The 72,089-nt window shown below is 35.9% G+C and overlaps 1 long non-coding RNA gene across 1 annotated transcript; it reads left to right on the top strand.

Annotated features, from left to right (window-relative positions):
* The first annotated feature begins 39,670 nt into the window (after positions 1-39,670).
* LOC116440168 lies at positions 39,671-48,937 on the top strand. Its single transcript, XR_004238444.1, has 3 exons — positions 39,671-40,066; positions 43,073-43,231; positions 46,691-48,937. It is a non-coding gene; the product is annotated as an uncharacterized LOC116440168 (long non-coding RNA).
* The last annotated feature ends 23,152 nt before the right edge of the window (positions 48,938-72,089 follow it).

The raw sequence follows: 72,089 nt of genomic DNA, 5'->3' as shown, positions 1-72,089 counted from the left end.
GCAATGATTTTTAATTATCCCTCTGTCATGAATTTATAATTTCTCAAGAAGAAACTGTTCAGTGCAAAAATTCTATGTGAGGATTCTTCTCATGTAATTTTAGGTATTGGACTTTCTTTTGCTGCCCCACAAAATGCAATAGACAGATCAAAGCATGCCCAGAAACTGAATCTTTCAACATATCTGTCTTGAAAAACAGTTTTAAAAAGGGAAAAAGATAACCCTCTCAAGGCATCCCTCTTTATGCCTACAGACTCTAGACATATGGCAGTGAGCCTTGTGAAGAGATTTTTTTTTACAATCTGTTCCACAGCGTGTTCACATGCTCAGTAAGGAAGTTTTTCCTCATATCCAGGTGGAGCTTCCTATGCATCTGTTTCTGCCCATTTCTTCTTGTCCTATTGCCTGGCATCACTGAGCAGAGCCTGGCTCTTAGCTCTTGACACCCTCACTTCAGATACTTATATAATTGATCAGGTCCTCTCTCAGTTGTCTCTTGGTGAGACTGAAGAGGCCCAGCCCTCCAAGCCTTTCCTCATGACAGAGATGCTCCTGTCCCTCAATCATCTTTTTTGCCCTCCACTGGACCTGCTCCAGGAGCTCCATTTCTCTCTTGTCCCAGAGAGTCCAGAACTGGACACAGCACTCCAGATATGGCCTCACCAGGGCTGAGCAGAGGGGCAGGATCACCTCCCTGCTGCAATGCTCTTCCTAAAACACCCCAGGACATCATCAGCTCACTTGGCCACAAGGACACACTGCTGGCTCATGGACACCTTGTTGTCCACCAGGACCCCCAGGTCCTTCTCCACAGATTTCCAGCAGATCAACCCCCACCCTGTACTGGTGCAGAGGGGTGTTCCTCCCCAGGTGCAGGAACCTGCATTTGCCTTTGCTGAATTTCAGGCAGTTTTTCTCTGTGTATCTCTCCAGCCTGTCGAGCTCCTCCTGAAGGGCTGCACAGCACTCTGGGGTATTGGCCACTCCTCACAGCTTTGTGTCATCACTGAACTTGCTGAGGAGGCATCTGCCCTCTCATCCAAGTCACTGATGAATAAATTAAACAACACTGGGCCCAATATTGAAAGTTGGAGGATACTGCTAGTGAGAGTCATCGAACTAGACTCTGTGCCAGTGGTTACCATTCAGCTAATCATACTCAAGTAGCTGCTAGAGGGTGAGATAAATATATTTCCATTTATTCAATGTCTAGCTTACATGCAGAAATTTAAAATATATGTAGTTTTATCTTTGAGACTGCCTTCTACTTTCAGATGATGCAAGATGGGCAATAGGAAAATTCAGCTGGCTACAGATAAAGCACAGCACTGTCCTGGATAGAATGGGCTCAGCCTCACTGTCCTTGTGCAAACTCATTTTGTCATTTATGATGTCTTTTTGTACTCCACTTCATGTTCCATTACCCCTCCAAAGGGGCCAGGTTTTGGTCCATGCCCTGTGTCAGAGTTTCCATTCCTGCAAAGGTGCTTCACTACAGCATTTCACAGAATTTTAGAGGTCTGTATGAGGGCAAGTGGACAGATACATCTACATCCATCCCTAAAAGCCAAGGGAATTCCAATGTGTAAAGAAGAGACTAACCAGATTAATATAAAAGAGGGAAGAAGTGGAATGTTTTCTCACTTGTCTATACAATTGAATAGAATAATTTTTAATCTATTCTGAAGACTATCAGTATTTATTAATGAGATTGTAAACCTACACTGAAACGGAACCTGTTCATGAGATTTCAGTAATGTAAACTCCATATAATCTCTAAATATATTTTAATGATTCAGCAGCATTCCTTGCTGGAAAAGTGATGCTCAGTCTTATGCTCTAAAATGACTGCTACTAAAAATGAAAGCATATGACTTCCTTTTTTGATTTTAAGTCAGGATAAGAATAAATTTTATTCCAGACACTTCTAATTTTCAGTGGTTTCCATCTTACTATTTAATTGAAAGAGTTAAATCTTGACTGCCTGCATAAACCTCATAGATCTTAACACATCTTCCTGGGAAAATACATTAAGACCACTTTTACATGAAGTGACTACTATGAATACAGAAACTTTTGTATCTCTATAGTTTGTTTGGCTACATTTACACAGTCCTATAGACAGTGATAATTGATTGCTACTCTCTTTTGAATATTCCTGAACACTTTAAATGCAAAAAAACCCCTAACCTGAAAAGCAGTTTATTTTCCAATATAATTGCATGTCAACATTATGCATGTAAATGCCACTTAATGTAATGTAATCGCTTCTCAGGGATTTTTTTATTTAATAATAAATTAATTATTTTTTGAATTTGTCATGGCCATTCAAGTCAAAAGGCTTTCTGACTGCTATAAAAGGCATATTAAATAATGAGACTTGATAAATGACAAATTTTGTCATTATCCAACAAAGGACTGAACATACATTGAAGTTAAGTGAAGCACACATATTTTGTAAGATAATTTAGATCTCCTTCTATTAGAGGAAACTTGAGCCATAATGGTGATTTTTGGAAAAATTGTGAGCAATTCCAAGACACCTTAAGAGTCTAAACCTTAGAAGAATATAAATGACCTAAAATGAAGTAAACTGCTCAGCTACATATTTCAGTTAAAAAAAAAAAAAAAGTTTAGGCACACATATTACGAAGTAGACTCAAAAATAAGGCTTTTTTGAATTACTATTACTGTGAACCAATCAGAGGAAGAAGAGTACATTCTATTAAAAAAAACTCAAGTAGAAATGCATTAAAGCAGTCCTGAGAAAATTGAAGACTGAGGAAGAAAACCCCTTAGACCTCCCAGCAAAGAAGATAGAACACATATGAGTCAGCGTCAAAATAAGTAGGAAGAATGAAAATTTAACATCAAAGGAAAACAGCAGCTTTGTTGGTGGTCTAGTTTGTATTAGTAATAATTCCTGGTAGAACTGGTTGTTTGTATTTTGGTTGTTTGAATTTTTGTAGTGAGTCATTCCTATTTTGATTACATTCTTAAAATATTAATTAGTCTAACAAGAAATTCTAATAATTGGATTCGCATCTATGGAAAGTATATTACTCAAAATGTACCCAACAGGAGTCCTTCTCTAGAAGGGAAAACAAATTTTTAGTTTTAGCTCAAACCATGCCTGGCCATTTCCAAGTTATGATTATATTCATGGTGAAAATCATGCAGTACTTTAATGTATCATATTGCCAGAAACAAGATGATAGGACAAAAAAATAAAGTGCCAAACGTAAGATATGATGCCAACAAATTGCACATTATGATATTGCAAGACTAGTTACAGCTTTGCTCTTTTTTCTGCTTCTTTAACAGTCCTTAGCCATAATTGCATCATTCAAATCTACCCCTAATACACAAACATATTTGAAATATCCCACTTTAGTTTTAGTCGACTCTCAGATATATATGTAATCCTAGGATAAATATTTTTCCAGTGCTAAAACAACATTGTAATGTGTTTTTAGTATCCAAGGGGCAGATTGAAAATTATTTATTTGCTTAAACTCCATCACTTTTAATTTTAATCACATGCAGGCAATGGTCATGCTACTCTTATCAATCTGTGTTCTCAAGCTACTGCTTTTTTTCTGAAAATTTGGCATACATATTGTTCTACCATATTTTGGCATATATTTCAATATCCCTTTGATTTTTTTGTCAATGTTGCATAAGGATATCATTCTATTAAAATATATACCATGCAAAAACTCAAAGAAAACAAACAATAGCCATAAAACTGCTAAATCAGCAGTGGTGAAGTGCTAGGCAGGAGGTCATTAGTCTTCTTCAGAGCAGGAAATATTTCAGGGCTTCACAAGACAGTAAAGTAACTTCCTGGACCAATCACATCCCAATTCTTTTCAAAACAGTGAAAAATGTCTTTACATAGGCACGTACACATATAATACTCAATAGAAATTTAATAGCAACAGTAATTTAATATGACATTTATTTACACAACCCCAAATTTTGTCTTATAGATCAGGAATTTAACAATAAGTTTTCATTTGTGGTGATGCACATCAGCTAGGTGGAGCCTTAAAATATTCAAAACATGTATTGTCTTTCTCCAAAGACTGCATTACTTAAAGGAAAACATTGATTTTTGCCAAGAGATATACAGAAAGACAATCAATCAATGACAGCTTTGCAAGAAAGCTACTAGTATAACTACCCTTGGTTCTCACTTTGTATTCCTTGAGGTCATGCATCTGTTTTATATTTTTGGTTCTTTGATGATTGAGGGACAGCCACAATTAGAATCAGTCTTAGTCAATTTTATTTTTTTCTGCATAAATGAACCAAAGGAAAGAAAAGATTATGAATAAGTAAAGAAAAATGTCATTTTAAAGGAAATCTTTCTATGGACTGGACAACTTTCAGTTTGTTGCCTTTTAATGTGTTTTTTCTTTTATTTCTTGTTGTGGTTTAGGAATGGTACTCCCCAGTTTAGTGTTCCCACTGAAACTCTAAACTATGTGTCGCTTGCTCTCCCCCTTTCCTTCCCTTCCCCTTCCCTTCCTGAATGCTCCCTCCATCCTGGGACCAGTGCCACCCCACTGCTCTCTCCAGCTTAGGACCAGCATTAGCCAACCACCACTTCCACCACTCTTACTCAGCTGGAAAGAATCCTTTCTCCCTGGAAGAGAGAGAGTCCCTTCCCCCATCTCCAGCAATGATATGAGGTGGTATAGAATAACCTCTGTGTCCTACCCATACCCTGTCCCAGCTACTGCAAATATTAGCCCTGTCCTGGCTGGAAGCAGGAAATACCTTTATGCACATTTTTATTTCAGGCTATGCTACCTGATATACTTAATTGCATCTTTTAAAAACCTGAAATATTTATGTTGATTGCCTGAAGTAAATGATATCTCTACTCTTCATGGCTTCCTTTTAAGGTGAAGTTATGGAGATTTTAACATCATTAAGCCACAAAAATAATGTATCATTGAAGTAAGAAACAACTATTAAAGTTTTGACTTTTTATTCGAGGACAACAATTAGTTCAACAAAATACAGCATTTTACAATGCAAATATTTGGGTTTAGAAACTGAGAACCTGCAGAGACTAACCATGTTATCCATCTGTAAAACATTTTGTCATTCAAAAGAGGAAAGGTTTTCTCAAAGGGAAAACACAAAGCCAAATTATAAACAAGACCAAAAAAACCTCTCTCCTGGATTTTAAGTTAGCTACAAAACTTCAGCACTTTTTTAAAAAGGCAGACTCTTGCTTCAAGAGAAGACATACATCTTCAAGTGAAAAATAAAACAAATTCCAGTCATGGGACTTTGTCTGACATTATTCAATTTCCAAATTATAGATTGCTTGTGGTTAAAAAAATGCAGCCTCCAGTCACTGAAACAGAGAAAACTGCATATTTCCCAGAGAATAAATGAATGAAAATAAGTAAATAATAACTAATAACCATATATGTTACACCTGTTATTAGCAATTACAGACAGATTGTCTATCAGTATGCACATGCTGAAACACATGATCTGAAAATTTCTGCAGAATGTCATGAACTTCAAATGTATATGATCACTCAATGACAATACTGAAGACAGAAATTTATCCTCTAGTCCTTGATATTTCCCCCTAAAATAGGTTGGTTTTGGGTTTTTTTTCCTGTGAAAAATAGGTACAATTTCAAAAGTAAATGATCCTGGAAAATAAATAAATTTTAGAAAAAAATTATGAAAAAAAAGTGATTGTTTAATTTTTCTCAGAAGCCATTATTGAAAGGGAATATATCTGTTCAAGTATCTCTCACCTAAATGACATGAACCAAATGTTGTGAAAATACAGAGTGCTCTCTACTGCTAAAAGCACAAACCTATATACATATTCCCTCCGGGAAAAATAAGTAACACAGATGACAAGTAATGCTTTAATTATAAATTTATTGGACATAAGGTTCCACTGAAATATTCCAAGTATGTCAGGCAAGAAAGGAGATGTCTTTGTTTTGTTATGCTGTATCTGCTACTTTCTGTATTTCATCTAATTCATACAAAATGAATATAAAATATTAAGCTGCTACAGAAGACCTAAATAGCAAAGGAGGTTCTCACCATGGTTAAATAGTCCCTGTAGTAAAATTTAATTTAGAAAAGGCATTATTCAACTTCCAATAACAATATTCTATAAATCAGGTTTTTTGAAATTATCAATTACAGATAAAGATACTATTCTCATATTCATAGAAGAATAAGAGTAGCTATCCAAATAGTTATGTGGAACAAATTACCCTTTAAAAATCCTTACTCTTGTTTAACATGCATTAGGTTGCTATTCTTCACATTTTTGGTGGTTGAAGGCTGGAGGTAATGCTTTTCAGCACAGTACATCCTATGATTGATCTGATTACACAATTTTTCAAAGTCTGCAGTACAGGTATTTCATATATCCCATTTAATTTCAGAAAATATATAACAGTTATGCAGAGGACATGTAGATGTTTTCACTACCTTTTAAAATAAATATCCTGTTTCTTCACAAATTAATAACTGCAAATATAGAAGAGCATACTTAAATAATACTTCTGGGACATTTTGCCCTATCCACAAAACCAAAACAGATGTATAATTAGAAAGGAGTTACTACAATTGTATCAGTAATTTGATAAATTTATGGGCAGGTATCTTATTTTCTTGTCAGTTAAGGTTTATACTTAGCAGTCAGCGTATTTTTCAGAATTTGGTCCAGCATGGTTTAGTTTTAAATACCTCAAGAACTTGGTCTTCCAATCGTTCCCTCAAGAAATTATTCTATAATCTTGTCTAGAGATAGGTTATGCTTATCACTACCAAGTGACAGTGCTTGCAGGTATAACATGATACTCTTATTTAAGACCTGAAACAATCTCCACAGAAAGATAATTGAAGTGGAAAAAATGCTCTTAAATTTAATCTTCTATGGTCAGGCAAATAATGGAACTGAGAGTGGAAACTCAAGACATTTATTATGGCTGCCTTGCAGCTTAACACCAACAATAATGTAGTCATGCTTATTCACTCCAGTTTAGATTTTCAATTCAATTTGCATCCAGCAAACCTGAGCTAAAGAACAAATTAGTTATATCAATTTACTTTACATGTGCCTTATTTACCTTACCTTTATATCTAACTTATTTATAGACTACATGGCATTTTATATACCATACCCTATTTATGAAGGACTTCCTTCATATTCATGAAAAGATTTGGAAATTAGAGGCTATCTATATTCCACAAATTACATGGCAGATAAAGAATAGCCTAGACAGCAGTTTGTTTTCCTTTCCAGTAGAGGATATGGGAAAGAAGCCTGTTTGGCTGCATGCACACATAAGATTATTCGTACGTCTTAGCCAGGTGAGATCCCTGGGAAATAAATAATAGGCATCTAAAAGGCCAGGAGTGAAGGACAATGTATTTTTTATATCTTCATTTACATGTATTGTTAATGAATGCTGTATCAGAACAAATATCTTTAGAAGATATTTATGAAAATTTTGCACTGGTTTCTGACTCTTCACAAAATAGAGTAATTAGGAGTGACAGATGTCTCTCAGTTATGTTGTTAGCTTTTTCTGATGTTCTTTAAAGTAAACCTCCAGATCATTTAATCTTCAGCCTGTGGTCTTTCGAAAATAAAAAACTGGCAGCTGTTTGACACCTGAGAGATCTCCATCTACCTAAGAGATGCCATGTCCTCCTTTATGACTTAGCATAGTAGCATAAAAAAATGTTGTATTTACTGATGAGACATTTCCAAAGCCATAGGAACATTTCTCCATTTCAGTGATGGTGACACTTAACTACTGAGGGATGGCTGTCCTGCAGGAGGGAGTGAGGAGCAGAGGGTGGTTATGTGGCCAGCAAGGCCATGTCCTCCTTTAAGCAGGGCTCTGCCCTGTAGCGTTCAGCAAGGGAGCAGGGCTGGGATGGGGATGAGGACTAGGCTTGGGACAGAGCCCTGTAACTACATAGCAAAATCATGGTAATGGGATGGTGGAGATTGATCTGGCTCCAGGGTCAGAACATCTTCAGAGACTGACACATAGGGCTGAAGGAAACTTGGAACAGTCATTCCTGATGACAAAGCTGTAGCAGTTGGGGTGTTTTATCACTGATGACTGATTTCTGTCTAACCTGCCCTCCAGGAGAAAATACACCTTTTCAGGCAATCCATTTTACACAGAAAAGAGACTATTACCTTCCAGTTTGAAGCAGTTGAAGCTTGTTAGAAGATGGGCATCCCTTCAAACTATATAAGCCCATGTATTTTGCTATTTTGTTTTATGGCATATTTAATGACATTCTGTTATCTTCTTTTGACTTATTTCTGTTTATGTTACAGAACACAAGACTCCACCAGAACCCATTCAGGGCTGAGCAAGGTGAAAGAATGACTTGATAAATCTTGTAAGCCTGACTTTCATTTATACGCATGAATATAGTGGTTATATATATTTTTTTTTTTTTGGGGGGGTAGAGATTTTCTTCAGCATTTCTAGATATGTATTCATCTTGACATCCAGCATGCAATTGATTGCTAAATTGCTTTGTATCTGCTCAATACCCTGTCTTACACATTAAAAATGAAGATACATAATCAAATAGAGTTCTGATTGATTTGATCAAATACCTTCCCACCTCCATAGAAAGTTGCGACCATATAATAATAGAATAAAACCAAAACAATAGAAATAGATCTCAGATGTAAAAAAGTAAGATTGTACAAGAAGAAAACATTTTTAAATGTTCTATAAGTAAAATAGCAGTAGTGATGCTATGTTTCTTCAGTCATATGTCCAAGAAGGACAGAATTGCTTTTAGGGATGGGAATTTTTCTGCAACATTTTACAATGTTCATTATATACCATATAATTATCTATATGTGTTTCAATTAGAGTTCATATGTGACTACTCTATATTATCATCTAATCAGAAGTATATTTCTGCTTCCATATATTACAAGTATATTAATCTCATGATTTCAGAAATGAAATCCGCTGACCTTGCCTTTTAAATTATCTCTTAACTAGTGTACATGTGGTACTATGAGATAGCATTGTGTGCATGTGTTCTTATGGTCCAAGAAGGCTTCTCAAATTATTTTTCTTTTTGTGGATTTGATGATTTTTGATTCCTTTCTTTATTGGCATAAAGCTTAAAATTGGAATTAAAACTAAATTCATTTCCTATTTTAAATTTCCAGATTGATTACATACAGAATATTTACCTTTATTTACAGATGATGAACTTCCAGAACATTGCATAGAAACAGTTGGCCAACATCTATGTGTGGTTAGGCAGAGGATGGAAATTGTCACTTCTGGCTAAATGAGAAGGCATTTTTCCACTGCAGATGTGCACTTACATAAAGGGCATAGTGCCCTGCTGACAGCCGGGAAGGAACAGCTTCCAAAAAGACAACAGAGCTCAAATAACTGAAGTGCTGCCATTGATGGATACAGGTGGCAGAAAACCTGGGAGGTGGGGGTTATTTCTTACACAGGAAAGTTATCTGAATGCATGGATCGCTGTCCTAGTAAATGTTGTGAGTTGATCCAAGGCTTGGATCAACTCACAATTTGTCCTCAAACTAGAGGACATATTCGTGTCAGTGATATGTTGACAAGTCCCTCCAAAAAGAGGAGGAATTTGTTTTTCAACTACAAGTTTCATTATTACCACATCACCATTTTGACACTTACTGAGTGGGTAAAATGGTTGTGTGCAAGAAATGTGGCAAATATCTGGGTTGTGCAGAAACTCAGTGAGATGACTAAAAAATATTTCTGCTGGTTAGCAGTAGTCACTATCAGCATCAGCTACAGCCATGTCAACTACAGGAAGGTTGAAGAATTTAAGATCATGAGAGAAATGAGGTGGGCAAATACAATTACAATCAGTTTCAGAAGAGCTGACGGTTTTCTGGTTGAAATCCCATGGGAGGCTTCCTGCAGGGTGAAAGGACACAGGAAACATGCCTGATCTTCCTGGACACCCTCATTAGAGCACAGAAAGGGACCATTCTGGTATGCAAAAGTTGAGCAGGAATAGCAGAAGGTAGGCTGTACAGGGAACTTCTGACTTGGTTGAGATGTAAAAACGAAATTCATAGAAGATGAAATCTGAGATGTGCCATGTAAGAGGAACACATAAACTTTACCCAGGTGTGAAGAGGAGAAGTTAGATTTGGTATGGAGTGCGAGAGACTGCAAGAAGGACACCTGTAAAGACATTGGCAGCAAAAGAAAACTAAAGAAATTAGGCCAAAGCTCAGAAGGATGGAGAATGCAGTGATAAAAGATACAGAAAATTAATTTTTCATAAAACCAGAGAAAAATCCAGGGAAGTCCTAGCCTAGAAGTTTCTATGGAAATCTTGTGATATATGTCTTGACTGGACAAGGCCTTGAGTACCCTTTTCTAACACTGAATTTAACAATGTGTTAAACAAAGCTTGCTAGATGACCTGCAGCAGTTCCTTCCAGTCTATATTTCCATTCTACTTTTATTTCTTAAATTATGTTCTTTTGGTTTTTTTTCCAGTAAGGGACAGAGACTTTTTGTTAAGTAAACAAAGTTTCCAGGGATGCAGAATCTGACCTCTCATGGAGTGATGACTTTCTTGATGACTTTCCCAAACTTTTCTTTGTTTTAATCAGTGCTTTTCCATACCTGTTTATTTTCTTTTTTAATTTCTAGCTGTAACATTTAAGTAACTGCAAGATATCTTTTCTTTTAACATTCCAAAAAGAAATTGGTTTCTTATTGCACAGCCTAAAGGAATTGAATGAAAAGGTTGCTACAGTCTAATAAATATTTATTTTCAGAGAAAAATTAGCACTTTGTTGCCTCACAATTATATAACAGGTTTTATCCTTGTCCTTTCTCAGCTAGATCTTTACTGACATTAATGGCAGGTTCTCAACATAGCAAGGTCAGATAGTTTTAAATAAAGAGTGGAGGTGAAGGCAGCAGTATTCCCTAAGCTACTAGAATAGTCTTTCTTCTGTGCATGGTATTTTGAAAGCAAAAGCAATTTATAAATTAATGCCAGGGTTACTGAACCATTCAGTGGTCTCTAAGAGCCCCCATGAATTCCAATTACCTCCCTTTCACAAACTTATCCCATAGTATGGGGTCAGTACAGTGAAGTTCACTGCAATCAAGGTGGGACAAGGTTTACGTTTGTTTGTCTTCATCATTCATAGATTTTTTAGATTAATTTGACTGTAATCTGTTTGTGGCAAGGGAGTGCTGTTACAATTCTTGAAATATGTGCCAACACAGGCTGAGACAGATACATCTCAATGAAAGGAAGCAGGACCCTTACTTATACACCAAAGCCTACTAAGGGCAATGGATTTAGATATGTTTTATTTGATAATAACTTTAGGTTTTACCTTGTAGATAATTAGACACTTTACTATAAATGACCCCAACCTCCTGTCAGCAACATAACCTCAGTTGTTGGGAGAATACATTCTGTCCTTTTTTACTATATTCTTTGCATTTCTATTGTAAGATCTCATAAGATGGGGAAAAATAATATTGAAAAATGACCAAAGCAACCAAACAAAAAGCCCCACCCATACTTTGTGGATGATTTCTGCTAAGGAGTCCTGTTTGATATAATTTCTCAGTGTAGATCCTCATATGAAACGCTATATCTAGATGCATGACTTAAGGGAAAGGTACTTTGAATTAATTTATTTTGACTCTTTGATTTGAGTCGAATTCTGAGATGAAGTTTTTGAGACATGAATTAGACCCTCTCTGGAAAAGCATAGGACTTTCAAAGTCCTATCTAAAGAAGGAAGATATGTTTCACCTGAAGACCAGAACATTTCCTGGCTTCTATCAGTATGTATGTCAAATGTATGAGAAGCTTGCTGTTCCACAAGAGGGAAGAATATCTTTTGCCCTGAGCTCTCCATATCTTTTGTTCATTTTTTTTTCATATACTAATAAGCATAATGAGAAGAGCAAGTAATTAAATTTAATATTAACTTATTGAGCACTTCAAAATAAAACAGTGCTGTGCTGACGAGAACAATATACCATGCCATCCACAGTGCACAAGTCCCACAATTAAAATGCTAATTAACACTTATATTTATAAAGAACAAGGTTATTTGATTATAATCCCATTTTCCCTGCTCTCTTCAGCATTATGGATTGATAAGTCAGTGAAACAACAAACCAACCCAGCTGCCTGAGGAATGATTGAATTTTGCTTTCTCCACATGGATCTGATATCCATCATGAGGAAGACATTAGCCAATTTAGGCAGAAACAACATAGAAGTTTCTTTCTTCTTTTTTTTTCTTTCTCTTCATCTCTTTAAAGAAACTGCAGTTCAATTTTTTCATCAGAGCCTGTGGAGAGCTTAGCTGGAATCATATCCCTTGTTCAGTTATTGAAATCAAAATCCAGAATACAGTAAATAGAATTCAGAAGGTTCAGTTATCCAACAATTAAATAAAATATTTATGTTTCTTCATCTGTCTAGAGAGTTTAAAAAGAAGAAAAAGAAAAAGTCAAAATGCATATGTGTGTGCATTCCTATAGAAATAGATACATTATCTAATCATATATACACACACTTATGTGTATGGTTGTATAAAGGTGACACTGTAAGTATATTCTAATATTTGTGTCTCAGAGTCTTATAAGATATGGGATTATTTCTAGGTCAATTTATTCCTGCAGTTAAGTAACATATGGGATGGGATTCATCACAGATGTTTCTCATTCTTTTTTCAAAATACAATAAGAGAAAAAAAAATATTATGCTCATGCATATTCATGGTAATCACAGCAGAGTATATATGTCTTTCATATAGAAGCTCATTGATGTTCAGGAGTTTCCAACAATCAGGGACTTGTTCTAATCATTAGAATACAAGGCATGTTTATGTAGAGCAGAAAAGAAGTGTCACAAACAGAAAAGGCATGAGTGGTCCACACAGCCAAGCTTAGTGTTTGGAGTAGCTGTGTTTCTGGACCACTGAACTTGAAAATACTGAAAAGATGGATCTATTTTTTTCTAATCCAAGATGGTTTATGCATCATCAACTCTTTTGTCATTATAGCATTTCGTATTTAAAGCTTAATGTAAAAGGACCCAACACCTGTGTATCTGCACAAGTATTTGATACACATCTATACAAAACCTCTTTATACTGAGCCCCTGAGGAGAAGGAAAGCATGATTTTCTCTACATTATTTTTCATCATAGATCCTTATGACATCTAGTACAGGTTTGTGATCTCTACATGCAATTTATACAGTGACATATTTTGTGCTCTTTTTTTTATGTCCTGCAGATAGTTACCTTGTAAAACACATATTTTCCCTCTTCAGGACAGGACTGTGCCTTCATTTTAAAATGAATGGGAAAATGGAGTCTTTGCTTGAGGCTTAATGTAATGAATACAATTATCATGAAAGAGTCAACACTTACCATGATTATCCTTTTATGTAACTGTTTTACCTAGCTTGGATATGAAGAAATAAGTTCTACATTCATGGAACTTCAGATTAGGATTTCTTTCTTTATTTATTTCCATCAGAGCAGATGATAAATTCCCAATTGAAAAACAGAGCGACGGAAAAAAAAAAATATTTTAGTTGCAATCAAGTGGCTGAATTAATTTCCTTCAGAATACTGCACATGTGTACCAAGTAGGATGAACCTGAAATTGCAGACTGAGCTGGTAGCTATAATTGAAAGGTATATTTTTCTGTCTTTGAAAGGTCATACCTTTCAGGATGTACTCCTGGTGACTGGAGGTGGATAAATATTCTACACATCTTCAGAAAAGGACAAGAAGGTTAGCCTGGGAAAATACAGGCTGGTCATTCTCACTTCAGCACCTGAAAAAATACTCTTGGAGCACATTTCTGAGCACATAAAGGAGAAGGTGACTGGGAAGAGTTAGCATGCATGTACCAAGGCTAAATCACACCTAAATCTCACTGCTTTCCATGATGAAATTACTGGATCTGCACATAAAGAGAGAGACATGGATGTCATTTACCTTGACTTTATCAACACTTGGAAGTCTCTATTTACAAGTGGAGTTCCTCAGAAGTGTATCCTATGACTTCTGTTATCTTCACAACAGATCTGCAAGAGGCATAGAGGGGATGAATTAACTTGTAGTGAGACAGACTGAGGAGTGACTGACTAGGAAGGACCTCTACTAAAAAGGGGCCTTGGGGTGGAGGTGTCAGCAGCATGGCTGGCAGTAAAGAAAGCAGCACCCTGAGTGTTATCAACAGGAACATTCAACCCCCCCTTAACGTTATTGCCCCCTTTTACATATCACAGGTTAGACTGCATCTCAAATGCAGTATCCAGTTCAGAGCCCACCAATGCAAGATGGATGTTGATAAATTTTACTTAGATTAGCTGGAAACCATCAAGCAGCTCCAGCACATATCTCATGAAGAGAGGCTGAGGGAGATGGGCTTGTTCAACCTGGAGAAGAGATGGTTTGGGGACCACCAAACAGCAGCTCCTCATCTGTAAAGTTATAATTAAGATGGATTTGTCTTTGAGATTTATGTTTGAAAGAATGACAGGTAATTCCTGCATTAATATAGAGATTATTTGCTTTGATATAAGGGTGAAAAGCACCACCATAAAGATAATGTAACACTGGAATACCCTAAAAAGTGGTGTGTTGTCCATCCTTTCAATCCAACATCATTCTCCATCACTTCTCCCTGTAATCTTACAATCTTGGAGACTTTCAAGGCCAAGATGAACAAAGCCCTGAGCAATTTGTTCTGCCCCTAGAACCGGTCCCACTTTAGGTGAACTATGGCTACCTAAGCTCCCTTCCAAACTGAATTATCCTATGCTACTACATAAAAGAAGAGAGAAAATACAGTATGTTGTGAGAATTTTTCACAGCACTCGTATTACAATAAATTGCCAAGGAAAAATAGAGCTTTCTATTAAACAATTTATGCTACATATCCATTATGAATAATAATAAATCCAGTATGACTTCCTTTAAAGTATTAATTAATTTGGCCTTTGAGTACTCACTGTGGCTTCATAGTAGTGAATTTGCACTACTGTCAAGACATGTTAACAAAAAATACGATGAGAGAGTGCCTTTACTGCCTTTACAGGTCTTCAGAATTTTTATTTCTTACTGCTCACAAGATATGTAAACCTTCTTAGTTCTGGATTAATAGTCTCCAGCTATGTGAGGTGAATGATGGACAATTCATCATCTTGACACCTGGATGCAAAAAAAAAGGGATTTCTCGGGGCTGTAAAAGATGCAGATGGACAGTAAATGTAACAGCTGGAGAGGTGCTACAAAGTATGCCCATAGATTAAAAAAAACAAATTGCTGCTCCTTACTGGAGAAGCACTCCTTATTTGAGAATCAGAACATAGGATCAGGAGCCTTATTAGTATTCTGGAAGAATCTGCAGGACATGCCTTTACATTACACTCACACAGACTTTTTTTTCCCTACTCTTATAGATGTCCTTTCCCTTATCAATCTTATAGGTTGTGTGAAAAATACTGGGAAGAAAAAAAGCCAACAGGATACTCAGTAGCAATTTTCAGTAGTCTAGGAAAATTGTTTTATAATAGCCAAAGACATCTTGTGCTTTTGGTGAAGGTAAGTGGTAATTTATTAAGAGTTTAGTTTATGGTGTTTTGTCTTATGTACAATATCTATGCAAGAGAGATTTCTTTGAGTGTGATTTGAATCTTATTACCTTAGGTGTGTATTTTTAGTACACACAAACAAGGAAAATCTTTTGACATTCTTCTAACTATAAAATTAACTTCAGCATATTCTTTACTATGAGAGATCTAAATATGCTTATTTTTAGTAGTCTTTAATAGTTATAAATTGATGTACTATGTGCCACTATAGCATTGCTAATATCCTAATGTCTCCTGTGGAGAGAATCCTGTCTTATTTCTGGATTTATTTGGTTTCCTTGAAGATATGAATCACAAGAGGAGACTTGTCTTCCTGCCAGAAGTTTTCTTGCAAATAGCTTTCCTCTTTTTGCAATTTTTTATCATTGTCATCTAGCATGGCTGAGGAATTTTGTTTCTACTGGGGAGAAAGACAGTTCATCTTTGCAGCTTCTCTCTGTAAAAACACATTTAAAATAACTTTGAAAGCACACAGTTCCTTGCTTCGGGTTTAATGTCTCTGCCCCTACAGAAGATGCCATAAATAAAATGAGACACAAGAAGAGGTGAGAAACAATGAGGAAGAGTGAGATAACAAAACAGAGGGGGAAAGAGGGCAGTGAAAAAAGAAAGCATTATCTCACTGAAAAGTAAATAAATTGCCACTTGCTGACAGAACTCTAAAATATTGAGTAAAGATGATCAGATAAGATGAAAGGCTAAGGTGAATGATTTAAATCTCACAGGCTTTGACTCAATAGTAATTAGATTATGTTACCTCAAGCAGCGAAAGAAAGATATCTCAATGAATTTATGAATTGCACCCAAATTAGGTGTGATGAGTGACTTAAAACTTCGGTTGCAATTAAATATTTTTAGTAGGATAGAGATTTAAGATAGAGATTGCCTATCAAAAGGAGGCTTAAGAGACTGCTGGTTGGTTTTATAGGAAAAATGTGTGTGTTGACAGATAACATTGATTTTCCCAGTATGAACTGATTATAAAACTGTGAGATGCAGGTAATAACAGCAATAATAACATACCTGAACTTATAGTGTGAGCTTAGCTGAACATCTGCGCCACTGCTAGAATTAAGGTGCAGAATTATTGTCCCTCCACTGCTTTCAAACATGCGGCTGTTTGGGAATTCTTTCTTGAACAAATTTGCTAATGATTCTCTGTGAATCCTTCATTTGTTAGTTGCTTCATAATATATCCATGAAAATGCTTCAGGACACATCTTTGCAAATAGTATCACTTTTACTGAATATATTCTAACAACTATCAACTACATTTCATATTTACCACTCTTCTTCAGAAAAAAATTGATATCTATTTTTAAAATGAATCTCACGGTATTCCCTTAACCTCCCTCTGCCAAGAATGGTATATTCTTAAGAATTCTGTTTAGAAAAAGAAAAAAAAGGGCAATGCTTTTCCCTGATATGAGTTATTTGCATCTTTTTAGTCAGTGGACCTCTGCTGGGTTTTCTCCAAAACTATGAGAGTATTTTAAAATAAATAATTTTCTTTTAAACAGGTCACCTGCTTGCGGCCATCTCCATAACAAAAATAAATAGTTCATGAACAGGTAAATTGTAGTTTGCTGACCAAAAGAACATGATAATAACTGACATATAAACTCAAATCATCATTCAAGAATGACTTGATAACCTGAGTTTTGTTGTGTTTCTTTCTTTTTAAGAAAGAACTTATTTTGCAATGTATGATTTAGCATCTTTAATATATTTATTCTACTGTAGGCTACAAACAAGGTAATTGGAGTCTTCTTTCATATGTTAAGTAATGGAAATCCAAGTCTTTCTCTGCCTCAACATGTGTTGGATAGCTACATGGTGTGCATGACAAATCATATTTGGGCTCTAGCAAATTAAAGCAATATGTCACTTAGGCCAGAAAACTCAGTCTCCCAATAGGGGTTAAATCCTCTGCTCCTTCTCCAAAGCTTACAAAAGCAATTTTAGACTAAAAATTGAAGATTATTACAGGAAATAAAATAAAGTGAGGTAGCAAAAACAATGCTCACAATCATCATTTATTGACATAAGAATTAGTATTTATACACTGCTTTGAAAATTTCAGCATTTTACCAAGATTAGTTATTTACTTTGCTACCTTGTTTGTTTGCTTTTTTCCTGGCCTTGAAGTAATAACTATATCCCAGTTTGTTATTTCAATTTACTTCTCTACAATATATGAAAACATTTTTCACAGTCTTTTTCAGTTATTCCAAATTGGTCCAGGTGTAAAGTTCAAGAAAAAAACCACAGTCCTTAGAGTTTTCCACAAAGAGTAACCTGTGTATTTTAGTTGGACTTCCAGTGAGACTAATCTGCCTGGATTCTACAGATTTTATTTTTTATAAGATTTGGATGCTGAGTTGAGTCTGCATTCCTTTACCATATAGAGTAATCAGACGTATCTTTTTGGCCATAAATGTGGAGTGCTTACTGAACTTTGATGATGTTTATAGAAGCCAGACCCCCTGCTTTTGCTTGCTGGCAATTATGTATAAGAACCTTCTTTGGTCCTTAGAACACTTTTCAGAATTGACACAGTGAACAAACAGAATTTTGATGGCCCTTTTAGAGCTATTTATAACTAAACACAAAATTGGTTCGCATTAAAACAAAGAAAATGCACAAAATTATTTCTTCACCACTGCGAAACTTCAAATTAAGCTTTTATATAACCAGGAAATATGTTTTCTGAGTGTATCTCTATTTAGTTGGAACTAAAGGGATAACAACAAAAGCAGTATGAAGGAGGTTTTTTATACTATTCTTGGCCTGTTCTGAGACTTCATGGAAGGAAGGTTACCCAGAAGCACTACTGAGAGCAGTAAGACCTTGACTACATCTGCCCAGCTTTAACGTACAAGGAGGTTCTGATACATGTTGGGAAAAGAGACAAAACACAGATAATGATTATAGGTCAGGCTTATCCAAAAGCAGTAGATGACATTTTCTAGGCATGCACTGGAAAGAAACAAAGAAGCACAAATGAAACTCTTAACAATGTTAATCTGTATAGAACCTTGGGCAAAGGGGACCAAAAGCTGGTAATAACCTATATAACTACAGCTAATACAAATATAATAATAAAAACAGTAATAATGATACTAGTTTATATTAGTTTAGAGACGTATTAAAAAAGTGCCCCAACAACCCAATGGTGGTTTATGCCAATGATTTAACTTAGAAAGTAGTAAACAGTGAAAACAACAGTCCCTTGAGGAAACATATCCACAAATTCTACCACTGCTCTGTGTAAAGGACAGGTGGGAAGACAGGATGTGGACACTTGGAGCTGCTGGAGTCCTCTGCCCATACAGAATTTTTGCAGCTGGTCACATAGGCCTGAAGGCTGCTCAGCTGAATAGACATCCTGTGTTTAAATAACACTTTTTAATTAAATGCAGGGGTAAAAAATATTGGCATGGAGTAAGAAATTATATTTATTTTTAGACAGCTTGTTGTAAATATACAACATTATCACTCTGATTATGTATATTGGATCTACTTATTCTTTCATTAAAGTAAAATTAGAAATAGAATTTGTCATGCATTTATATTGACAGTCATCTCTTCTTTTAACTTGCCTTATGAACTATGATATTTCAAACAGTGAACACCTGTCAGAATCCAGTACAACAGCATTCTTGTTTTATTTTTCTTTAAGAGAAGGAAGCATGTGTAAAATGCAGCAATAGATTTAGACCCTAACCATTTTCATACCAATTACAGTCCTTACCTTTTAGGCATCGGTTCTATGTACTCGCCTAACTTCCAACACAAGGGTCCAAAGATAAGTAACTATCTAATATACCACAGTAAGAACCAGCTGAACTTAGACATTGGCCAGTAGAAAAATACCCTGGTGGGTCTCAGAGAGGCTTGTCATTTGAGAATTGTTACAAAACAAGGAATGCCTCCTTGCTGTTCAGGGAAAGCAGAATTTCATTTCAAGACACTTTTATTTGCTCAGGTAATATATTCTTAGTTCAAAATCTTTACTGCTTTATAAAATATAAATTACACCCAATATAAATTATGCATGCACAATTATATTACTTGCTTGAACTCCCTTAATCACCTTTCATACACACATTAGGAATATTTTGTGGGTACCTAGGTGTCACTAAACCCCTGGAAGAAAGAAACTGTAAGCATTTTATCATCTCCTGTGGGAAAAGGTACCTTCAGTTGTGCTGTGAAAGGGTCACGTAGCTTGAAAATCTTAGATTCTTAAAAAAAAATCAAGGGTGAATGTGACACTTCACCCTTATCTTTAATGCACTCATCTATGAAGAAAACTAGGATTTCCATTCACAGTTGTAGGATAATTTGTGTACAGAAAATATTCTTTAATACAATATAATCTGAATTGCAAAATATTAAAATGCAGAACTATCTCAGGAAAAGAAATAACTTAAAGCCCTAGGAGGTGGTCTCAGCATTTATTATGGAGAACTGCTTGATGGTTTATGACATAGTGTAAAGTAAAATAGCCCCATGAGGTGGCTGTGAATGCTTCCATTTACAGTGTTAGAAGGTCAGAGTGTTTTGCACACATAGAAACGTCCCAGCTGCATTTCCTTTTGGGCAGGCTATCCTAACCTTGCTCTTGAAATACGTATGCTGAGAGATTGCTTGTGCCTGTACCAAAAATTAGGAGAGTTGGACTCTGCAGATATGTGATACCGAGTTACAGAATAGATTTAACGCATCTGGCATTAGTCCTCCTGGAGACTAACATACAGTCTCTTGGAGACTGTTGATTTACACCTTAGGATGACTCTACATTCCATTTCCTCCCTCTGGTAGATGTCATTCATGAGGGACGAGAGGTGTGAATGTAATTCTCTTCATCCAGAGAAGAAACCTGAACTGGGATCTGAATAAACAGGGTCCAGTGTTAAACAAGTGTAGCAGTGTTCAGAGCTGCCATTGGCTTTTGTCAGAAATTGATCTGCTAGATTGGCTGAAACCAGTCAGACATACTTTATCAAGGAAGATAAGCTGAACGATTCTGGAAAACACTGTGGGAGCAAAGTACTTGTTAGCACTCACTGTTTGAAAGTAAGGAGGTTTTTATGTGACATCTAGGGAAGTTTTTTGAGGCTTATGGTTCTAAAAAAATCAGTTCTTTCCTAAGGTCCCACTTTCTGTGGGACTGTAGCCTTTTAGCTAATGGATTTAGCTCTCTTTTTGTTCCTATTCAGTAGTATTTTTTGATTGATGTGTATTGTTTAAAATTGTAAATAATAACATTTTCTTTACATTTGAAATTATTATTGCTGATTTATGAAAAATACTAAGTTTGTACTACCATATAATTGCTTTTTCACATCAGTTTATCTTTTACTGCCTAACATCTCTCCCCTTGTTCTCTCCGAGACAACTTCAATTCCCCTTTCACTAGGATATATCCCTTGAATAAGACTGAATTAGATCAGTAGCTGATCATTATTCATGTACATCTATTTCCTAGGCTAAAATGGGAAGTTTATCATGCTGATTCAGTGAGGACATGTATTTATCCCTGAGTGAGGAAAATACTTTGGGTTACTCTAATGAGAAGACATATTTAACTGGATTGCTGGGGTTTTTTAATGAATTTGTTTTTGTTGTTTGCTGTTTGTTTGTTTACTGAAACTCTTTCTGATATAGGCTGTTATCAGCAAAAAATTGTTCTAGAAATGTATGAGGAAGAGGTCAAAATTTTGCCAGGAATTTCACATTTCTTGTAGGAAAGAATAAAGTTTCAGTGTTGTTCAAACACAAATAGCAATATAATATATGAAATATCTAGGACATACTGTCAATTTAAGTATTAAAATCTACTATTTTGAAGAAAACTCTGCCAGAAATATCCGGATAGAGATTTTTTAGGAACCTAATGCCTTAAACATACATCAGTGGAAACAACTCACAAAAAGTTATTGAAGTTTTCTGAAACAGATGCATCTATGGTCTTTTAAAATTCACTGATTTTAAAATTCACTCACTACCTAGAGTAGCCAGCCACACAAATGTCAGCAACTTTGCAGATGTAAGTAAGGAAGAAATGTTGTCTCACTTCTCTGTTACTGTAGTTTTTATTTGCTTTTACTGTGGATTTCAAATAACCAGGGCATGAATATAGGGCAGACTTTCCATTGCTTCTGCCAAGTCTACAACAAATTATGATGTGTTGCTTACAGGGTACTCCTTTATTTATTCACAGATGCATTAAAAATTTGTTGCTGTCTGTGTGACCTGTGAATAAATGATGTTTCTTAAAGAAGATTCACCACAGGTTTTGACACCATTATTTTTTCCCTGATAAAATGCACGCAGATCAGAGTGTTGCAGGCAGATCAGTGTTGCAGCCAGCCCACTCACTTCAAAAGCTGCTTTGTATGTTTTTGAGTTTGAGAATGATCTGTTAGTTCAATTAGGAGTTCATCATAACCCCTATAACCTGTGACAAAATCTTCAGTTTGATAATCTAGACAGAACAGCTAGACAGAAGTCACAGAGACTTCTATAATTTCAGAACTTTCCAGAAGACAGTTGAAAAATGTATTAGACATTTCTGTCTCCTCATCTTCTGGGAAAAAGAGTCACCATATTGTTATGAAAACAATCTACAGGCTATTCATGTAGGAGTTGTCTTTGTACTTACTGAAGTTGGGCTTATTTGGGTTTTTTTAGGTGTAAGAAATGTGGTACAGAATATATGTAAGTACTGCCAGACAGAGATAACGAAATTCCCGTAAAAAGTTATCTCACCTATCTTTAAATGCCTGTAGATGATTTCTACACTTTAGTTTGTCACTGCTTTACAGTCAGTGAGGAAACAAGCACTTCTGTCGAATCTCATAAAGCAGATATTCAAAATAGTTCACGTGAGTTGTGCCCAGTTTCTCTCCATTCCCTCTAAATGAAACACTGAACTAACTTTCCAAGAGGTAGGTGTAGACCCACTATAGACTTCTGTGCATAATTCATTTGCCAAAATATGAGAATCTAAGGATGTTTTTTGGAAAACAATTTAACCTGCACTGCCTCCAGCTGAGCTCCAGACTCCAGCCCCTGCCCTGAGGTGCCTGTATTTGGATGGGCAGATATTACACAGAACCTGGGAGAAACCAATTGTATTGTTGAGGAACACCTAGATGCTAGACAGACCCTACAGTGCCTAAAATGTCATGGGAAACAAAATTTTAGGCAAGAGAGTTATCCTAAAGAAATTAGGTGAAATAAATCCATAACAGAATTTATTTATTTAAATGAGAAAGTTTGGATGAGGTTGGAATTGTTATAGAAGCATAGGAAATTTCTAGCAGACACATGTTAAAAACACTCTGTCCAAGTTTATCCCCTTACTGTGGAACAAGGTGAGACTTTTTTTAAGAGATTTATGGTCTTCTCTCTTATGAATTCTTTTAGGGTTATAAGAAACCTGTAAATACACAAGAAACATGATTCAGCACTGCTATTCCATTCTCTGCCAGCACCTTTATCTGCTCCCTGCTGTGCAGAATGCTGCAAGCAAGCAGATAAAAGATATTTTTGAGACATACAAGTATTTTTGGTGGCCATTTTTACCATTTTTACTTTTCTGACTTGGGAAGCTTCTTATATTTGTTCCTTTGTTTATGTGAAATATGCTGGGTGGTTGTTGTGGGGAACTTCCTTATTATTTCAATTTCCTTTTCTTGATTTCCTTCTTTTCGCTTTTCTTTGTTTTTGGTTTGGGGTTTGGTTTTCTTTGGTGTTTTCTTTCTTTTTTTGTGTGTGTGGGTTTTTTTAGGGAGTTTGTATGAGGGGGATTTTTAGGTTTTTTTACTGTTTATTTAGGTGCATTTTTATGGGTGACTTTTTTGTTTGTTTTTCAGGTTTTCTTTCCTCCCATGGAATTTGCTTTTTGGGTTGGGGTCTTTGGTTTTGGTTTGTTTTGTTGGTTTTTTTTGTTGTTTTTTCTTTTAACTTGTGCATAGTTGTTTATTTATCTACCTATTTCAGCTTTTATGGGCTTTCTTTATATATTTATTTAGAGAGGCTGTGGACATAAGGGAGGCTCCTAGCAGTTTCTCACAGATGTCATCCTGTGCCCTACTACCAAAACCTTGACACACAAACCTAATGCAACATCTTGTTTTTTGTGGCTTAACACTTTTCTTACTTACAGCAATTTGTGAGGCATTTATTCTTGTTTTTTTTCTTCCAGATTTTTATTTAATCGAGGACTGGGAGAGTTCAATCATAGGGTTGAATTAAGTTTTTATTTTTTTTTTTTACATCACACCATGACCAACCCCTGTGGTTTGTAGGGTTTCTTTATTTATTTACTTACATATTTCCTTCCTTTTTTCCCCCAACACTGGGATTTCTGTATGCACTTGCCTCTGGAAGCTCCGTAGTGTTTCTGCAGACCAGTTTTTTGTCAGCTGTTCCCTGCAAGGAGAATGGCTCTTGACTGAAAAGGGTGGACACCCATATAGTATAGCTGACTTTTGACAGAGCGCATCAGGCTCCTGCCCAGCTCCAGGGCTGCCAGGTGTTTCACTAGCAAGCAAGACTGCATGTAACACAAGATTTGTAGCTGGCAGTGACTGTGAAGGGGCTGAGAAACCAGAAAGGCCTTGACTCCACCATGCTTGAGAGACACATGATGTCACCTCCGTCAAGGTGACAGAAGATGTGCTCCAGATGAGGCACGCAGTCCTCATGAAAAGGGGGTAGGTGACCTTGTGACAGTGGATGTAGGTAAGGTTGAGGTGCTTGTTGTCTTCTTTGCCTCAGCCTTTATTAGAAAGGTTTTCCAGGTCTTTTTGCCCAGAAATAGGGTTCAAGAAGGAGAAGAACTTTCCAGTGATGGTAGAAGATCAGTTAATATTTATCTTGAGCATTCTTGATCCTTAAAAGTCCACAGGACTTAATGGATACATACTGTTCAAAAGGATAAACTCATCTGAGCCAAACCAAGGTCCTCTAAGGTAATTGGAAATGGAGAACTGGCCCTGCAAGGAAAGGCTGGGCAAGCTGGGTTGGAGGAAAAATGTTTTGGGTAGTGGGCCGAACAGTCCTCACCCACTGCTTTCAAGAAGCCATGGATCCAGAACCAGTGGGGCCTGGTAGAGGAATAGAAGACAATAAGTTGGTGTTCCAGCTGTTTATAAGAGGTGGTGTGGTGTCGGAATGTTCACTATGAGTTCTGTTAACCATTGGAACAGGCTATATGAATATCTGTCCTCAGGCATTTTCTAAATGTCTGGACAAAGGCCTGAGCAAACTTGTCTTAATTCAGTGTTGAACCTATTTTGAGTATAACCTTGGACTTTGCTTCCTACTTGAATGTTTCTAGATGGAGTATCATTTAATGGGCATTTAGCTTTCTAGTTAATATCTTGGCCTGTCATACAGTTCAGCCTACAGATTTGATGAAACCATAAAATATTTATTTTGGAGTACCTGAAAATTAGACATTATATCTTTAAACACTTCTGGGCCTTGCTAATTTGGGAGTTCTCTGGGACTAGTAGGATAATATCAGAATAAGGAGACCAAAACTGATACAGTTCAAGATTACTTTTGCACATTCTTAGGAAAGATGAATGAAAGGAACTGAAATTATATTTTCCATTTTTACTGTTGATTGGCTCCTTCACAAATACTGCTTGGTCTTCTAGTAGTAACAAACTAACATGCCCTCACTGAATCCTTTTCATCATCTTAATTGCACACCAGACTTAATGAATGTGGTGTCTACCTAACAGCAAAGCAGAGCTGCGCTTTGTTCAACACAAAACAAAATAATTTCACCTGTTTTTGTCAACACAAAACATAATGATTTCAGGCATGCCACAAGTGAGGAAAGACAGCAAATATCTCTTGTGCATTCTATTTATTTACTTGTTTTTCATTTTGGTTTCTGCCCCACCCTACCCCCAGTGAAGCTCCATCATAACTGCAGACTGGTGAGAACTCAAACCCAAAGATTTCCAACCTTTTCCACAATCATGAATTTTGCAAGATTTCCCTATCACTGATTCTTGATTCCAAGACCATTTTTGTCAGGACTTTTGAATTCAGGAATTACTTTTGTGTCCAGTAAGCATCATAAAATTTGGTGCTGCTAATAAAAAATGAACATTTTACACAGATGATTGCACTCTGATTTTGTAACTTGAAGTGAAAAAAAGTTGCTCATCCTAGAAAGTATTCATCTTGTTATTTTTAATTTTGTTTGGTTTTTTTCTCATTGCATTCGAAACATTAAACAATCTTTTTTTCTAAATATTTTCCAGCTAACAATCAAAAAGTCCTTAACAAATTTTGGTGTTCTGTTTATTTTTGCTTTGGAGTAATATAATGTATGTAAAGGGGATTTTTGTTATAATCTAATTTATTTTTGTAACATATTTCACCTGTTCATCAGCTTAAACACACCTGAGTTTTTCAAATGTACCTATTTTAACTGGAGCATAGTCCCTCATAGACATATCTGTATTTATAGCAGTCCTCTTAAATAACAAGATCTGTTGGTGTGATTATACTTGTTCATGCAGGCGAAAAGTGCATTAAAATATTTCAAAGAAATTTTATTATTGAAAACGAGTATACATTTTGGTGACACTGTTTTTCATTCCTTTTCATCACTGCTAAACCCATAGCAATTATCACACACAGAAAGCAGTGGTTTCTACAAGTGGGAGTGAAGAGGAGTATCCTACCTATTCTACTGAAGCAGATACTAAAGACAGATCATCTGCAAAGATAGGAAAAATAATGCATGGAAAAAGCTTTTTATGTGAAATTATTTGAACTTCAAAGAGAATTGGTTTTCTATTTTCTTCCTCACCTTCCTCCATGAGTTTTTCCTTTGCTTTGTTTTCTTGTGTTTTATTTTCTTCTTTTCTCTTTCTCTCTTTTTTTCCCCCAATTTAGACTAAGGGTACAGGAAAAAATATTGAGGGTATTTTGTTGGTGACTTTTTCTTCCTGTCAGACAAGTTTTTCTATTAACTTTTTTAACTCCTATCTCTGTCTATAGCTCAATCTTGCATTGGATTTTACTGTCTTTTAGTATTCATCAATAAAACAAACACAGTCTCGGGGGGGGATTTATTATTCTGTGCTATAAAATCAATTTATAATTTTTTGTGTGGGCTAAAATTTTCTGAAAATTATTTGATATCCTGATTAATTTTCCTACCTTACGTACTGATTATGAGCTCTATACCTGGAAGTGAGAGATCTGTTCTAGTTACTAACTTTAGAAGACTGATATTGCTGCAAACAGATGTTAGTCACCAGAAAATGTTTACATGTCCTTTCCTGACGTTGATGGAACATGTAAGCAGTCTTTTTACCAAAACCTAATTACCAAACTGCTCCAGTCTGCTTATTATTACTAGAAAAACTGTTGAATATTTAGGAGCTACTCAGAAAATCAAATATATTACAAATATGTGAATACAATACTTAGATTGAATTTCAGAGTAAAAGATGGAACTGCAAAAAGACAGAAACACTTTGGAATATTATCAGATAAGTAATTAATTCATAAGAATCTTCTACAAGTTCTTTTCATGCAGAGAGAAAGGGATGTGTTTATAGTATAAGGAATATATCTAGAAACAACATAGATTAATAAATGCAGATATGCAGAGACCCATTCTAACATAGTTTCATGGTGTCTAAACTACAGTGGAAATGTTTATTGATTGCAAACTCAAAAGAGTATCAGACAATTTATTTTGAATATTTCTTCCTCATTTAACTTTTTTGCTAGTGACTATCTCATTATTCTTTAAAGTTATATAATTACAAGTTAGTAAAAAAAAATTCTGTGTAGAATTTCTAACTCACCTTGATAACATATATTAGGACAGGAGGTGAAAATGTTTCTGTAATTGAATTAATAGGTCAGATAGTAGGTCCTAGAGCTGCCCTTTGTTAGAGATAGATGGTAGAATTACAGAAAAATCTTGTTTCTTCTAACAGCCATAAGTGGTTTGAATCTTATAATACACACAAAAATATATTTGTCTTCATATCTTTTTTGCACTCTACTACTATCCAGCACTGGTGTCTGTAATCATTGCTCATAAAAAAACAAACTATTAAAAACTCCTTATAAGGAAGTTGAAGTAGACAGGCACTACAGTAGAGACAGATATTTTGACGCATGACTAGCTGATTTTAAGATAGATGAAAAATAATTTACGAAACGTGATTACATGTGATTTTCTGTTTCCCAAGGACTTACTGTAGTTTTTAGATTGTCAAATAAATTAATAGAACATGGGCTAGCAAGAAAATATCTAGTAGACTAAATGATAATAAATTTAAATTATTTTATTCTATGAGATAGAGTTGAGGCTTTATAGTCTGGAAATCATGTTAAACTAACTTGAAAGAGGTTTGTTCCATAAATTTTAATTGTAAGCCAATGTAGGTAAGAGTAGATTACTCTTCTTTGAACACCAGATGGATTTATAATCATCCAATATTTACGCAGTTATAAAAACATAGACCTGAGCTAAAAGGCAAATACAGAATTACCGGAAACAGAGCTGTTTCAGTCCACCTTGTTACTAGTTAAACTGATGAAAATGTCCTACAGCTTAAAGAATTATATTTAAGGTTATACAATTCAGAATTTTGACATATAACATATTTTTCTTGCAGAACATCCATAGTGTATTTCTTAAATGATTTTGCAGTTATATTTACACTGAATTGTTAGGAGTTTCAACTAGACATTATTTTATGGCACTGAGTATAATTTAACTAGTAAAGCCACAGAAGTAATATGATCAGTATGAGTTCATAACATAACACTGATGTATTTATATTTAAAGCTTTTTTGTAATTGTATTCTAGAACACATGGGCCTTCATGGCAATGAAACAACAAGGAGAGCAAATGCATGATCAGAAAGAAGCCCATTCATTATTTTTTGGAAGTATTTTTTGGTATTCTATTATAGGGCTTACCATAGGAATTATAATAATATATGTTAAAATGAAAAAAAAGTGCAAGAGATTCAGAATTCGGAAAAAAAGACAACATAAAATAGAACACAATGCTTCTTACTTTTAATGTGCTTTTAATCTCTGATAGAAGCTCAAATGTCAGCACTTCAGAGATCTAAAAAATATGAATACTTATTTGAGAACCAGATTTGAAATCATTGTGAAAGAAATCAAAATTGACTCATCATCCAGCATTTTGTGATAAATTGTGAAGACTAAGAGGCATTCAGCTTACCTAGAAATTCATATTATTAGAAGTTCATATTGCTATTGTATTCTCCATATGCCATTCTCCACACGAATCAAATGGAATAGAAAACTATATGGAACAAATCTGGTGGCCCTCCTCAGAATATGAGAAAAAAAACCTCAGCTGTTAACTTGAGTGGATCACTGGATGACACTGGTATCACTGAACACTGGATAAAATCAGCTAAGATGTGGGAAACACAATGAAGATTCAGTAACTAGTGTTCTCATTCTCATACTACACAGCAGTAATTCCAGTCTACACCTGTGTTTTGATACTTTTGATTAGGAAAGATTTAAGTAAAAGATTTTTTGTAAAAGAGGGTAAAGCATCTAAGAACATTTTATATTTTCCTATGTTCAAATATCCTAAAATGAAGTCCAGAGAAAAAAAATTACTGTATTTAATAAGGATGTACCAAATCAAGAATGATAATTTTCTTCTACTTTCCTTCTTACAAGCACAGAGAACCTGATTCACACAAAAACAAGTATCTTCCTTCCTTCCTTTAAAACTGAAAATTAATCACAGATGCAAATAGGACACATTCCAGATTTCCTGGAATTATTTTTTAAACAATTATTTCTTATAACTATTGTATATTTAGCAGTAATAATAATAATAACAACAACAACAATAATAATAATAATAATAATAACATTAATAAATTATTTCCCTATGTCAACTCACTCTTTAAGGTCTTTTAAAATGGAGCATATCACATACACAGCTTTTCTCTTTGGTAACTACATTTCTTATGAAGTGTGGAGAATTATAGTGTGTTCATGAATACTTTGTAAATACTGTATGGTTTCTCTTAATATATATTTATTTTTTCACTGCCTGTTATTGAAGAAGGTAGGGACTAGACTTAATGAGGGAATCCAATCCCTCATCAATTGGGTCACACGTGCTTTCAGTCCTAAAAAAGTTGTCTGGTTGAATATAAAAAATATATCTCACACATGATAATGAATTCTAACAAAGGCATGTAAGAATAAAAAGGTTTTCACAGTAATACTATAAAAATAAAAATTACAAACAACACATTTTTCAATTGTCCCTCCTGGATGCTTAACTTTTAATGGTTAAGACAGTGATAATAGACATTGCTTATAGTTCTACTGTCAACCCAAACTATATATCCTCAAATACTTTTTCAGGAAAAATAGAATCAAGCTCTTTAAATCATAAGTGTTCTCACTGAATAAACAACCAAAGAGAACAACAACTACTCTCAGCAGAAAAGGAAATTGAAAAAAAACAACGTGAATGAATAATAATCAGACATTTATCATGAGCAGCAAGCATGGTACTTATAAAAATGTAGAAGGTTTGAGTAAGCAGTGGTGCAAATCATTATTTTGACTATAAGAGCTTAGTAAGTTTTTCAAAATGTTTCAAATATTTCTTGGCTCTCTATAGAAAGAAGTGTTTAGAGATAAATATAACTTTTGTATTGTATTAAATAGAAATGAAATAACAGACATTTTGCTTTACTGATGCTTGGTTTCCATGAAAAAGAAGACTTGTTCCAGGAGACGCTTTTTTTAGGACACAGGCTCTAAAGATATTGTCAAACTGTTGAGGACACTCATACAATCGTGTGACACAGATATATGCCTGAAACACTAGTGGCAATGCCTCTTACATCTTAAAGAGGTAAGTGTCTAACACGCAGCAGCAGGGTGATGCTTGGAAAAAAATGTTGTGAAAACCAGCTCAGGGGTATAAATATCTATATAACAAGTTATTCAGAGAAACAGCTAATGCAGCTTCATGTCCTTGAAATAAGAGGATTTGTGAAATTACTGTGTCCTACCTGTGCTAGAAAATAAAACATGACGTTTTCTGTTCATTGTATATACAACCTAACTTAGACTACTCAGCACAATGGACCAAGAAACATGGAATTATTCTTCAGGTTTGCCAATAAATTAACTAGATGTCTCACAAATCTAGTGTGATAATTTTGTGATAATTAGACCAGGCTTTTTAAAAAAACCCATGCATATGTACATATGCAACCACTCATATTGTTTGCATGTGTATACGAACACATGCAAAAGTTGTTCAGCTTGAAATAATGTTCCTAAAAATATACATATTCTCTGCTTAGATCATGAAGATACCATTCAATAGTTATTTTGTAGGGTATATTATTTGTAGAAGTCCTTATTAAAATGCATCTTTAATTTGAACTTTATCTTTGAACCTATCATTTTAGTACTTTGTCAGTAGTATAGACTTGATGCAGCTTTCCTTTACACCCATGAATTCCAGTTCTTTCTGTGGCATAAGCAGAATGTGAAATGTATGCTTAGCACGACTACCACAGGATGCATTATTTGGCATAAACCAGCTATGCCTTCTCTTCCTGGCTCTTCTTTCAGACACAAGAGGCTCTATAATCATAGTAGTAGAGGTCACACAGTTTGAGAGTCAGGATATATAAATAAAGCTGTAGTTCTCTTAAAGAGCTGGAAATCACACCTGGTTACCCTTGACAACTTAAGCCACTAAGAGACCAAAAAGCAACCTTTACCTTCAGCTCCATTTTTGAATGCAGTTTCAGTACAATCAGTGTTCATGCTTAGTGAACTTTTATGAAACTCAGAGTTGTTAAATTAAATATTCTAGGTTTGGCTTGCACATCTTTGTTTCATACTGTACTGCTATTTCAAGTCAAAACCAAACCAAACAAAAACGAATGAACCAAACAAAAATAAACCCCACAAGAAACACCAAGATTAAATTGTCTGTTTAAAATCAAACTGAGTTGAAAGAATAGTTCAAATTCCTTGTCTAGTCTTTGAAACATTTGGACTCTATTTTAATATTCCTAATTGAGTAGCTTCTTAAACCAGTTTATCTTAGTTCATTGTACTTTTGCTGATCTTTTCTGTAAAATTTCTTTTGGTTGGTTTTACTTGAATTTATTTTTTTTTTAATAAAATCATTAATAACACCAAAAGACAAAACACATTATTTTTAGAATTTGAATGAGATCAAGTTCTATCAAAACCATATTTCATTTGAATAATACTGCACCATCTTCAAAAATTCAGAATATGCTGTTGTTGGTTTGCAGTCTATGAAAGACAATTATATCTTGAATATGTCTTTCTTCAGAAACATTTTACTTAATAAAGTATGTATAAATATGTGTTTTGCAGGAGTTGGTTTGTACTCACAGAGTTCTTTAAGTCAGTTAAAAATAAAGAAGATAAGCTTATTTTAGCATTCACATTCCATACACACACTAATACAGAGCAATCATATTGTTTTCATACTGTGGAGTATCTGCCTGTATAGATAAACATAACTTTGTCAGTTTATTTTTTACAAGAATAGAAGCAATGCTTAAGAATAGGCTTTTGATTTCGTTCTGTCTTATCATGATGGCCTCTTACAACACCCCTCCCCCCACCACAATGAATATGTCACTGAATATACTTCTTGAATCTATTTAATAAATTTGACTGGAACTCTGCAAGTCAAATGCTTAGATATCCACAATTTAAGAAGGATGAAGGTCCCTGAATGCATTCAGGGGAGGATGAAAAAGCTGTTGAAAGGGCTGGAAGGAATGTCCTATGAGGAGAGGTGAGGAATCTGTGGTCGCTTAGTTTTAAGAGAAGAGGGCTGAGGGGTGACCTAATTGCTTTCTACACAGCTTCCTGAGGAGAGGAAGTGGAGAGGGATGTGTTTTCTTCTCCCTGGAACTCAGTGACAGGATGTGTGGGAAGAGTTCAAAGATGTACCAGAAAAGGCTTAGACTGGACATTAGGAAGGATTTCTTCACAGAGATGGAACAGGCTGAAACAGGCTTCCTAGAGTGGTAGTTGATGCCCCAAGCCTGTCAGTGTTTAAAAGGCATTTGGAAAATGTCCTAAACAATATGCTTTAAGTTTTAGTCATCCCCAATCTGGTCAGGCTTCTGAACTGAAGATCACTGTAGGTCCCTTCCCACTGAAATAGTTCTTTTCTCTTCTCTTCTCTTCTCTTCTCTTCTCTTCTCTTCTCTTCTCTTCTCTTCTCTTCTCTTCTCTTCTCTTTTCTGGCTTCTCCTCTCTTCCTCTCTATTTCATATTTTATTTTTAGGATGTTATACTAATCACTACATTTTTTTTCTTTTTTTTTTTTTTCTTTTCCCTCTTTAGATGTCCGTATTTTAGGATTTTTTAGGACAATAAATTACTACATATGGTCTGCATCATTCTTTGTTTCCTTTATGAATTGACTTCTCAGAAAATAATGAAGGATCATATCACTAGTTAGCACAAGTGCATTGTTTCCCTCCCCCTTTCCCCTAAATCTCTTCTATTTTCATTCTTCAATATCAAATTCAGGATGCAGAAACATTCACAGACCAAAACAGTGGGATTCAACTGATATCTGCACCTACATGTCACCCTACACTGTGTTTATATGAAATGGGGAAAATAAGGTACTCAAAAGAGAATTAATCTTTTCTACCTTATTAATCTATTTACAGATCAGAAGTACCAATATCTGAAAGATAAATTATTTTTATTAGCTCCAAATATAATTTAGTATGGCCAGCTGAGGTCTGACCCATAATTGTCTCCAGAGAATGTGTCTCAGGATAAACAAGATCTTTCAAAAGTGGTATGATTCTATCATACAACAGTTAATAAGAAGGTTCTCAAAAATGTGATAGCTGTTGTCTGCATTCAGGCAGAATGCAGCCAGATTCACTACATGCTTTTGAGCTTTTGATCTAACATAGAAGAGATACCTATAGGTCTACTATTTTTTGTATATATGGCTACTGAGAAGAATATCACACAAGCATGAGTTGGTTTAGCGTGTTTAACATTTTCTATTGACAGTTGAAGCATTTCTATTGCATACTGGGTTTTGCAATGAACCCTTTCTCAAAATAATGATTTTTCACCAGTAACTATAGACAATGTAGGTGTCTTACTCAGTATTATATATTCCAACACAGAACAAGGAATCTAATTTTTAGTCAAGTGATATTGGGTATTTATTATTTTTATTTGCTTCCAAGTAAGTGTAATGTTAGATTACAAAAAACTTTTCACATGACCCGTAGTATCGGCTGAAGTGGTGTTAGTGTAACAGAAGAAAATGTCTCAAATTTTTGCTTTAAAAATTACATACTTTTAGGAGATAAAGAAAAAAAAATCAAGGAAATTAGAAGGAAAAAAAAAAATAAGGCAAAGGCAGTCAACGAGTGAGATGAAAACAAAAGAAAGTGTTCAGATGAAGGCATTTAACTTTAGAAGAAGTCATGCTGGCAAAGCGAAGATTCCCTGAAACTATTCATGCCAAACCAACTTGTCAGTAGAAAGAGAACTATTTACAGGCACAAGAAACCTAAGTATGGTGAGGCAAATGTTAATAGGAAATGACTTTCCCTGCCATTATTGATCATGCTAATGGCTCTGAATGGCTCTTCTGGCTGATGCACAGAACGTGAAAAGGGGATGGTAAGTCCTAATGCAGCCAGTAGATGAGACATCCCCCATTCCTTGAGGTGCTTTAGTATGTACTTTCTGATTTTACAGTAAAATTCATCTTTCACAGGGATTAAAATGAGTAAAAGGATTTCTAATGTTTGCATCCGCTTCTCTGTCATTGTCTCATAGATTAAATCAAATCTACTGCCTACTGAACAAGGTCATTTTTTGCCAGTTTAGTGCCACATTTCATTAAATTCAACAAACATATTACAGCAATTTTATGATGTACTACTATCTGTGTCAGAGGTTCACAGCTAAACTTTCACTTTTAACGCAGAGTTCAAAGGGTACTGGTCAAATATTGCTTCTGGTCTTAACTTGGCACATGAAAGACACCATCTGGATGCATTTTTCTCAGGCATTAAAATAATGATTTATACAATTATAGCTATGGCTCTAATGATGACTTAAATTTACTGCTTCCAGGTTCCTTTTTCTTCTAAATCTATTTTTACTTACAGTAACTAGACTTTAATGTTTGGGACAAACAATATATAATGTTATATCAGGTTTTGAGGTGCCGGAGCATGTCCAAACAAAAAGAGCAACAAAACTGGTGAAGGGTCTTATAAGGAGTGGCTGGGAGAACTGGAGCTGTTCAACCTGGAGAAAAGAAGTCTCAGGCAAACCTTTTTACTCTCTAGCATTACCTGAAAGGAGACTGTCAAGAGATGGGGGTCAGACTCTTCCCCCAAGTAACAAGTGCCAAGACAAGAACAAATGGCATTCAGTTGCACCAGGGAAGGTTTAGGTTGGATGTTAGGGAAAATTTCTTCATCAAAAAGTTTGTCAAGCATTGGAACAGGCAGCCCAGAAAATGGTGGGTGGTGTCACCATCCCTGGAGGTATTTCAAAGAAGGACGGATGCGGCACTTAGGGACATAGTTTAGAGGTGGCGTTGGAAGTGCTGGGTTAACCATTAGACCTGATGATCTTAAATACTTCTTCAATCTAAATGACTATGCAATTCCATTTGGGCACAATTCCTAGCCTTCACATGGAGAAAAGAATTGAGGAAAAATTACATTGACAAGTGTCATATAACTATGCTGTTTACATTATATTAAAATTTTAATGTTGTCAGGATTATTAATTTCAGCAGAGAAGTTTGAAAAAGCTGAATGAAATGATATATGATAGTCCCAACTAGAAATCTGAAAAGAAAAAAAGGGGGGAGGGTGGTTTCCACTATTGTTTTTGAAATAATTATGAACCTCCAATAAACACACATCTAAATAATTTTTTATATCAAACTGTATTACTATCAGAAAATGCAATCTTAGGAACACACTGTCCAAATAAAATAAGAATTCTATCACAGAAGCTGAGTTTGGTCATAGTACTGTGATTTGAAATGGATATCACACTGAACCAACTTCATCGTATTTAACCCCACATGAAACAAAGCAGTTTTTCTATTAGCTATTTGAGATTCTATTAGCTCCCTTGACTTCAGTGGGAGCTGACTGTATCCCAGTGAAGTAATTATCCTCACTCAGCTGAAAGAACAGAAGCAACTGACTGGGGAGAGATGCTGCAGCTGAGGCTCAGCATTGCTCACACAGCAGGAGTGCAGATGAAAGGCACCAGACAACATCGCAGAAGCCACTCAGCCACCAGGTCAAGATAAGAAAAGAAAAACTGTTGGCAGTAATTCCCTTTCCCTGAGGAATAAAAGAAGGAGCCCTAGATAGCTCTCAGGAAGGATGACAAAAACTTGGGGAAGTTAAGACTGTAGAACACCTGCACTTAAACTACAAAGAAAAGGAAAAGCTCAATATGTGTTCAAACTAAGTGATAATATACTACCTCAGGGTACCAGGCTTGTAAACTGCACAATAATGCTGTTAGGTATGTATATATGTTATTTTAAATACATGAAAAAAAGGTTAAAAATGAGAAATCCATGCTGTATATTTTAAGGGATAACTATAATTCTGGGAAATATACCTTAAAATGTAAAAAATAGTTTATAATCTATAGAAGTTTCTAGAGATAAAAAATGTGGTTTGTTTTCATGCCTAAAGGATTTATTTCTATACATTCTAAAGACAATGTTGTGGTATTACCATAAAGAAAATTTACAGTTAAATCAATAGGTATGGATAATTTCTCTTTAGGAAAACATCAATCTGAAAATCTATATTAAATAATCAGTATGGTAAATGTTATTATGAGTGAATAAAATCTCTTTAATCAAGTGAAGAGTAAAACAAAGTAAAGAAACTTAGGACTGGCTAGTATAAAAATTATTCTGAAACATCACTAGTTACACAGAATTTTACACAGAAATTAATAATGATGCCATAATGATTGTAAAAGGAAATGTCACGTCCTGCCCCTGAGGAGGAAAGACATCTTGCTCCAGCAAAAGCTGGAGCTGTCTGGAAAAGAACTCTGCAGAGAGGAACCTCTGCATGTTGGTGGATGATATGTTGAACACAAGCCAGAAACGTGCCTTCCTGGGAAAGGCAGTCAAATGCCTCCCGGGCTACCACAGGCACAGTGCTCCCTGCAGACTGAGAAGAGTGTTCCTTCCCCTCTTCTCAGCCCCAAGGAGACACATCTGGACTGCTGGCTTCAGTGCTGGGCTCCCCAGTAGAAGAAGGACATGAGAAAACTGAAGCGTGTGCAGCTAAGGGCTACAAGGATGATAAAGCGCCCGGGGCATCTGACAGGAGGAGCCAGGCTGAAAGAGTAGGACTGTCCAGCATCGAGAAGAGAAGACTCAAGGAGATCTTAGAAATCTGTACAAATACCTAACAGGAGGGAATAAAAATACATATGTCCCTACTAGGGATTAGACCACCTTTGGAATACAGCTGAAAAGGATTGACAAGCTATTTCCTCTAAAAAGGAACACACTTAGCTTGCAACAAAACCACTCTGGAAGTTGAACATACGGAAATCACAAATGGATTTATGTGAAAACTAAAATACAGTTCCAAATTTAAAAAATAGTGTAAATGCATTTTTATCTTGTTCAATTTATACTATGATCCAGGGCGAACATCAACATTTAATAGTTATTGGAAAATGCATGACACAAAGCTCATTTGTCACAGAAAATTTGTCACTGCCAGAATAACACATCAGTATGGAACAATCCAAAATTGTCAGAACTTCTTGAGAAAAATCTTAGTTTAAAAACAGCAGATGTGACACTTTTACCAAGGAAAATCAGACAAAATATCACTCTTCATATGGGAAGACAGAACTGGAGCACATGTGTACTCTGTGTGTGATATAAAGATGACTAAGCTGTCAGCAAGGTAGGACTAAATACCCAAAGCATGGCTTCATGCTGAGAATTATCTAACTTTGAGTCACACCCATCCTACCAATCACTGCAATATTACCAATGATTGATTACCTGACTAATTATTTGAGAACATGCAGCTAGTCCACAGCCAAACAGCAAGGAAGCCTCACATTTGGCCTTTCTCAGTCCATGGCTGTGCCTGACAACAGCAGCATATTCCCTGATTCCACCAAGGAGAACAGATGGAAAGTCTACCTGCTGCTCCCATATATCATCTTCCTGCCTTGTCTACCCCACTCTCCTGAGGTACACAGTACTGGATTGTACACATTTACCTAGGAGATGAAGGCAATATCAGATGCAAAGCTGGGCTGAGGATAAGGGTTGGATAACAAACAGAGAAGCAATTCTGCTACCACAGTGATTCCACCACCATCATCAATCTGCTGTCAAAGGCAATGCAATATAGAAATGCCAATGATGATGTTGAACACCTTCTGGATTTCTGAGCGCAGTGTGTGCTGAATACTGCTGATGGTTCATTACATGCATGTGGGGTATGCCCAGCCCCTGCCCTGGAGGGATCTCTGATGAGATAAGAGATTTCACAGTCGCCCAGCAGGACTCCCTGGAAAGGCAACCACTTCTTTGGTCATGGTGAGAAAAGACAGACCCACAATCCTTTAGGAGAAGCTATGCAGATTCTTCGTAACCCATTGGCCTGTACCCATCCCAGATCCTCTGTAACCCATTGGTCCTTTACCGATCCCCTGTACCCCTATAAAAGCAAGCCCTCTGGCCCTGTGGGGCTCAGAGAGGGTTCTCGTCCCTGGCTTTCCCCTGCGCCGGAGGGGACCCACAATAAAGCTACCTTCCGTGCGGAACCAGCCACACGAACCTCTTGTCTCTCTCTCTGGTCTGGCTTGGCCTGTAGGCTGCCCGGCAGAGCTGAGCTGAAATCACGAGCTGATATCACTAAACAGCTGACAGTCTCTGCAAGGGCCCTCCTGCCAGCAGCTGAGGGAAAACACTGGGCCTCGGGAAGGCGATTCCTTTCGGGACCATCTCCCCGGACCGGTCACCTCTTCCTGGGTCAGAGCCGCGGACCCCATCACCAGCTGTAATACATGCAGACATTGTGGACAAAGCAACTTACCTTAAAATGAGTTCATACACCTTTGCCAATTCCCAGGCTATTGTATCTTATAGTTCAGACTATAAACGTCTTTGTGGCAGCACCTATCTTTTATTATTTTTCTGTGAAATGCTAAACACAGTGGAGTCCCTAGCATTTAGGAGTTACTACAATGAAAAATAGAAGTTAATACACACTCTTTTATTGCACTTTTCCTTCCAACAGCCTTTTTCAAAAATACAGTTATATTAAAATCTATAAAAGGAAAGATCTGTCAAGTGCTTAAAACATCCTTATGTGACCAAAGCTGAAGTAACACAGTTTGATACTGAGGGTTTTGAAGGTGCTTCTGCACGGTCATTGTAATAGTGCATTTTTTCTGATTGCTGCCACCTCTGTCTCCCTGTCCTGTGGCAGTGCAAGTGGCTCCAACACTCTTTCTCCGGAGGAGAACTCAGACAACCAGCTGTGGTGGTCAGCAACCCAAGTTTAGCACGTAACTTTCAGTCATGGTGAGAACCCATGATTCCCTTGTTCTGCCTTTTGCATGTTTTCCCCTGATTTGTTAATATTTTATGTATGAAGTTATGGATCTTCATTTTCCTTCTTGAATATGTATTAGCTCTAGAAAGTTCTTTGTTCCTCGATGCCCCATTGGATCCTTCCCTGAGTCCCGCCTATGTGTTGTTCCCATTGGTTCCCTTCCTGTCAATCCCGCCTGCTTGTTTCTATCCCATTGGCTGAGATCCCTTTCCCCACCTATTCAGTACCCAGTATAAGATCCCTGGACCCTCCCACCAATGGGTCGCTTTGTCCCTGTCATTTCACTGGGATAAACCTGTGTGGAACACATACAGAGAGTCCCCTCTCTTTACTTCTTTGCCGTCGCCTGCGTGCTGCTTAGCAGCAACAGGAAGATACAGCCCCTTTTGGGTGAGGAGCTCTGCCCCTTTTTCATTGTGTGTTGGGCACTGAGTGCCGCCTTCCAAAGGGGTTTCTGTGTTGGCCTCCGGGCTTCTTTGTGTCAGCATGCGAGGGGTAAAACCCTCTTCTGCCAGATCCCAGTGGCTGAAAACCCCTCCACTGTCCCAGTCTCTCCTGCTGTCTCCAGAATGACAGAAGCTTCAGTGGCAACAGCAGCTGGAGAAGTTGAAAGGTGTGTATGATGTTTCATTTATACTCTTATTTTTATTGTAAAACATGGCTCTGGTGGGTTGACTTTGGCTGGATGCCAGGTGTCTACCAAGCTATTCTATCATGCCCCTCCTCGGCAGGACAGGATGGAAGAAATAGGATGAAAAAATCATGGGTCAAAGTAAAGGCAGTTTAATAAAGTGGAAGCAAAGTTTGCACATGCAGAAACAAAGGAAAACAGTAGTTGTACTTTCTACCTCCCATCAACAACTGATGTCAGTCCATTCCTCAGGAGGTAAGGCTTCAGTATACATAGTGGTTTCTCCAGAAGATAAACAAAAATAATGAGTGCTCCTACTCTTCCTACTTTTTTCTCTTAGCTTTTATATCTGAGGAGATATCACATGGAATGGAACATCCCTTTTGGTAAGTTTGAGTCAGCTGTACTGGCTACATACCCTCCCAAAATCTTGTCCACATCCAGCCTACTGGTAAGGGGGGAATATTGGAGAGACAGCTCTGATGCTGCCCAGCAGTTCATAAACACTGGTATTTTATTAGCTCCTTTCTAGCTATTAATGCAAAGCACAGCACTGTGAGAGCTGCTGTGAGGAATATTATTTCAGCCAGACCAAATACAACTGCTTATTCAATCTTCTCTGTTTGAAACTCTCTCCAATTTTAACTCAAAAAGTTTTAAAACACTACCAAGTGTAGAAATAATGCCATAAAACCTTTTGATCACATTTAGGAGAGACTCAATTTACTAAAACCCCAGTTTTTGTATGTGGGTGGATGTATTTTTGTGCTTGTCAAATAGTACAGTGTGCTGGAAAGGCTAAACCATTGGCAAATTTGGATTCACAGACCTATGTATCTCTGGAATACTGAGGAGAAGAAAAGAGGAAACATGAAAAAAAGATAAAAGCAACCCCACCCAGAAAAGATAGGAAATAAGTAATAGCATAGAGATACCACAGGCTGGATATGTAAGGAGCCCATCTTGATACCAATTATTTGAATTACTTGTGTTGTAATCTTCAACCTACTCATCTTGAAAGCTGAAGAAAATTTCTGTGTATATATAGTTAATACAGCTATAAATTCAACCAAAGCTGAAGGTAGTATCTTTGGTTATTTATTTTCTAACTAAATCAGGGAAAGTTTTCAGTGTAACTACTTTACTTTTTACCCATAAAACCAAACCTTCTTTTGACAGGATGTAGGTTTGAACAAATGGTTTCAATTGTTTGATTACCTGTATTTTTAATTAAAGGAAGTCTGTGTCTCTTGGTTGTTTTCATTGTAGTTTTGTTTGTTTGCTTTCTTGGGGTCAGTTCTTTTTTATGTTTGGTTTTATTTGGGTTTTTTAAGAGAAATTATGAGAAGATGGGAAACCACATGACCTTTATACAAATTCATGTGCCGTCTGATTTGAACAAATAACTGAAGGGGGAGAGAAGAGGAAAAAAAATTGTATTTCCCCTTTTTTTTCTTAGCTTTTCTCCCCTAGGGAGAGTTCTGGTCAAAACACAGTATCCTGAGCTAGCAGTCACAGGTATGCCACCAGTATCAAATAACAGTGATCTAATCTAGTCTGGTCCCAGAAACTCACAAATTACAAACATATGAACTACTTCCAGAAGCCAGGAGAGTCAATTGCCAAATTTTGCTTGTTCTTTTCTCTGCAGAGAACAAGGTGTCCAGCACAGCCAGGGTACCAGCCCATGGCAAAGACATATCCAGTTTCTTCTGCTAGTCTAAGGAATTACAGTCCAAACATTTTGACATACAAGTCTGTTATCAAAAACAATGTCGTACAGTTGTGCACAGCCATAAGAACCTTAAAGAAATAACCCAATACTGCTAAAGTTAAATGTTAGACATACCTGACAGGGAAAAATTATTCCTACACTTCTTAGGGTTTATCATTCTTACCTTCAGGTAGTCCCAAAGTTTGCTGCACTTTATTTAAAGTGGTCAAAATTAGATGCATGCATTTGTATATTGACTTTCTTACTATTTCACATTTTTCTATTCCTGTTTCACACTCCTCTTCATTCTGACTTGGTGAGTATTTGTTTCTTCAGGGCCATTTTCCTGACACCAGGTATTCAGTTCACAGAATGACAGTGCTCAAGGCATTCGTGTGTGAGCCAGATGCTACAAAATCAAGATGATGCTGTGGATTTTTCCAGGATTCTGTATTCTGTGCAGCAGCCGATCTCTATCTTAATAACCTTCCAGGATTTCTGCTAAGCTTCAAATCCCTTCTCAATAAAGGTGCTTATACAAAGCTTCAGCAGTCCCTTTAGTGTTTCAGCTCTCAGTGTACAAAGCCTTATGTGCAAATCCATGTACAGTTTTTTATTGCCGTTCATTGACTTTCTTTCCCTGGCACCATTATCTCTAAAAGAAAGTGTCTGAACTGTTTTCTGTTTCCATCTCCCAGACCAAAACAGTCTGTTTCAGACACAAAGCTAGCAGAATACCACAGTAGTCACTTAGCAGGAGTAGAATGGCCTGATTTGGATCTCTGCCTGCCTCAAGACACTTAATTTAATTTCACCATTTGCATTTTTTACCAGACAGTATTGAAAAGAACAGCCCTTCAAAGGAAAGGTTATTGTGCTGAAATTAAAGAAGTCAAAGTGCATGTCGAAGTTGCCTTTTTTAATACAGATATAAGCATTTACACTGAATGCATGTTATAAGTAGTGTGTGTCCCTATCATATATTTAAAGAGAGAAAATGAGATTTTATTCTGGTTTACAGCTTATTTATACACATATGTAAAACTATTTTATTTCCATAATTTTAACATTTAATTGTTTCTCTGTCTTTATGCAGCAGTTTTTAGAGTTACACTTTTTAATTTAGAGCAGTGTTTTGCAGTTAATCTCTCCAGTAATCTTCATCAACAATAAAAGCAGCTTTAAAGAAGATCCTATGCTGTTTTGGAAAATATGGTGAGATAGCACTGTGTATTGACCTGTGGTTAAAGTTAAAATTGAAAACTGTGTTTTAGGTTTGCTGCTTCATCTCCCTCCGCTTGATAAACCTGACAGCTGTATTTGGAGGTTGATGTGAGTTCCCATCAATGCTTTGTGGACAACCAAAGGTATGACAACTTCCAAATTTTTCATTCTATGGGACTCAGGATTAGGTAGAAAAGCCAAACTTCAAGGTAAGTAGTCTCTGCTTTTCTAAGTGATTTAAGTATTCTTTAAATCATCTTCTTGTTTAGCAGGATTGTGAAACCATTGTGAAAGCTTATTATTCATTCTGTGAAAGCCTTTTCCCTCTAACTGTGTGCTCTCAACCTCAATTGTTCTTATACCTTTTTATTTTACATTGTGCACCTGTCTGGGGCATAAAATTATCATCCATCCTGACTTTACCTATATCTTTTAAACATTTTATGTTCCCGTTAAGGCATAACATCTTACATTTTGTCCCTTGGGCAGTATCAATACAGATTATGTTGAATTTCTAATCTGAAATTATCCTTGAATTCTTGAAGAAACACGAAAGAGGAAGATATTTTGTAGCCACATCTCAGTGTTAAAGGGGATGGCCTACCGTCATGGAAACATTTAGAAAGGGAGACCTCTTTGCTTTCTGGGTTATCTGCAAATGCAGCAGGCTTGGGGGCCACTAGGCTTCCCCATGTTGGTCGGTATATTATCTGTCTGTCTGAATCCCTGGGAGACCTTCATAGACAATATTTTAGAGTAACCAATTTGATGCTGTAAGTCTGGCAAGGTACCAGATGCACAAACAGCATGTCTGCATGGTAAGTCTGGTCCCATAACAATCCCAGATGCACAAATAGGGTGATTTATTGATTGTGGTGACAGAACAAGGTTCAGAAATGGCTGCTGATAAATGTATTGGTATCAGAAAGCATAGGTAGTAGTACTACCGTGGAATAAAGATGGATTATTTAATCCACTGGGATATTTTCACCGGTATTAATTCCTTAATTTTAATATCATTCTCTGACCCTCTTTCCCCAAAATGTTCTACAAATGCAACAAAGAGAACAATCTGCTGAACAGTAGATGTGAGAACAGGCAACAACTAGAGGAAACAGAAGCAATCCATATACCAATACATTTTTTTTAATGTCCTAAATACCATGAAATGTTACATTTACCTAGTTATACTCTGGTGCAGGTGATCTAAGAGATGAATATTTTGTAGAGTGCTTTAAATTGTTTTGAATATATTACATAGCGTACAATAATTTCATTAATTGAATTAATAATCACCTCTGCTGTATATTATTACCTAATTTTCTAAGCTTTAATAGATCAAAATCAAAAAACAGCAACCTTTTAACTACAGGATATACAAAAGGTAAAACATTAAAACATGTACAACCAGCATTTCTGTGGCTGTAGGGTAGATGCTTTGTGTCAGATAACTATGAAATCTTTTGCTATTGGTGGTGACTGTGTAGTCCATACAGCAAATAGAGTCTGGAAAATGGCTCATGTCTTCAAAAAATAGCCATATAGGGCTCAGTTAATTGGTGAAAGGTGAATCTGTAGTAGCACTTGACACAGAAGTTGGATATGTGGCAACATGATGAAGTTTGAGGCAACCTAGAAAAAGAAATATATTTACATGGTAAATGTGAATGGGACATAGAAGACACTGTCAGTCTTAGCTGTTTAACATGGTCATGGTAGAGCAGGGGATCCTAAGGGTCTTTAACTTACTACTTTGGGAACATAGATATCTACTAGAATCTCAGGACATTAACTTTTGAACATGCAGATGCTGAAAGTAAGCACCTAATATGAAAGCTAGGTGTTTTAATGTCACCTAAATTTTTTGATCCTCTGTGGATCAAAATCTTCAGTTCTAATCTTAGAAATTCTGAGCTCATAAAAACTGAACCTACCAAACTGATTGACGAAATACATGGCAGAAAAGTAACAAAAGCTATTTTATAGATTGCATGAAGTAATAAAAGAGTAATTGAACAAGGTGAAAAATAACATCACTTCTGTAGAATATAACATGCACCGAGTGAAAATAGAAGTTGTATTGGTTTCTTAATGATGCCTTGTCTGAGCAGAGGAAAAGAGTTATCTTCCTTGAAAAAAACAAAGGATTTTGTTGGACTGATGACTAACTACCATTGTCAATATTTGCTTAAAATTTCAGAAGTAAATTGGTCATGTAACTGTTTTAATGAAATTTACTTCTGATCTGACTTATGGTGTGTAAAGCAGAAACAATAAATACACTAGAATTCGATACAACTAAGAAAACTGAATCAATTGGAATCAAAATTCCAGTCGAGGTATTCTATAATGTTTTACTTTCCTCCTCTGCATGTTGCTTACTATCAACTTACAATCATATATATTTAAGTCAAAATGGGCACACAAAAACTATTTTGAATAGCACACTAAAATATAGTTGATTTTTTTAAAGCATTACCTCAAATGCCTGTTAACATTATGTAGTATATTAAATAATTCTATATACTAGAGTCTGCAATTTATACTAAATAATATAGTGTTTAAATACCAAGAAAAAATGTTGTTCACTGTGTAGGTGCAATAATATTTTTTTACTGCTGTGAGAAGCTTATAAACAAAATAGATGACGGAAGATAGAGGACAACCAGACATGACAGGAAAACAGAAAACATGTTATTTTTCTGAGGTTTTTGTCTTCTAAGCTTAATTAAAAGAAAAAACCCCTATATATTGGGGAAAAAAGCAAAAAAGAAAAAAATTAGTGACACTAAATAGCACGTGACAATAGGAAGAGAAGAAGTCATCATGAAAAAGAGGGAACTAAGGGGTAAATTTAAATGTATTAAAGAATATAGTAAAAGAACACATAAATGTGATAAAGAAACAAGAACAGCATTTTCTGCAGTTTCAAAAAAGAATCATAGAATACCTGCCCTAGTGGTTTTATTCACTCGTCTGGCTCATATTCATTGCTAAAACTGCCAATTTTTTAATTAATATTTATCTTCAGGCTGAGATACATGAGTTTATGTTTACAACACAGGTGTCTGCGCCTGCATATCACCATGCTTTTTTCAGTTGTGTAATCACAGATGTCTGGTGCCATTTCACATGCCCAGGGTTGTCTGAAACTTCAAAATGTGACAGATAGGTTGCAGACTTTACAGGTTAAGTTCCTGATTACTTATATTTGTTTTGTGTGTTTTTCAGTGTGAACTTCATCAGGTATGTCATAGAATTGTAGAATCATAGGATAATGGAATCATAGAATTATAGAATGGTTTAGGTTGGAAGGGATCTTTAAAAATACCTAGTTCCAACCCCAGTGCATATGACCAGGGACATCTTTCAGTAGATCAGGTTGTTCAAAGTCCCATCAAACCTGTCCTTGAACACTCCCAGTGATGAGCCAACCACAACTTTTCTGGGTGGCCTGTTAGAGTAACTCACCACATGCATTGTGAAACATCTCCTCTTTATGTCCAATATAAATCTACTCTCTTTAGGTTTCAAATCACTTCCCCTTTTCCAGGCCTTTGTACAAAGCCTCTCTCCATCATTTTTATAAGCCCTTATACATTCGAAGGCCATAGTAAGGTCTCACTGGAGCCTTCTCTTCTCCAGACTGAACATTCCAGCTCTTTCAGCCTTTTTTCACAGGAGAGCTGTTCCAGCCCTATGACCATTTTCATAGTCCCTCTCTGGACCTGCTTTGACATTTCCATGTCTTTCTTTTGCTGTGGAGCTCCAAACCTGGATGAAGTAATACTGCTGTGGGCTCACAAGAGGGAAGTGAGAAAAGGAGAACCACAGTTGGAGATTGCCCATACGCTTGTGCAGAACTTTATACTTGCTGAACTTCATGGGTTTCTCATGGTCCCAGTTCTCAAGGCTGTCAAGACCCTTCCCCATGATGTCCCTTCCCTCGAGCAGACCACCTGCACTGATCAACTTGATGCCTGTCACAAGCAAACTTGCTGAGGGTGTGCTCAATACCACTGTCTGTGTCATTCCACTAAGGGGGATAAATGCATACAAAGCATTCAATAGTTTTGACTATGCCTCTATTACCAGGTTACAAAACCTTAGTTTAGATGCATTAGTTTAGCTGTATTTTTTTGTAAATAGTGAAGAGTTTAGTTAGATATAGACTGGGGTTTTATTTGTGTTTTTTTAAGTGCTAAGGATGATATGTTGTCAGTGATGTGAAGAAATAGTGAAGCATCTTTAACGGTTATTTAATCAAAACTCACTGTATTCTGTCCAGTCATTTTCATTCTTCAGAATTCAGTAAAATTTTAATATTAATCTGAATTGTCTGCCATCTATCAGTCATGTAATCCTGAAGTCTATTTGAATTAATATTTTCTAAAATACTTTATATTAATTTATTCAGTAGTTCTAATAAACAGCTGAATTGATCCAGAAATAACAGGTCTTTTTGATTGCTTTTGTGTTTTAATGTCAGCCTCCATTAATCTGCTGTTTAGCTATTGTGAGCTTAATTTTTTGAGTAACATGATAAAGCACTGAGGTATATATCTAGTCATTCACATAAATTTAATAGTGAAAGACATATATTTTAATTTATATTCTTAGTAATTACTGTTTATTTAAAAAAGTAAAGAACTTCTGAAAGAAGGATTTAACATATAAAAAATCAAACCTTAAGCGTTCATCTTTTCATTTATAAAAAAAAGCCCCAAAACTAAACAACAACAAAAAGAAACAAAAAAACAGGCTGAAAACACAACCCCTATCATTAACAACAGTTTTGTCAATTACTAATTTGTAATTAGCCTGGACTGAAATTAGTATAATGATCTGCACTACTTAACTTGCCAAAAAACTCCCTCTTCATCATCTGTTACCTCCAATGATTTCCTAAAAGTTTACATGGAATATTAGTGGGCACATTTTAAACAGCTGAAATCAGGTTTTCATACTTTCCTTCTTTACTGAATAGTATTTTATATGAAAACTATTCAATACCAGATAGAAAAATAGACTGATTAAAAATGTTTAAACAATTTGTATGGTGTCTGTTGTACAAGGAAATATAGTTGAGTAACAATTTTCTGTTTTTTAATAGTCTGCTGACATTGAGGTTAATGGGATTTCTTGGCTAAGACCAGAAAAAAATTTATGTACAAAGACTGCAGGATAGCGCCGAATTGCTATGCATTTCAAAAGCTTTTCATTGCAATATATAAATGTGGTGATGTATCCAAAAATATTACTGCACCTATAGTTGGATACTGAAAAAAACAACATCAGGCATTGCCTTCTCATATAAAACTTTACTGATGAAATGTGAATGGGTTTTGCATATATTTAAAAGCTCAGACATTTCAATTAAATTTATAAAAAGGGGGCTGGTTTTGTTTTGATTTGATTTGATTTACTTACATGGAGTCAGCAACAGTGAAAGAATCCACATAGCTTTTAGAATCATATAATCACAGAATCACAGGTTTGAAAAGATCTCTAAGATGATTAAATCCAGCTGTAAACCTGACACTGCCAAGTCTACTGCTAAACTATGTTCCTAAGAACCACATCTTCACCTCTTTTAAGTACTTCCAGGTATGATGACTCAACCACTTGCATGAGCAGCCTGTTTGAATGTTTGACAGTCCTTTTGATGAAGAAATTTTTCCTAATATTCAATCTAAACCTCCTCTGGTGCAACTTGAGGCCATTTCTCCTTGTCCTGTCAGCTTTAACCTGAGAGAAGAGAATGATCCCCACCTCGCTACACACTTCTCTCAGGTAGTTGAAGACCGTAGAAAGATCTCACCTGAGCCTCCTTTTCTCTCATCTAAACAGCCTCAGCTCCCCCAGGTGCTCCTCATTAGACCTGTGCTACAGACCAGCTCTGCTTCCCTTCTCTGGACATGATCCAGCACCTCAATGTCTTTCTTGAAGTGATGGGCCCAGAACTGAACACAGGACTTGAGGTGCGACTTCACCAGTGCTGAGTAAAAGGGGACAATCACTGCCCTGGTCCTGCTGGCCACAATATTTCTGATACAGGCCAGGAGGCCATTTGCCTTGGCCATCTGGGCACACACTGGCTCATGTTTGGGTGGCTATTGACTAACACCCACAAGGGCCCTTATTCTGGGCAACTTCCCAGCCACTCTTCCCCTAGGCTGCAGCAGTGCATGGGGTTGTGAGCTAAGTGCAGGACCTGACACTTAACCTTGTTGAACCTTGTGCAACTGGTCTCTGCCCATCAATCCAGTCTGTCCAGATTCCTTTGCAGAGACTTCCTGCCATCAAGCAGATCAACATTCCCACCCAACCTGTTTCCATCTGCAAACTGAATTCTCTCATCTAAATTATTGGTAAAGATGTTAAACATATCTGGCCCCAATACTGAGCCCTGAGGAACACCACTAGTGACTATTTGTCAGCTGGATTTAACTCCATTGACCACCACTCTCTGGGGCCAGCAGTTCAGACAGTTTTTTAACCAGTGAAGAATCCACCTGTCCAAGCCATGGGCAGCCAGTTTCTCCTGGAGAATCCTGTGGAAAATGGTGCCAAAGACTTTTCTGCAGTCTAGGTAAACAACATCCACAGCAGCACTCAAGATGATACACTCCATAACCTTCCCCAGGGGTCAGACTGACCAGCCTGTTCCCTAGATCCTCCTTTCAGAGCTTACTGCAGATGAGTGTCACATTTGTTAACCTCCAGACAACAAGGATCTCCCTGGTTAACCAGGACTGCTGGTCAATGGCGGAAAGTGGCTCGGTGAGTTTCCTAGGAGATAAGCATACAGGAGAATGCAGAAATTATACTACCTTCTGATGTAGTTGGTGTTTCTTCACCTTCCTCAGGTATCTATCTTGACACCAAGAACTCTGGTGCTAGCTGGGGGTTTTTTTTGTATAGTATTACTCTCATACTTAAATACTTCACTTTACTGTAAATGTGATCTGTACATTTACTGAAAAGATGGAAATAAAGATTGATTGTTCATGAATAATCTTCTAGACACACACCATATCTGCAGATTAGTAGTAAATTGAGGAAAATTTGTTTACCCTTAAGGTGCAATGAAAGAGCAGTGGAGATGCCTAAATATCATTGACTAGTGACATTTTAGATCATGCAAGACACACAACACAAGCTTAGGGCTGGAGAGTGAGATTACAGGACTGTGGGACACTGGAACACTGGGATTTTTCTTGAGCAGCAGCTCAGGGCCAGGTACGATACCCCAGAGCATCTTAACTGTCACTTTATACTTAGTCCCCTGAATTCCTCTCCTAGGCTGTTAGTCTGTGGTTTAGAGGCCCTAGGTTTCTTGTTTCATTTGAACATTGAGAGTCAAAGGTGACTTGAAAAAATTACAGGTACATTATATTTCTGCTTCCCAACTTGTGGGCCTTTGATAGCAGCTAGCTGTAAACAGGTATCAATGAGTTTTTAATGCTCCAGTTGGCAACACCTGACCCTTCAGATGGTTGTAAAATATGCTTTCAAATAATCTCCGTAGGGCTGTGGTTTGAAAGGAAGGTTTACCATGGCCTGATAGCAACTTGTGATTTATGAATTTCTCTGAACAGGATTTACAAGGAAATTGGATATCATTATGAAGCCGCTGTTTTTACCAGCTCTGACCTAGGTCAGAGTGGCTTCAGAGAGTTAATGATTATGTTTGCCTGTCTCAAGCAAATTGCTTGTGAATGACTTTGTGACAAAAAATTACTTTAAATAGGTACTGTTTATAGCACGCTGCAAGTTGTTAGCATGTTTGCTGACCACAAATCTTAGAAGGGGCTTAATATAATTCCTGACTGAATACAAAGAAGCAAATAATAAAGCTATGAAACACAAAAATCTTTCTTTTTTGTATGCATTTTGTAGGGGAAAATACTATCAATTTTTATGAGACTACCTTTGAGGATTAGACTACTTTATAGTCCAATGTCTGAATAAAAAAATGAATATATGATAGCCTCTTGTGATGCAGCAGTCAAAAAAATACGAGGATATTTTTCTTTATGCCAAAGCTTTCATTTCTGACAGGAGTGTCATATTTTCCAACATATAACTTCTATCTGAGAGCAATTTTAAGTATAAAAATTCTAGATTTACACAAAACATATGGGATTATTTTGGTTTAACATGAATAATTATTTCTGTTCTATTTCTTCCAAAATGACATCTAAAATCCTTCTCACTATTTCATTTGTGCATAACTAGAGAGATATACACAGTTCCTGGAAGTCTGTAGAAGTTACAGTGTTCTAACTTTCAAGTCAGTGTTGCTCTTATGAGAGAGGTGGAACTTGAGGTCACCAGGGGATCTCAGAACAGACAATGCATTTCCATGGGACCTCACTGTTTTGTGCAGCATTATCGTTTCTTCAGTTATTTCTGAATTCTTGAACTTACATGCAATTATACACTGAATGCTTCCTTGAATTAACATTTAGAAACTAAAATATGAAAATGCTGTATATTATATATTTTATACTGATATTGTGGCTTTGGCTAAGTGTGGACTTTCAACTGCAAATTTTTTAGCATTTACTCTCTAAGCCAGAATCTAAATTAAACTGAAACAAAACTGTTGCTTTAATTTAATCTGTTCTTTATTCTATTTTCTAATCAAAATAATGCAGTTATATGTTGTGTAAAAGCTGACACACTTTTTGCCAGGAAAATTTATGGAATTCTCTGTTTTCAATACTGGGCCAGAATTTTGTGTGGCTGATATTATTAGCATGCTTTCCAACAAATCCTGCTGAAACCTCCTGCCACAAACAAAATGAGATGCTACTTGTCTGAAACAATATAGGCTCCAAATTCTACTTATTTCATTTTTATGCCTGCAAATCATTGTAAGTTCCAATAAGTGAATAAATGGTTTTACTTTCTTCAACTTTTGCCTCATAAAAGTAAGTCTAAATTGTATTATATGAAAAATTGTTTGAGCATCAGAACTAACTGCAGTTGCTGTTAGTTCAACAGGTGGGCAAAGATTCACATAGAGAATATAAGGGCTTGAACTAAATATCTTCAAAAAACAAGTTTGCATCAGGCCCCAAAAAGGTTTTGGTTGAGGCATTGTCTAAAGGATTTAAATTGAACTCATGCTCAATTAAACATTACTGTCTAAACTGCTAATTGCTATTCTTTTTATCATGTATTCTTTCCTTCACTTACCTTTCCCTCAATCACAGTTATACATGATTATGCCTTCTCTCTCAAGGTATGTGGGTCTCTCTTTAGTAGTATTGTAATTCCTGAATAAATACTCAGAATAATAATTTCCAACAGCTTCTTTGATAATTATGCTCCTCTTCACAATGTGCATGTTACAAGGCTCAATGGGAAAAGCATGCAGCAATCAGAGTCACATACAAACTCTCATATGTATGTCCAACAAAGTGGTTGTCCTCATCTCTGTTTTCTACAGCCGGCAAGAGGCAGTGCTTCATACTGAATGGTTATCCCTTTGGAAAGGGTCGCCTCTATTCTTCATTAATAAAGTTTTCAAGCCAAAGCTTGTTTTGATTTCCACAGCATTTATTCTGTCATGGGGGAATAGAAAATGGTTTCATTTTTTATTTTTGTTTTGTCATCTTTCTTATCAGTTGTTGCAAAGAAGAAAGAGAGCACGTTATGGTATATGCTATCCTTCTTTTCTACCCTTGCTTCAGTAGGAGGGCAGTACAGAGTTTAAAAATTAATTGAATGTAATGCAGTTTTCAAAATGGCATAATAAATGTGAGCAATAGCTTGCAAAGATATGGAGCAAAGAGAATATAAAAGAATATTCTTCTTTGGCTCTATTTCTGTGCTTTCCTAAAGAACCTTCAGGCTGTATAAAGCCTCCTTTATCTCACAAGGAGACCATGCACAGCTACCCTAACATCACAAATAAACTTTGTTTATATTTTTCTTTTATTGTTAAAAGTTTCAGTGTTTCCATTTATTGAATCTAAAATCACACATCATCACTGAAGAGGTTTTCAATTTTTTTATTTGAGCACTTGCACTTTTTAAACACTGTGTATTTTTACATTTTCCATGTTACTTCCCATACTACTGAAAAAGAATGGTTCATATGCTGTCTGTGTCCTAAACCATGAGGAATAAAATAGTATACTGTTATGGAATAATTTGCATCTACAAATTTTGTCGCTATTGTTAAGAGAATTAGTTTCAGGAGTCAAAAAAGGTGTTGTTGGTCTTTAGGGACAAAATATTTTCAGAAAAAAAGATAGAAACATCTCCTTGCGAGAAGCCCCCTTGCACGAAAATACAGAACCCTCCATGTCGTGCATGAATGACAGCCGAGACAGGGTCCCTGATCTGTCCATCTCTCCTTCACAGGTCTGCTCTGAAGGCACAGTATCATTAAGTCTTGTCCCAAGTTTAATAGTCACACTCCTGTCCAGTGTATATGTCTTTTTCTATTTGTACTTGATTGTGAGTTGATAGAAATGTAAGAAAAGGTGTTATTGATGAATGTGTAGTTCATATAATTTATGCAATGTCATTCGTTCATTTTTCCATTATTTTGTCTGTTTTCAAGTGTGATTTAAAATGCCTCCAGCCTAGAGTTTTGTTGGTTGGTTTCAGAGAAAATTGGCAGAGTGAAAAGCAATATGTTTAAATAAACAGTGTTTTAATTACTTGGAAATTCTTAAACTCTTCCATTTCCAAGTAATCCACAAAATAATGTGCAATATTCAGTAGCTATGGATGAAATAAATTTTTCTATTTTCAGATATGAAGGCAGAATGGCATGAATAATTTGATTTTGGGACATTAGATGTCGTTCTTCGTTGCGGATTTTTTTAAGATGCATTTAGCTATTAGATCATACAGATAATAACAGCATATTTGTTTAAAATTTGTTTATGATTTTCACAACTCTCCAAGAGATGGTCTTTGTTATATTTTATCTTAATTCAGGGATTTCCACTGACAAAAGTAATACAAAGGGTAGTTTTTACAAAGACAATATCTCAGGTTAATTGAATAATTTCGTATCAGTTAAATCACAAGGAAGAAGGTGCTCTTAATGATGAAAAATTGTCTGCTTTTAAACTGGCATTTGAACAAGACATTTATTATCAAAGAATATAAATATTCTTTTGTGTATGCTTTGCTTTAAACCCAAAAATTAACTAAATTCAACAGAATGAGTAGTACAAAAAATTATTAGTGTAATAATATATGCAAAATCATCACCTTAGATACACAGTATAAGTCTAAAAATTTTATTGCTCAATTAAACAAATTTGTAACTAACCTAAAGTTGATTTTGGTCAGAGACAATGAATGCAATGGTTTCTTAAGGAAAAAACCCAACAAAACTTAATCAGTGCTTAGATGTTCAAAATATTAATGAGATTTTATGAAACAATTGGAAGTGCTAAAATGTTGTTAGTCTTTCTCAGTCTGTCTTATTATTTCTGAATCTTTTAATATATGTGCATATTATGAAAATTTAATGTCACACAGTGTCCATTGTTGCCCATTGCTAAAGGCAAGATATTTGATAGATGTCACATAACTGCATAAAATCAGGATGTAAAAGTCCAAAGAATTTAGTTGTGGGTTTGCTTTTTGTTTTTTTGTTTGTTTTTCTTTTTAACTAGGTGTCTAATGGTCAATAATTTAGCCTTTTGCCTGGCCATGGACAATTAAGAGACACTTTCTATGAACTTTCATTTTAGGAAGGAAAGACTGTCAAGAAGAAGAGTACTCAATGTCTTTTTGTCAACTGAGCCAAATTGTCCATCTGCTTGTACTTTGAATTAATTCAGAATCCTTTATTTATGAAAGCACAAGCTGTTGCTGTTGGAAATTGTGGCATTGTCACATACTTTTCATTTCAACTTCACTGAAGATTCAAGTAGGAGGAAAAAGTGGGCTAAAATGGCTAAATTTCTTCATCATTATCGTCATCATATTTATTAACACAGATGTTCCATAGGCTGTAGATGTAGATAGGTAAATGATATAGGACAGTATAAATCATGCATATGGGATTCTGCTTCCCATGGGAATATGGTAGATAAAAATTGCAAAGGCACTGGTGGTGAAGCAACAGATTCCTTCTTCTATTGCCATTGGATACATTAATATTCCATTTTTTACAGTGTTATTTTAAATGCAGTTGGATGAATGCCATACAAACAGGAATTGCCTCTGGTATGCATATCAAAATCTTGTTTGGATTTTCAGAGTGGGGAGCTTGGCCTAGTGATACCTGGGATAAAAGAGTCTTAAATTGCTCTTTCTATCATCATCATGTCAATTACAGCACTTCGACCTTGGGGTGCCTCCTTATAGATTTTTATACTTCATACTTATTAACATGTATCCAAACATTTTAATTAAAATACTTTCATGATGATTGCAAAATCTATTATTTGAGTATTTGATTAATTAAGAAGGAAGGTCAAAAATTATGAAGATATTTTCCTTTTTTTAATCTCTCAGCTTCAGAAATCTTGAGGTACCTTTTAAAGATTTAATTCAAACTTAGCATTAGACCGTGTAATATTTTTTGCATAGTCACTGCATATTTGTCACAACTTTTCTTTACTACATCCCAATTCTATGTCAGTTTTTGCAGCTGCCACCACTCCGTTTGTCATATGATTCATTCTCAATCAGCCAAGAGAGTTATGACAAACAGGAGACAGAGAGGATTTAGGAATAGTATTACTCTTGATTTGTTTGTGCTGTTCACTATGTCTCTTAATAAAATCTTGATTATTTCAAGATCCTGTTGCATTTGGATCCAGAAAGCAATTAATGATTTCAGCCTAATGTCAGTACTCTTCAAAACAATGAAGAATCACGGACAATGGAATCCACTCAATGGTTTATTGGTCACATAAGTCCAGCTTAAAATTTTAGACCTTTTTTTCCTGTTAACTGTTGCTACTTGCGTTGCTATTACGTTCTGGTCTCCACGTTGTGTTATAAGTCTGAAAAACTGCTACGAGTTCACCTGTACCTCTTTGTTTCTTCCCTGCACATGTCTAAAGTACTTTTGTGTAACCCCAGTTATCCATCCTTTCTTTTCCCATCAGACGACAGAACCATCTAGTGGGTTAAAGCAGGGCAGACACAGTCAGGGTGTCATTTGTCTAAGAGATGCTTTTGGGTAGGCTTTAAACCAAAATATCACCATATCATTTAAAATTAAGTAAAAAGATAGCTTATTTTCTCTGATTATCCATTTTAAAGTCCCTTTTTCTCTTGAGATTTTTGATAATCTACCAGGAAGACTAAGACTCAGCATTTCTTGCAGTGGGGATTTGTGTATATTGCTTTATTTTCTGACCTCTGATTTATATACTCTTCTACCTGTAAAAGAGATTTAAAAGATTGCTTAAAAACTATGCACATAATGAATGAATCTGCTCTCTTAACTATGTGCTGTCACATATTTTGTCGTGTGAAAAGGAGAGATTTACTCAAAGCCTTAGTATATGACTAGTTCAGCACCCCAGGAGTGCTGAGACCCTTTTGCCTGACAAGCCTTTCAGCATCCCATTTTGGGGACCGTTCACTGAGAAGTTTACTGGGTCAGAGGTTGTTTTGACTAACTTGTTCACACACCCAAGAGAAAGACCCCTTCCTGGGTCTCCACTCCTTTACCCACTGTCACTGACTGCCAGTATCCTTGAAGGACTCATATTACGAGTTTACAGAATAATGCTTTATTAATAAAATTGTGACGGGTTAAGGTTCAAGGATTGCTGGTGATAATACCTGACTGCAAAAATGTATTCAAATCAATATACTAATTCAAAGCAATATACTAGCAAGCTGTAATCCCTAACAAAAGCTAGCTCGAGGTAATCATTCAGCATGCATAGAGTACAGGTCTTGCCCAGGTGTTACCAGAGAGGAGAAAACAAGTTCAGCCCATTGACTGATCCTAGCATTTACTACAAAGTCTTCCTTGACTTCTCCCCATTCTTAACTCACTTTTATGCTATTTTTTTTTACATTTAGGTGGAGCTTAAGTAACTTTATTGCAACATGCTACTCAGTGAGGGGTTTCATACCTTGAGGGCAGATATCTTAATATAGTACTTGAGACAACCTTGGAATGGGGACACGCATCAGTCCACGGAGAGTTCTTTTCCTGCAGTTGATTTTGACAGAGCCTGGCCCCGGTGTCTCCACTGCTTAGATTGTACTGTGTGTGGAAGGTTGGCTATGCTGACTGTGCTTCATCCAGGGAAAAACAACTGTATTTTTCCCTATCATTTTTGTTATCTTTTAATCTACAGTCAATTTCCCACACACGTTCACTTACTTCAATAAGATAGTTGTAGCTACAGGTGTCATTAGCAACAATATTTTATAAATAGTGTAGAAGCCTTGGACAAAACCCTTATATAAAATCACAAGCAGTATACGTATTTAGCTACACCTTGTTAATGTAGTTACTGCTACATCCGTATACTGAAAAATGTAACAAATTCTTTAAAGAACAGTGTTGTTTTTAAAGAGGTAGATGTATTAACAGGTATGTTTAGATAACTTATCAAAATGAAATAAATAAAACAAAAATAGGTATCTCTGTATGTTTACAAGAAAAAATAAATGTAAAGAATGGACATACTCAAACAGCAACATATACTCATACACTTGTCTACAGTAAGTGACTGGATTATAATGAAATAACACCTGAGGTAGTTATAAATGGACTAACTTGGATGCCAATTTCTTAGTTCAGTGAAGGCAGGATATACCTCAGCACAGGCCCTTTGGTCTTTTTCTTGAGGAATGAAGTGCTGCTGAGGCTGGATTCTAAATAGAATCAAAATTTCCCACTGTTTTTTCACCTGAGATACTAATAACTAAATGAAGAAATTAGAAAGAAAAAAAAAAAAAGTGAAAAATTCAAAATACAAATTTCTCCCAATCCATATTTCAGCTGCATTCCAGACATGTAGGGCTATATGGTATGTGGTGGCCAAATGTGTACAAGTTTAAATCAGGTGCAGAGGCTTATGTATGAATTCCAGTCTAGTTATGTTTGGGGCTAAGTCACAACTAATGAAATCACTAAGGCTTTTTAGCCAGCTTTTGATAAGGTGTCACTTACATGCACTTACATGAATTTTGGTTGCTCAGGAGCACAAGTAGATGCAGTTTGTCCACAACATGACTTAAGCATACCATTTTTTTTTCCCCATGAGTTAAATTTTTATTTCAAATAAAATATATATTATAATATACTGTTATAAAACAGTCAATATCCTCTTAGTCTATGTCCATAATATTTGAGATTGTGTGTTCTTAAGCCTTCTGAGAAACAAATTCTATGATATCTTGCTATATATTTTCCTTATCTAGCCCTTTTATTTGATCGCACAGGCCCAAAAAAGGCAGTCCAAATATCTTGTAGTGTTATTCTGCCTGTAAGGACTAGTGGAGCATGCAGTTTCTCTTCTTTTTGCCTGGAGAATATTTCAAACTTTTGTCTAATCAAATGCTGTGTGCACACATTTTGAAGTGTAGGCAAAACTGAGCTCATTGACCTCATTTCAAATACATTAAGATACAGCAGTGATGACCAAGGAAGTTGTTAGCTGCACTGGTTTGTAAATTTTCTGCTATTAAGATGTGTAAATAGCAACTGCAGAACATGAAATAAAGTTTTTAATTATTTTTGGTTTTAATTCAGCCAGTGTAAGCCAATATACAAAAAAATACTGTATTAGCTTTGTGAAGAAAGAACCCCCCAATTTTTTAGTTGTGAGGTGTTAGACTGAAGTACTATCTCTAGGATAAGGATTCAGCCTTTAATAGAGGAGACAGCTATGACTTAGTACAAATGTTATGGTAATTGGAATGTTAATAGATGCATTACAAAGGCAAGAAATTACAATTTAATGGGCTTTTTACTACTCTTTTACTACATTTTAATGGAAAGATTGTATTTGTGAAAACAAAATAAAATATGTTTCTGAAATACTTTCAATAATTTAAACTTGCATTTAATACATGAATTTAAAAGGCATTTAGGGAAAAATCCAATTACACCCATAAGGATCTAGAAATTATTTACCTATCTTGTATAGTGAAATAAAGATTTTTCTGCAATTATCCAAAATATACTATAAAATGCATTTCTTGAGCAGAAAAGCTCCAACTGCAAATTCTGCCTTTCACTAAACTGAGACCATGCATTTGTCAGATCAGATTAATATATCTAAAGTACAGGTTCTTATATTGGGACTCATCACCTAAATAACTTAACCCAGCTTTTCCACAGATAATTCTGAATTGCATGGATGTAAATTCTGAATGTTCATTTGAGACATCTGTAGTGCTCTTGGTCTGTGCACTCACTAAAGCAGTGATGCTGAAAATGATTTAATGTGATTAAAGAGAACATCTTAGTTCACATATTCATCTAGCCTTCTTTGGACATTATTATATTCAAGTGCTGGATAGTGCTGCTTAAATAGCAAAGGATTTTGTGGAAATTTTCTTGTTATAATGATTTTGTCTCTACTAGTGGTTTTTTTCTATTTATAAGAGAGTCTGAATTGGAGGTGTTCCTTCAGGAAGCAAACAACCCTAAGAGTTGGCCATCTCCCTTTGAACTGAATAAATGAGCAAAACTAGGCAAGTTAAATAGAAACAGATTAGGACAATAGCATGTATTACAACAGAAAATCTTATTAGATCATCTCTTTGTTCCTCTTCACACTTAAGTAAAAGAAAATCCTTAAGAACATCAGTGTATCAATATGTTTTAGAAATTTTACAAATACAATGAATTAAAATCAAATGTAATTGAAAAATACAGTTTGTTTATGTATCATTGCATATTAAATACATCTAATTTTTACACGTTAAATAAACAATAATTAAAATTTTGAATAAACATATAATTATTAAATATTAATACATTATTATATTAAGTATAAATAAAAATAATCATAGATATTATGTTTGTATGTTGTAGACATAATTATGTATGATATATACTATTTATAAATTAAATTATATGAAAGGAGTTTGCCTGAGGATGTGCTTGTTTATACTGGCTTTGTTTTTCTTTGGGGATTTTTGGTTTGGCACTTTTTTTTCTGTATTGAACTGTCTTTATTTCAACCCATGACTTTTCACAGTTTTACTCTTTTACCCTGCTGATTCTCTTCTCCATTCCTGGGGTTGGTGGCAAGCAAGCATCTGTGTGGTGCTTAGCTGATGACCAGGGTTAAGCAACAACACCAATATATCGTTAAGATGCTTTAATGCAAAAGCATTATCAGAAAGAAGTGACTAAGTAAGTTTTGGATGGTAAAACCCAGAAAACTCTTTTTCCTCTAGGAGAAAAATTAAATAATCTGCATATGAATTTCCCATTACCATATGTGTTATCTTTCTGATTCCACAATACATTTTGTTTGTGGAGTGGCGTATCTTAAATTGCTAAACCTTTTTTACAATACTTTTCCTCCAGACTGCTGAATAAAATGCAGCCCCAAATGGTACTGAATAGGAGTTGTCATCATCCAACACCTCTTAATAACATATGTGGAACAAGTAAAACTAATCATTACCATCTCTTTCACTGGATGTCATTCCCTATACATTTCCATCACACAGTAGAAAATGGAAATATGCTTACCTTGCCTACCTTATTGAAATATTTTGGCTTTTTCATTCTTATTTTCAGATGGAAGGACAACTTACTTCACCTTAATGATAAGAGTGTTTTTGATTTAATGATGGGGAAAAAAACACTGAAAGCTGAGAAAGAAAATGCCAATGAGTCTAAAATAATTTTGGTTCAATACAATGTGGATGTTTATGATTAGAAGTGGTTTTTGATTCTTCAGCCCTTCTGGAGAAATGTCAGCCTTGCAGAATTAATGTTTGGGTTTATACAGAAAACAAGCTATTTTTAACTTTTCTATTGGAAAATTAAATTACCTGGCTTGGTAGCATATTTCTAGACTATTATACATATGCATTTGCCTATATAACAACTTACTGCACGTGCTAAAGAGCAGACTTCCTTCACACAGTGTATAAATACCTTAAGGTCTTTACTGTAGAAAGGATGGATACAATTACATTGCTACATATACAGTTAGGCAATGTAATCTCTTCTTTCCACAATGTTACTTCAAGGCTGTTCCCATATACATGTATCTTTGGTCATCAAAGACAGTTTTTGCCAGGTAAGACATAAAACACACATAATCGGCACTAATCTATTTTCAGGCAGAAGAAATATCTCCAGATGTTTGAGTTACCATATACTTAGTGGAGATTTACCCAATAGCACTGAAGGAAATAAGAGAAATGCTTGTCAGGGGGTTGATCCAGCACGGGTGCCACCCGCAGGCCACATGTCAAGATAGCTGTAAGCAGTGGGACTCCTGCACTGCTGCTGTAGCCATACACAGCACCCGAGGGTAATGGAAATTCCATGAGTGAGAAATGCGAGAGCTGCAAATGCTATTGCTTAGTACTGATTTGGTATTATTGCCTTATTAATTAATAAAATACATAGGTTGCATCAAAAAAGGGCTTATTAATCCCTTAACATAGGTTTTCCATTTTATACCTATACTAACTGATCCATTGTCCCAAATGTTTTGATAACATTTGAATTGCAATGTATTTTCTGGGCAGAAAGCGCTAAAGAACTTCAGAGACATAAATCAACTGTAAGGTTTCAGTGCCATGGTTGCTTCTGTGAAAAATTGGTGTCACATAAGGCTTTCCCTTGTGATAAGGTTCACCTCACTTTGTAGTCTCTAAAGGTTAAAGGTTTCATATTTTTTAACTGTGGAAATTTTGACACATGAATTATCAAAAAAAAAAAAAAGTCAGCTAATCAGATGTATCCCTAGTACTAATACAGGATTGGATTTATGATCAAGGACTATGATTTGACAAAACATAATCTTCTAGCATGAATTTGGATTCCACAAGGTATCTGAAGCATCCTGTGGGCCTGGCAGGTCTGACACAGGACTTCAAGGAGACTTGCACAGTAACAGACTGACAGCAGAAGTAGAATATTACAGATTAATATAAATGTTGATTGGAAGGGATTTCTGGAGGTCATCAAGTCTGACAGTAACCTCAAAGTACAACTATTGCCAAAACTGGATGAGCACGGACACAGCTTCTCTGGGTAGTCTAGATTAGTTTTAGGGGTTTTTTCCCCTCATGTCCAGTTTCAACCTCTTAGACATAATTTGTCATTATTATCTCTTATATTGTGTCTGGCTGGCAGATAGATAATTCTTCATCCTGCAGGAAGGAGTCAACAGTCATTGAAGCTCATTGCTCACGATTCACGGCATCAGCTCCATTTACTAGATCCTGAACTTCTTTTCCAAGTAAACAGCTGCAGGTGCTAGAGCATTTTTCCTACTGCCAACAACTTGAATTTTCTCTTTTCCTTGGAGCTTTTGCCTTCCTATGGTCCTTAGGTAGCCTTGGCCATGCTAGCTCATTTACTGGCAGTGGATGATAGGTCTTCCTTTTGCAGGTTCTCTGTAAAGACCCTTTCAAACTCTTATTTATCATTCCTCATGAAGCAAACCCCATATATGCCTTTCTGTATTTCACCTCATCTAACTCGGATGAATTATATTTCAAGATTTTTGGAAGATACTAATCTAAAACTTTCAGTATGATATTCAGATTAAGACATACTTTTTTCAAAATTTCCAGTGTCTTTTTTTTCTGTTGAGATTCTCAAGTGCAAACTTTTCCTTTGAACCATGCACCAAAATCATATAACACTTTAGGCAGATGTTTTAGGAATAAGAATGTTTATTGTTAATAATGAAGGCACTATGCTGAGGCCTAGACTTCAAGCTAAGGATTACAAGAATCTGAGACTCATTTCCCAAATATCGTAAGAGAATTCCAAAAGCAATTATAACCCCCAAGATGGTTTTGGTTTGTAACAACATTCTGTTTCATTGATCAATACCTTCATCTTTTCATTTTCATTTTTCCTACTTACTTTTCATTTTACTACTGTGTAGTAGTAAATACTGAACAAAGCTTTCTATGAGCAAGCCAGAGCATTGCAATCACTATTCAGAAACTTGGAAATATTAGCTTGATGCCTTAGGGACATCATGTTGAGCTAGGTCTCATTAGTTGCAGGACTTCCAGCAATCTTGCAGGTTTGCAAATGCTAGCCAACAACAGCAGTGAATTCTGACAGGTAATGTGACAAGTCAAGTTGTATTTTTGTAAGTAGCCTTGGTTCCTAACTAAGATTAAGGAACTCTACAGATCCCTATAAACCTACATAAAAAAATATGAAACCTTGTGACCTTCATCTAAAGTGCTCTGAAACATGAGGGTGTTTTTTTCGTAGTTTTGGTTTGGTTTTTTGTTTGGTTTTGTTGTTGGGTTTTTTTTCAATTTGTGTTTCTGTCTTTGGTTTATTATAGTGATTTTCTGAAAAAGAAAACAAAACAACTCTCTGTATGTTGATCCTATGTCCTATTTATATGTTCTAGATTATCTCTATGACATTTGGATTCTTTCCAGCTTGGGAGAGAGAAGGACACTGTGTATTCCTTTATTCTAGTTATGTTTACAGTCAAGTAAATCAGTGGTTGAGAAACTTCTTTTCAAAAACATTGAGCTCCAAAGTATGATGTCCTAACACAGATAACCCACCTCTTTGCTTGTTTCTAGACAGCTATTTTCAGGAAGCACTGACTTTTATATGTGTTTGTCTAATTAAAAGACATTATAGGTATCTTATTGATAAGGAAGTGGACACATCCTTCAGAACTGATGAATTACGTGGTATTTTTGTTCCTCTTGTCTCAATGAGCAAAGATTTATGTAGACGTGAGTGTCTTGTGCCACTTTTTTACTCTGACAAGGTAGAAAATGACTTTTGCTATATTGCGTTCAGTTTTCATGCTTGATGGATTGGACTTCTCCAGTGGAAGCTATATCTGGTTTTGAGAGGCTTTGATCTTCTCAAGGTAAAAGAGTTGGACTCTTTGCCCTTGAGAATGACTTTCAGTACAACAAAACCTTTCTATACTAACTAGAAATTGAAGCAGAACTTTGTCAGAAAGCACTCAAACCATTCATTAGTTGATGCAAAGGTGGGGAACAGAAATAAAAACAGAAATAAAAATGAGCAGAAATAATAATGAGTCTGTGTCATCAATGAGCCATCAGAATAGAAGAATGATACTAAATGAAAATAGTTTTCTAAATTATGTATGAGAAATAAGAACAGAATAAAAATGCATTCTGAAATCAAAATGAAAGAAATACATACACAATTAAGCCAAATATTGAAGTAGTAGAAAAGAGAATTTTCTCTACAAAAATAATGAAAATATTCATTTGATAAATGCAGGTTGAAAAACAAATGCAAATTCCAAGTCAAGCACTTTTACAAATAAATGAAAAGGTGGCTCATTCGCTCACATTCCGAAGCAATTTACAACTAATCTAAAAGGAAATAACTAGAGGGCCTAGAAAACTACAGATCAGTTAATTTTGCATTTACACTAATTACTGTTTTCTATATAAATACATGAATGACAAAGAGGAAGAACAGGACACCTTATTACACATACACCTTTTATACCCTCTTTGTTACAGTGGTGTTTGCATGCAGTGTCTGGTTAATACCTAATCTGTAAAGAAGCAGACCATATGCCATTGGTTTCTTTTTCTTTTCTGTATTGACATTCATTGAAGTCCCTGATGAAAAACTAAGGAAGAAAAATGAGTATCCAAAGTGAAAGAAGTTCACTAAACTAGATGACAAAAAAAAGCCCAAAATACTATTAACAACTGCAATGATTGGAAAAGCCCCATGAGAAATGAGATATGTTCATCCTTAGAGATAAGTGATAGCACTATCAAAGTGCCTTAGTGAAATAAATGAATTAGAAAAGGTGTGAATCTATTCCATGTAAGATTGCTAATAACAATGAAAATAAGCAATATTGTTACCTGTGATAACACTAATCAAAAAGATTAGGAAAATGCAGAAGTTCTTCTGTTTGTTTTGATAGAAAATTTAATTTTAAGACCATATAATTACTTTTTATCTTTTTTAAAAGAGAACAAAAATTGACTGAAACTGATAGAATCAGAATGGGTGACAGGAACACAGTGGTCTCATAGAGATGCCTTGTTGATGTCCTAGTTGATATCAATAAGTTTTAGTGCTGTATTATGAACAGAGATGAGATCTCTGTTGAAGTTCAGCATGACTTATAATCCCCCTGTAGTGCTACTTTAATCTTCTCATTGTTAATTGTGTAATTACTATCTTTTGAGAAAGCATTGTGTCTGTATAATTCTAGGCTTCTTTCCTCCAAAACATTTCCTACTGCTTACTTTAAGAATATCAATTCTTATTTAACAATAATTCGGTTTTCTTTGTATTAGTAGGATCATTTTCAGATTTTTGTTGCCTAAAATAACTAATTATTTTAACTCTACCCCTGCTCAGTATGTCAATATTATTTTGTACCTGATGTGCTGTGCCATTCTATTGAGGTTTTCATTTATTTTATTAAGATATTTTTAATGAAAATGGTTGCATGAGGACAATGATTGTGCTGGAAAATAAATTTGCCTTATAATAATGCTATATTTTTAAAATTTTTATTTTTAGTAGTAGGCTATATCATTTTCCTTTCGATTGCCATGTTCAATTTCTAATGAAACCATGTCAATGATGCAACTTACATGTACAGAAAAATCCACTTAAATTTAAAGTCAAAAATTTTTATACTAGGTCATAGGTAGTTTAAACTTTGTGATTACTACAAAAGGAAAAAAAAAAAGTAAACTGATTTTAAAAATATAACTTTTTTTTCTGTATTTCAAAACATTTTTTCTTGGTTCAATCAGAACCAATCTCATAGACCTTTATGATACATTTATATTTTTTAATGAAAAGTATTTAAGATACAAAGATAGAAATTCAATAAAAATAATTGATCTGTGCAATGACAAGTCAAATGCTGGAAAAAAATTCAAAGATACTTCTTCTTTGACTTGGGAATTATTTTTATTTGGAGATGTTATATTCTCTTTTGGATTTCTTAAGCCACTTCTGTCTTCTACATGTGAGAAACTCCCAGATACATATCTTCCACAAGTTCTACATCTATGGTACTCCAGATATTAATATTTTGTGCAAAGAAAATACTATTGTACTCCATGAGATAATCAGTTAACCTGGAATTTTGATCTAAAGGATAGAATAAATGGTACAATACAATCAGAACTGGAAATCTGGTAAAGCAACATCTAATACAGACAAATGCAGGTCAGTATTGGACTGAACTAAAGCTGTTTAATTCAATTCAGAAAAAAAAGGCTATTTTTAAAATTTGTCTGGGCAGGAATTAAAATATTATTTTAGTCATCCAAGTGGATAATAATAATAATAATAATATAATAATAATAATTCATGGCCTTCCCCTGGACTTCTTCCAACAGTCTATGTCCTTCTTGTGCTGGGGACCCCAGAGCTGTCCAATACTCCAGAGTGGAGTTATAACTCATATCAGTTCATGCCATCATCTACTTTCATTTTAATTACATGAGAGTGTTTTAAACAGGCAGAGAACTCTAGTGGGTTTTGTGCCATTATAGTTAACTCCAAGTTTATTAAAAATTTCAAATAGTCCTAGACACCTAAGTTTAAGCTAAATAAAGGTCTGACAATGGTATTGACAAGGTTTCTATTGATCATTATGGGAAATCAGGTGAACAGCTAGGGATCCACTTGGTTTCCTAAAGATAATCACCTGGTGCCTTTTAAGATACCCTGATGTAATCCAGCCAAACACAGCTGAGTGTTATATCTCTCATACTCTCTTTGTTATCACTGGATATCTCAAATGTTGCACCAGTCAGGCCCTCTGCTGTCTGTGACCATATCTGAATGTTACCCTTACTAACAAAATTTTCACGTCATGGGATTTCTATATATTAAAACACAGCTTTGACGGGGTTGCCCTGCAGTTTTTGATTATTCACAGTGTTCTATCTGGAATACCTAGGGGCTTTCATGAGGTAACTGTACCACACTGGGCGCGAACCTCAATCTGTCTTGAGCCCAAAGGAAGGGGCTGCTGATGTCATGCTGTAGTGATCCTCCCACAGTTACACCTTCCTGTAAAGGAGAAATTATTGAATAATAAGAGATTATTATGAGAATAATTGATTTTGCTGAGTCTCTGCTCCAAGATTATATAAACCTTACACAATTTGAGTTCATATTTTTTCTACATATTTTGAAATTAAAACCTGTAACCCAATACTAAAAAAATCATGTTTTGAATTTCCAGGCCATCTTGCACGTTGAAGCCTGCATGTGTGTGTGTGTGGCTTTGATAGGCATTAGTTCAGACTGTTTTTATGAAAAATAAATATATAAATCTTTCTTTCATAATTATCATCAACAATAACAATACACTGTGACATTACAATAGCAATATGCATTCTAATTTAAAAAAATCTCTTACTGAGATTTTTCTAGCACAGCATTACAATCTTCAACTTATTCCTGAATCCCACAAAATGAAAGGTGACAAAATGTTTGTTTCAGAACTGTAAAAATATCCCAGACAGAGTTATGAGTTCTCTGGGGTGAAATATCCATCATTCTATGAATGCTTTTGTATAATCTTTTCAATTAAATGCTGTCTAAGTACTCTTTAAACCTCCCAGACTGCAAAGATTCTCTTCTCCTTTACAGGTAACAAATGTATTGTGGATGATCAGTCAAAATGACAGTACAAACTATCTAAGTGGAATTATTTGCCTTTTTTCTGTTTTTCTTGTTTATGTTTTCTGATGTTATAAATGCTGTGTCAAGAATGACTTACTGCTGAGAAGAATTGCACATTAAATTACTTCTGCACCACATGCCACTCACACAATAGCAAAACATCAGCAGTCACCTTTATTTAGGAGGATTTTTGCCATCTAGGTTAAGCTAAATTCTTTGTGTAAAAATTTGGTTTTGCAACTAATAATGACTCTTTTTTTTAATTTCAAGATAAGAAAAATGTAGCAATGGGGAACGAAGATCACAGACCCTCTTGTATGTCCCAAGAATATCCGTTTATTGCCCAAAATTACCCCCTGGTTATGCTCTTAACCAAACACAACCAAAACCAAACCGAATGTAACAGCAGAAGGGCACCCATTGGCTGGCACAGATGCAGTGCTGCTGTCCACGCGTCCTATCACCCAATCAGCTTCCTGTTTATATGCTGTCCACGCGGTCCTCCAGCCAATCACAGTCTCACTTCTAACTGCCACTCACCTGACTCTCTCCTCGCTCACAGCTGCCTCTCACCCCTCACCCGACTCCCAACCATCCAGCCCGCAGCTGCCCCTTTCCCACAGGGCTTTCTGGTGGGCATAAACCTCAACCACTTTAACAAATATAACCCCATATATATGCCACAGAAAAAGACCTATTGATGAGCTATTTTAGTTTACTAATCTTCTCCATCATAATACATATTTTTTTAAATTCATGCCAAGTAGTCAGTCACAACCTTAATGGACCTTTATACATGTCATTTATTTTGTTTGCTAGGATTTCAGCATTCATGCCACTTTAATATTCGTAATCCTGTCCCCAGGACACTAGTCATCTCTCCTTGATGCAACCATGATAGCCATCTTGCTTAGGATGTTAACAGGTTTACTTGCAGAGATTTTAATCTGCATTGATAATTCCACTCATTTAAAGGACCATGAAAGATTAAATAGCACTTGTTGCTGACTTTTCTATTTGATGGAGATGGGTCTATTTTTAGAAATCTGTGGAGATGAGATTCGAAGAGTCTTGTCAAGAGCCTTTGAGGTAATGGGCTGGATTTTGAGGGTTTAAGTTTTGCTGTGCCAGTAGGCATCATCACAGTTACAGCTGTGGACTCATTATACCTCCATTTGCACACTACTTCTCTCTCCATATTCACTGTAATGCTCACTGAACAGCTGCTGGCCTTGTAACATCTATTCCACTTCTGAAGGAGGGATGTTGGAAACTAAGTAATTTCCCTGTTGTTGCTTAGAGATTGTGTTTCACATATTATGGTTGTATTTCCTTCTGTCAAATTCATGTTATTAGGCAGGAATCCTCACTTTGTACAATTACAGCTTGCTTCATTAATGATTTTAATATAAATGCATTTGGGATTAGGAGTGGTGATGACCTGTACCACAGTTATCATGACAGGTAGAAGTAGTAGGGTTTTCTACCCAGTGGATTGAGCTTGTTGATTATGTGCCCATTTTGTTTCATTCTGGTGCTGATTTCTTCTATGAAAAGGGTAAGCAGTCCTTCAGTGCCTAACTTGATCTTCAGTGGAGATGAGTTGGCACCATTCCCGATATCATTCCTGAGAAAGTAAAATATTAAGTCTCAGGGGAATAAAATTAACACTCTCGGGGACGAGACTGATTTGCCATTGAAAAGAAGGAAAAATCCACCATGCTCTAACTCAATGCTTTGTACCACTGCCATCAGTAGATTCCCAAGCAAGTGGTCCATGAGGTTTAGTAAGAGTATAGGCACAGTCCTGATTTGTGGTAAATTTACCATAACAGGCTGGCTGCAATGCTATAGGATATTTCCCTTCAATGGAAGGTGAAATACCTGATTCAGGTGTTGCAAAGAATTCTTGGTGGGCCCATAACAAATATTTAGTTGGTAAAGTACTCTGGAAAGCCAACTGTCCTACTGGCTCATGTATGGTTTAAGGCTCCTTTTCAATAAGTAATTTGCCCTTTCTCTGATTACATTTTTCTTGGGATAATATGGGGTGTGGAATACACACTGAATTCCTTCCAGTTGGACTCATTCTTGTACCTCCTTATATGAGAAATGTGACCCACTATCAGTTTGAGTGGTTAGGAAGGAGTAATCGACTTGAGAACCAGGATCAGCCTTTTGACCTTTAGTTGCCTTTAGCTGCTCAGAGATTACTTATACCTCTTTGAGGATGTATCAGTATCTTGCAGAGGGTCTGAGTGACCTGATAAAATCAATTTGCGAAGTAGTCCACAAGGTTTTCTCTTTACTGCTCTGTGGGGGTGATCTTTAGCACGGTGATCTAATTGGAATTCTATTCTACACTGAGGGCATTCTGTAAGAGTAGTTTCAGAATTCTTCCTGTTTAGGGGCTATCCTTTGCCCTGTGCTGCAGAATAAAGTGCCTCCTTGCCAGTGTGATGTAATGTGGCTGAGCAATGATAGAAAATCCAGGTACATGTTTTTTCCAATACAATCCTCATTAACTGTTTTAATTCTTTCTTAGGGTGGAGCATCTGTATTCATTCTATTTTTCTTAAAGTATCTAGAGGAACAACTGTGCTGCTATCCACTGAATACCCCAAATTTTTACTTCTTTACTTACTCTGACATATTTCAGGTGACATTTCAAATTCTGCTTCATTTAATGCTTCCCACGCTGCTGCTACTACTTCCCTTACCTTTTTGTGGGAATCTCCTCCATTTACAATATCATCTATGTTTTGGTAGTTTCACATCTGGTGTGAGACCATCAGTAAAAATTCAGCAAGCGCAGCAATGAATAATCATGGGTGAATGCTTGCACCACTGAGGGAGCCTGTTAAAGATATATCAGATTTCTCACTGTGTAATGGCAAACTACACTTCATTCTGTTCAAGTAAAGGACTAATGAAAAATATGTCCTTAAAACCTAGAGCAGGCATCCAACCATGAGCAGCTCCCTCTATCAGTGTCACAGTCTCAGCAGTATTTGGAACTGCAGCAGTTACAGGTGCATTAGCATTTAATTGTTGGTAATCAACTGTAAATGCCACTGCCCAGTTGGCTTTTTACTGACCACAATAGTAAATTATAAGATGAATGAGTCGTTTTAGTGATGGCTCTTTTTCTTCCCAATCTGTCAACACTTTTTCAGTCCCTGTAAGTGCTGCTATTGGCAGGGGTAACTGTTTTACGTTAGTAACTTTAATAGAAGACAATGGCATTGATTTCTCTAATAGATTTATAAAAATTATCCCACATTCTTTCACATTCTATTTGTATCCCTGGCAACCTAGCGCTGCTCACTTCATAAAGTTCCATTTGGGAGTTTCCCAGTTTGCCCACAAAGTAAACTAAATCCTAAAAGGCTTGTATGGGCAGCCTCCATAAGCATTTCAACCTTAATAAACCATTTTTCCTCTGAAAGCCAGACAGAAAATTTTGCTATGAGCTGCTCAGGAGCTTTAACAATAACAATCCAACCCATCCCATCAAGCATCCATAACTCACTATTTCCTACAAAAAATCCACTCCAGGTAGCTACATCCATTGGCTGCACACATCCGTCTCAATGCTTAGGAGCTGTGGTGTTTTGGACATGAACCTCCCATATTCCATCCTAAAAGTTTGCTACAAAAGTCTTGATGAGACTGTCTGGAAGACCCTGAATGAGAAGAGTTAATCTGGCTGGATTGATAGGTGCTAACATAAGAGACCCTGTAAACCTACCTCTCTCATACATAGCCTGAGTACAAGCTGCTTTCTGCACTCAAGCTGTGAGACCAGAGAATCCAGTAGTTTTAATAACCAGCAGATCTCCCCTGTCCTGAAGATTTATTCCTCCTGCCCAGTATACCACTCATGCAGCTAAAGAAGAATCATGATCTCTGGGACTTGTGGTTAAAACATGCCAAGACCTCAATAACCTTCTGCTTCTTCCTTGCTCCATGAAATCCAATCTCCCCTGGGCAGAGACTCGCCACACGTATTCCATCTCAGACTCTTCTGAATGCCTGGAAAACTTGCAATTTCACCAGTTCTGAAGAAGACCAGGGAATTGTACACATTGCCTTATGAATTTCCTTCTCCTCCCCGTTACCAACTTCAGTCTTAATTAATGGTTGTAAAGGGAAAGCATAATGGAGAGGGGCAGAGGCCACAGTAAAATTCTCTTCACTATCATTCCAAGTGCTCATATACCAAGTTTCAGAATCCTCACAATGGGTTA

This window comes from Corvus moneduloides, chromosome 2 (genome assembly GCF_009650955.1).
Source record: "Corvus moneduloides isolate bCorMon1 chromosome 2, bCorMon1.pri, whole genome shotgun sequence".
In the NCBI taxonomy this organism is placed as follows: Eukaryota; Metazoa; Chordata; class Aves; order Passeriformes; family Corvidae; genus Corvus; species Corvus moneduloides.
This window is presented reverse-complemented; position numbering and strand designations above follow the sequence as displayed.